The 66029-nt window shown below is 40.8% G+C and overlaps 1 protein-coding gene across 2 annotated transcripts; it reads right to left on the reverse strand.

Moving 5' to 3' along the window:
• Positions 1-17370: 17370 nt before the first annotated feature.
• BTBD3 (BTB domain containing 3) lies at positions 17371-60335 on the reverse strand. 2 transcript variants are annotated; one of them, XM_004376465.3, is made up of 5 exons: positions 60098-60335; positions 27146-27416; positions 26557-26647; positions 25876-25994; positions 17371-22764 (listed from the first exon to the last, which is right to left on the reverse strand). In XM_004376465.3, the coding sequence occupies exons 2-5, from the start codon at positions 27286-27288 to the stop codon at positions 21732-21734; spliced, it is 1386 nt and encodes a 461-aa protein (XP_004376522.1). In that variant the 5' UTR covers positions 27289-27416; positions 60098-60335; the 3' UTR covers positions 17371-21731. The 2 variants fall into 2 exon arrangements, with proteins under 2 accessions (XP_004376522.1, XP_004376523.1); XM_004376466.2 differs by lacking the exon at positions 60098-60335 and having other exon boundaries at positions 27146-30264.
• Between the last annotated feature and the right edge of the window lie 5694 nt (positions 60336-66029).

Consider the following 66029-nt stretch of genomic DNA (forward strand, 5'->3'; position numbering starts at 1 on the left):
AAAGCTGCAACACAATCACGTGCAGAATCTTATGGACACAGCAAGTTACAGGAGCTCATGTTGGCTGTGGGGCTTGGTTTCATCAATTTGCAGCTGGGACATTAACTACTGTGACCCAAGCAAGTAACATTAAGCCTATGGTGTCAGCCTAATTAGGTGGCACAGTTTGCACTTGACTACTAACCTGAAGGTTGGTGGTTCAAAACCACCCAGTAGTACCACTGATGAAAGTCCTGGCGATCTGCTTCCATAAAGATTACAGCCAAGAAAACCCTATGGAGTTCTACTCTGTAACATATGGTGTCACCAAGAGTCAGGGGTCAACTCAATGGCAACAGGTTTTAGTTTTGTTTTGTTTGCTGGCCTGATGCAGTTTTTTCTACTTGGTGGAGGCTTTCTCTATGGTATGTAGAAGTATTCATGAGGGGAGGCTGTGAGCAAAAGTGAATGCCTCAGCAAAGATACTGCCTTTGGGTCTCACCAAGGCACAACCTTAATCATATGCCAGGTGGCCAGAAATCACCAACCAATGGCCAGGGGCCTGCCACGAAAATGCCATCTTGGCCTTGGCAAGGAGTAGCCTCAGTAAAGGCATTGCTTCCCTCGGCGGATACTGGGGATTATATGATGCTAGCTGCTCTAGCCTGTTCTCAAAACACATCTGTTCTGGCCTCAGCATGCATCCAAGAGCCACCTGGGGAAAAGTAGTTTGATGGCTGTGGTCCAGTAATAACTCACGGTCATTGTATCAGTATCTGTTGTTATATCAAACCTGAAAACCCTGTGACTTAAGACAATTATTCATTATCATTCAGAAGTTTATGGGTTGAATGCACACTTCTGCTGATCTCAGCTGGGCTTGCTTGTGCATTTGCTATCTGCTGACTGGTCAACTGGCTGGCTGGCTGGGATGACTTGCTTTTGCTCCACGTGTCTCTCAGATGTCTCCAGCAGCCTGGCTTGTGGCAGTAGTGGAGACTGAAGAGAGGAAATAGAAATGTAGAAGTGCTTTTCTCTGTACGTGTACCATTTGCTACTCTCCAATTGGCCAAAGCAGATCACATGGCCAAGCACAGAATTAGTGGGGCCATTCATACAATAGAGCTACCATTGCCACTAACCTGCTTTCTCAGGAGGTTTGGCCAGTTAACCGCAGGGCTTTGGTTTTGTTGACCGGGAAGTCATGGTGCAGCTAGAGGTGACTATCTTTAGACAACCAAGGCAAGACAAGCACCTGCACCAGTGGCTTCCCACTGCACCCTTTCTCCTCACAACAGAGTCTCCTCTAAATCAATGTTGACCCAATATTTAAAGAATATCATGTTGAAAGAGGCAGATTATGAGCTTGCCTGGGTGCCCACACGTCTTGGTCTAGCACTGGTTCTCCTCTGAAATCCCCAATGACACAGCTGAGAGCAAAGGCTATGGAGACAGATATGCCTGGATCCTGTGCCAGTTCTGACCAAATAGATGTAATGTCTTCAAGCTTCAATTTCTTCAACTTCAAAGGGGAGGAGAGAAGGGAAGTACACCTCTCCCGTGAGATAGAAATTGGATAATGGGTCAGGCATTTAGCACAATGCCGGACATTGAGTAAGTGCTCAATAAATTATAACATTTACCATTATTATCGTATTTTTACACAAATAGTGTGCAACTGGGTTTAGAAGCTGTATGTCTGGGATTCTTCACAGGGTTCTTTCCAATGGAACTTGAAATTATTAATACTTTGTTTAGGTTAACAGTAACTACATTATGCTTTACATATCCATTTACTGTTTAATAGAATGAATAGAGAATAGAGTAGATTCTTGACATTTGGGAAGGATGTGCCCAAAATCCTTTATGAATCTACAAATTTTCAAATACTAGTTAGGCTATAATTCTCAAACTGAATGGAAAGGGTGTGGGCTCAATGCCCCCCTAAGAAGATTTATTTTCCAATGAATAAATCTGAAAGGGTTGTGTAGAATTTGAGAAAAGCCTACTCAACATACCAATACTACTTTTAATATAAGCCATTGAACGTAAAGGTCAACAAAACCTTGACAGGTGATTAAAGAGAGAAAATAATCCAAGAGAGTATTTCAGGAGATGTAAGTTAAAAAAAAAAAAAAAAAAAATCTTGAGCAACTGTCTATTGAAACATGTAATTTTTCCCGTAAGAGACAGTAAATTACATCTGAAAAATCTTAATGACCCTCTTGGACTCTTCAAGATTCCATAAATATAGGATTAAAGTCACAGATGTGAACTTCTGTTGAGTAAGATATTTCACTCTTTAATTTATGTGAAACTTTGACTTTCTTACTAAGAACTATCTTCTAGACTTTGTATATTCTCTTCACTTCCATAGAAGCACCAGCAATTGAATTTCTTGGGAGCAGCAATTTTAAGGGAGAAACAAAGCTATAGTTTTGTTAAATTGCAGTATCATTTAGATCTCTTTATGTTCCAAGTAACAGAAAATTCCAATCACACTGGCTTGAATGATATGAGAATTTACTGGTTAAGTATCTGTAAAGATCCAGATATCCACTCTCATGAGGGCTGTGGCATGTTTCTGCTGCAATTGCTTTGGCTCTGCTTCCCCTGTGTGTTGGCCTTGTTCTCAGGCTGGCTTCCCTAGTGATAGCAAGAAGGATGCCAGCAGCTCAGAGCGCTACTGCTGTGGATTAGTTACTTTTGTGTGTGGCCTTTCTAGCCATGGTCTTGTAACTCCCACTCAGGTGATTGGGCAGGACGGTGTGACAGGGTAATTGTAGCCTACCAAGGGGATAGGTTAGTTTTGCCTTAAAAGAGCCAATTCCAGAGCAGAGAGGACGATCCTACCACCACCAAGGAAGAACAGGCAGGAGCGAAGAGTGCGTCCTTTGGGATGTTGAGAAGCTCCTAAAAGCAGGAGACCAAGAGAGAGAGAGAAAGAGCTGTAACCCTGAAGACAGTGAGAAGTAGTGGCAGGAGAGACTGGCAGCAGGAGATGGCATGGTGGGCTTCTGGGCCGACAGAAAGAGAAAGCTGAGTGCCTCTGGGGAGAGGGCTAGGGCCAGGGAGAGGCGTGCCTGCGAGCATGGTTGGGAAGAGGCTGTCCTGATGGAAGAACTGTATCCTGAGTGTTCCTGAGCATGAATTATAACTGTTACTTCCCTAATAAACCCCATAATTGTATGTTCTGTGAGTTCTGTGTGGCCATTGCAATGAATTATTGAATGCAGCAGAGAAGTAGAGACTGCTGTGCAAGGGACGGTTGGAGTCCAAATTAGTAAAGATGGCAGAAAGAGGAGGCTTGTCTGGCCTCCACCTTATGGGAGTCAGCCTTGCACTGTTGATGTTGGTTTTCCTTCCCCCTTGTGGGGTTGGAGGAAGTTAAACACTGCCCCCATGCCATTTTTACAGCAACCATCTACTCTCTCATTCATATCCAGAAGTGAGACAGAGAGAGTTAGTCTTGTTCTTGGGCATTTCACCCTCACTCTGGTAAACTTGCAAAAATGACCCCAATTCTCTATCCCTCAGTCTTAGTTTCCAAGTGCTGCTGTAACAGAAATACCACAAGTGGGCTTAAAGAAGAGAAATTCATTTTCTCACAGTTCAGAAGGCTAGAAGTCTGAATTCAGGTCACCAGCTCTAGGAAAAGGCTCTCTCTCTGTGTGGGCTCTAGGGAAAGATCCTTGCCTCTTGCAGCTTCTGTAGCCCTGGGGTTCCTTGGTTCCTTGGTGATCTTCATGTGGCATCCTGCCTCATTTTTGCTTGCATGTATCTGCATCTCATCTGCTCTTTTTATCACGCAGAAGTGATTAGGTTTAGGATACACCTTACACTTGATATGGCCTCATTAACATAACACAGAAAACTGTATTATGAAATGGCACTACATCCACAGGTACAGAGGTTAAGATTCCAACACATACTTTGGGGAGGCACAATTCAACTCATAACATCTTCTCGGAATCCATTTCCTTTGCAATGTGAGTTTGTACTTGCTCTCATCATGAAGTGGAGTCTATTTCCCCACCCCTTTAGTCTGGGCTTACCTCATGACTGACTTTGGCCAATGGAATGTAGTGGAAGTGACAAGGTGTTAATTCTGAGCCTAGGCCTCAAGAGAATTATGCATTTCCACTCTTTCTTGGAATCCTGCCTCTACCATAAAAACAAGCCTAGCCTACCCTGCTAGAGAATTAGAGACAATATGGAGCAGAAACAAGCCATTGCAGCTGAGCCCACCCTAGACTAGCCTTCAGCCAGCCAACCTGCAAACACATGAAAGCCCAGCCTAGAGCAGCAGAGCTATTTCCTGACCTGCCCATCCATCACAACTGAGATCAGAAGAACCACCTCCCTGACCTGTAGAGTCATGAATTATAACAAATGCTTACTGATTAAAGCCAACTGAGTTTTGGGATGGTCTGTTACATAACAATAGCTAACAGATCCACAAACCTTCTGAGATTGCTTTGACTACATTGCTTTAAGGTACATGCTCACCCCTAAACTAATCACTGTGGACAGGAGAATGGACAGAATCCAATCAAGGCCCACCTGATGCTGTAATGAGGACATAGAATTAGAAATCTTAATGAACATCAAGGATTATTAGGACAGAGAAACAAGAAAAGTAGGGAGCAGGGATGCATGCGGTCACTGTGGACAAGCAACCTGTCTGCTACCATCACTTCATATGAGTCCCTAGGTGTGTGATGATGGAATGAGACGAGGATGATGGGGTGGCCCAATTGGACTGACTGACTCTTACTCAAAAGCTAGCTTCACAGCACATTCAGATGAAATATACCATGCCCCAACAAAACTATACATTACTCACTACCCTAAAGTTTCAGGTTGCTTGGAAATTCTTGAAACCTTAATGTCAAACCCAGCAATGTCAATGTGTTAAGTACTAATACTTTCTTAGACTCCATATAACATATATTAATATATCAAATGTCATGCCTTTTAAGCTCAGAAAGCTTTCAAAGAAGAGAGCTGACTACATTAAACCCTTTGCCGTCGAGTTGATTCTGACTCATAGCGACCCTATAGGACAGAATAGAACTGCCCCATAGGGTTTTCAAGGAGTGGCTGGTGGATTCGAACCGCCAACCTTTTGGTTAGCTGCTTGAGATCTTAAACACTGTGCCACCAGGGCACATTTTCCCATGAGTATCCAATGTAAGCTTCTGAGGCCCATAATTCCCACTTTTCCTCACGTCTGGGTGTTTTCTGTAGCCAGATTCCTCACATAATACATAGCAACGTAATGAAACCACTTTGCAACTGTTTGGAAACACTGTCAAGTTTTGCTTCAATGTGTTTTTTAAAAGTTTATGTTCTTTTTTTGAAATGTAACTGGAAAGGGATTATAATCATCCTAAAGGGGAAAAAATAAAAACAAACAAAACAAAACATATGCATTAGAAGCATGCTAACCCAACAGGTGCAAATGTTGCTAAAGAAGCATCCAATATAAAATCAGTCATGGAAGATGTGCTTCAAAAGGCAAAGAGAAAGGAACAGCATTTCCTTCCAATCAGGGCAAGACAGAACCATGAGGTTTCTCTTAGCAAACATCCCATGCACTGCATTTTCTTTTTTGAATCTCCCTTCTGCCCTTGGAGGAAAACAAGCTATGGAATGTGTGTACTGGGAGAAGGGATATGCAGTCCTAAGGAAACTATTTAATGGCATTTTTAAAGTAGTATTTGTAAGACGTCAGGTTTTTATTACCAGACAGCATATCAAAGCTTAGGAGAAGCTTTTGGCAACACATATAAGAAGGCAACTCCAAGGGATTTTGTTGTGAAAACTGGCCAGATAGATTGGAGAGGATTTAACATTAAAAATTCGATGTAAATTTTTTAGGAATCACTCATTAAAAATTAAGAGAAATGCAATTAGATTAAACAGATGTGGAAAACAGGGACATGTCATAAGGGATTTGTCATTTTGTGCCTTTTCCTATAATCTGACACTTTAAAGGAGACCTCAGTAGATTGTTGTGGTGCTTTAATTGTATTAACGGCTCTAATTTATCACAACTCCCAGTATCCATGCCCTTGATTATTATCCACCTGGGTGACTCATGACTTGGCCATGTGATTTCCTTTAGCCAATGGGGCACCCAATGTCACAAAACAATTTATGTATAAATTGTTGAATGAGAATAATTGTCTCTGTAAACTTTCACCTAAAGCACAAAAAAATAAAAACAAAAAAAAACGCTCGTGTGTTTTCTCCTTCTCTCCTGGAGTCCTGTCACCACCAAGTTTACAAGCCCCAACCAGCCTGCTGGAACGACATAAGGCAGAACCAAATCATCCCTGGCCTAGTGAGATTTGAACCCGTGAGGATTATGAATCCATCAAATCTGTGAGAAGACATATCCTTAAAATCCTTAGAGGGCCTTTTATCTAACCTCATTTCTCGTACCAAAACCTGTATTAGTTATCTATTGCTGCCTAACAAATTACCCTAAAATCTAGGGGCTTAAAAATAATAAACATTAATTATCTCACACAGTTTCTGTGGGTGGGAAATCTGGGTGTGGCTTAGCTGGATGGTTCTGGTTGGAGTCTCTCATGAGGTTGAAGTTCAGATGTCAGCTGAGGCTGCAGTCAGCTGAAGGCTTGCCTGGGGCTGGAGGACCAAGATGGTGTACTCATGAGGCTAATGTCAGGAGACTCCAGGCCCCTCCTGACTGTTGGCAAAGGCCTCAATCCCAAACCACTTTAACCTCTCCACAAGATGGCTGAGTGTCCTAACAACACTGCAGCTCTTTTCTCTTCATTACTGTCTGTTTAGAGAACTGGGGGAAAGGGAGGGTTTGGGAAGCACTGAAGTGTTCATTTACCGCACCATCCTGACCTGGAAATCCTGATTTATGCTTCTGAAAGATCTCTCTGGCTGCTGTGTAAAAACCCGACTACTAAGTTTGGATGTTTAACATGTGTTAAGAGGCTGTTCAGGCAAGAGCTGATGGTGGTTTGGGCTAGCATGTGGGCAGTGGAGTTGTGGAGAAATGGATGGATTAGAGATATATTTTCACTGTCGAAACAGCAGGATTTGCTGTTGGATTTTTTTACAAAAATGTGTTGCCATCAAGTCGATTCCTACTCCTAGCCATCCTATAGGACAGAATAGAACTGCCCCATAGGGTTTCCAAGGAGCACTGGTGGATTAAAACCTCTGACTTTCTGGTTAGCAGCCAAGCTCTTAACCACTATGAAATGATTAAAAAAAGAATCCAGGATGACTCTGGTTTAAGTAACTAGATTGGGAGTAGTACTTTTTTTTTTTTTTTTTAACACAACAAAAATTTATTTCTTGCTTAATGTATATGTCCGTCATAGGCTGGCTAAAGCTCTGCTTTATCTTGTCTTCACTCCTTGACCCAGACTGATGGAAAAGCCTCTATGTGGAACATTGCCAGTCTTGTGGAAGAAGGAACAGAGACATGGCAGACCACATCCTAAGTCTTAAAGCTTTTCATGGACCAAAGTAAATCACATGGTCATGCCTGATATCAGAAGGTTAGCAACGTATAATTCTCCTTCAGGGAGAAGCATTACAGGCAGGGGCAGTGAACTATCTGGCCACCAGTAACAAAACCTATTGCACAACTCATCCCTGAAAGCAGTACAAAGAAAGTACATTGGTAGGCTCTTGGGACCAGCTATGAGGAAAGGGAGTAGTACTTTTTACTGAAATTGAGCAAATGGAAGATGAACAAATTGTTTTTTTTTTGTTTGTTTGTTTTATTTGTTTATTTAAGGGAGGAGCAGTGGTAAACAAGACTTCTATTTTGGAAATGAAAATTCTGAGATGTCCATTTAGCAATCCAAATGGAATTATGAGAAGGCAGCTGGACGTACAAACCTGGATCTCAGGTCTAGGCTGTGGTGGTTGTTAGGTGCCATTGAGTCGGTTCCAACTCATAGCCACTCTGTGTACAACAGAATGAAACACTGCCCTGTCCTGTGCCATCCTCACAATCGTTGTTATGCTTGAGCCCACTGTTGCAGCCACTGTGTCAATCCATCTCATTGAGGGTTTTCCTCTTTTTCACTGACCCTCTACCTTACCAAGCATGATGTCCTTCTCCAGGGAGTGATCCCTCCCGATAACATGTCCAAAGTATGTGAGACATAGTAGTCTTGCCATCCTTGCTTCTAAGGAGCATTCTGGTTGTACTTCTTCCAAGACAGATTTGTTCGTTCTTTTGGCAGTCCATGGTACATTCAATATTCTTCTCCAACACCACAGTTCAAAGGCGTCAATTCTTCTTCCATCTTCCTTATTCACTGCCCAGCTTTCACATGCATATGAGGTGATTGAAAACACCATGGCTTGAGTCAGGCGCACCTTGGTCTGCAAGGTGACCTTTGCTTTTCAACACTTTAAAGAGGTCATTTGCAGCCAATTTGCCCAATGGAATGCGTCTTTTGATTTCTTGACTGCTGCTTCCATGGGTGTTGATTGTGGGCTAGAGACATAAACTTAGGAGTCATTTACACCCTGCCCCAGAACTTAGTGGCATGAAATGAAAATTGTTTTATTATGCTCACAGATTCTGTGCATCAGTATTGGAAAAGGCACAGAGGGCAGACCCTCTCTGTTCCATAATGTCTGAGGCCTCACCTGGGAGTGACTCAAATGCCTGGGGCTGGAACAGCAGGGCCTGGAGGATCTACTTCCAAGATGGAATCCTCAGCCCCATGTCTGGTACCTGGGCTGAAGGATGGGCTCAGCTGGGAACCTCAACCAGAATCCCACATGTGACCTCTCCAGTATGGCAGTCTTGGGATAGTCAATTTCCTTACATGGCCACTCAGGGCACCAAGAGCAAGCATTTCCAGTGTCCAGGGTGGAAGTTGCATGGCCTTTGATGACCTAGCCTTGGAAGTCACACCACATCCCTTCCAGGGGGCTCTAAGCCCACCTAAGTTCAAAGAGAGTAGACACTGACCTCACCTCACAATGGGAGGAGTACTGGAGAACTTAGGGTCATGCTTAAAAATGCCACACCTTACTCATCATCCGAATCCCCCACTGATGATGAGTATCAGCTCTGTGATGCAGGGATTTTTGTCTGTTTTGTTCACTACTATTTCCCCAGTGTCAAAATATATGAATGATTATTGAATGAATGGATGAATTATTGAGGGATATAAAACCATGAAACCAGATGAGATCACTTGGGAAAAAAGTACTAGAGGAGAGATTAAGACAGTGTGGGAGCACTCCAACATCTGCGGTCTGGTAGAGGAGGAAGGGATAAGTTCTTTCACTGGAATCTCCTGAGCTGTTTGCAAATCTGTCAAGTAGAAACGGCCACCTAGAACTCGTGCTTCAACCTCTGTATCACTGGGGATCTGGAACCCTGGAGTTCTCTGCCCAAATAGCCTCAAGAGGACTTCTTGGGCCTGCATGGGCCTTTCCTCCAGATCTCTCCATACACAAGCAGGCCATGTCACCAGCGCGTACACCCTTGGAGTTGGGGTGGACAGAGTTGAATGTATGAGCTGGGGAAACCAAATGAGAACTCCTGTGCTATGAGATAGTCAGAGGTAGTAAGAGAAAGGGGTGCAGGACATGGACAGGGGTTCCGGATCCAGGGACCAGCTCTCCTCACCTACCACGTTCTCTGGTACAGAACTCTGAGGAAGCAAGAATTCAAAGTTTGAACCTGGCCTTCCAGGTCACTATAAAGGTATTTTTTGTCAAGGTAGGATGCTAGAACATATTTTATTTAGCAATTTGTTAGCTTGATTAATAACTTCTAATATTTAGACATATGATATGTATGGTACAATTTGTACAGCTGTCTTGAGCCCTATAACTGTTAGGGTTGGGCACGGTCAGATGGATGGTCTGAGGTGGAGGAGCAGGGGTGCTACTTCCAGAAACCAAAATATCTGATGCTCAACTCTTATCCAGCATAAACCCACACTACACTTGCAATTAAAATGTGCTAAAATTAGATTATTACCACCAGGGAGACTGTAAGAATGCCCTAATGAAATTATGATCTAAACTTCCAGGCTTCTCGCAGATAAGATTAACAAAGATTGAGAATTTAGAATGCTTTTCTATTCAATTATGAATTTTATGCAATAGCAGTCTTCCTTTAAGCAGCTAAGTATAAATTTCTATCCCTGCGTTTAAGGTGATCAATAATTTAAGTTTTAAAATTCAAGGGTCCAGTGTTTGTGAAAATCTTAAGTCTATGTTAGGATGCTAGAGGTGCGGTGATCACAAAACCCCTTAGTCCACGTGTCGAAAACAAGCCATTCTCCACTGTGACTTATTGACTGGGCGTGTTGGGACTGAAAATTAAATTTGGAGGAAAAAACTGTTCTCTTCCTAAGAAATACATGTCATGTATGAACGCTTTGATCCAATCTCCAACAGAATTTTAAATTTTTGAAACACACAGAAACATAGATCGTATAATGAGACTTCATATTCCCTGCCTCCAGTTCAACAATTATCAACATTTCCTTCAATTTTGTGTTTGGTGGTAATTTTACAGTAGTCCCAAGCTGAATCCCCTTCTTGACTGAAGACAACGGAATTTCTTTTTGTTTTGGGTTTACTTTTATTTTATTTTTTCATTTTATTTATCTTGCTACCTGAATGAGAATCATCCTTCTTCATTATATGCTCCAGAATGATGGGGCACTGCTCCCCCAAAGGACATCTGCAGATAAATAAATGCATTCATCTCAGTTAATTGGTTTTCACATTGGGCCACTCTTCTCCCCCAGTTATTGCTCAAATGTCTCCATTGTTAACCAGAAAGGAAGACGCTTCTGGGAAGAAATTGGAAAGATGACATCAATTTAACACAGCCTTTTGGGGTTAGTACAAAATGACAGGACAACAGGAATCAGTTAAAAAGCTTCCCGTGACAGGAGACGCTAAATGATTCTGAAAGCTGCTCCCAATCAGGCATGGTATTGACAAGAAACCCGCTCTGATAATGACCTACTAACGACTTTATTGTGACCTCCTGCAGTGATTGGTTTTTCTAACCAGGGCATCGTAGCAGGAGGTGGAAAGACTGCATGGCACCCGTATAATGGCAGTCACACGGCAGAGCCTGACATCTGGCTCACTTATTTATTTAGGCTGGAAGAAGCTACTTTTCTTGTCTTGTCTTATTGTGGATGGGTCAGGGATGGGGTGGCTGGCTGCATTTACCTCTGTCAGTGTGACAACATGGTGTGCGCTGGCTCTTGCATCCCTTTTGTCCTTCCTATTCTCCCATCTGTTGTGAAGTGGTCTTTTAGCTGTGAGAGCTGAATGGCTTTTGGAGAGAGAAAGGCTCCCTCACCTTCAGCCTCTTCACCGAGAAATGTGGTGATCGGGGTGGGGTGAGCTGCCCAAGTTCCAGGGCTATGGCTGGAGCCCAGAAAGCAGCAGTGGGAGAAGGCCATTGAAGAAAGAATGTATAAATGGCAGGAGGGGTGAGAGTAAGCCAAGAGGGCCTCTGGTTCCCCATTTGAGGCCAACATTGCCCATCTCAAGGGGTGGCCAGAGCTGAACAGTAAGGAAACTTGGACACCATCCTCTGGACTCCAGGTATGTCCATGGCCACTGTGAATGAGACTAGGTTCTTTCTAGCGAAGGACAAAGCCTGCACATCTTTTCAGCTGCTGCAAAGTCTAAGAACAGCACTCGGTGGAGATGAATCAGGGATGGCCTAGTTTCTCACCTCACCCCTCAACCCTGAATGGCCTGGACTGTGGGCTCTATTTGAAAGTCCAGAAACTGAAAAGCCCTCAAGGAACAGACCTAAGAATGCCATTCATGGTACTCTGGCAAAAGCTTGGCAAACCTGCAAAGGCTCCTTACAGAGGGTAGGCAGCAGATCAGGGAGGTCTAACAAAGCCACCTCCCCTAATGCCAGCCACTTGTCACCATTCGGTGTCACTCATCCTTCACTCAAATGCTTTGTGTCTCGGAGGAAATGGTGACGTGCCCTGTCTACCCCAATGCCCATTCCTTCCCTTGCCTGCACTACCCTAGTCCTGGAGATCTGCTTCCATAAAGATGACAGCCAAGAAAACCCTATGGAGCAGTTCTACTCGGAAACACATAGGGTTGCCATGAGTCAGAATCAACTCAATGGCAATGGGGTATCCCGTTTCTTGCTCATTTCTGGAGCTTTCTTGAGGTGACGGTCAAGGTTCCATATATGGAAGATTTGGTTTTATCAATTTAATAACTGTTTACCTGGAAAGGTGGGTGTTTCTTTGCAATTATAGGGAGGAATTCAGTTCATTTCCTACCTGACTTCTGAATTCTGTCTCAAATGAAACACTAAAAAATGACGAGAAAATCCAGGATGAACATCAAAAAAACACCCTGAATAGAGTTTTCTTGCACATATTGTAAGTTAGTATTTTAGAATCTTATTAAAAATCGATGTAGTTAACTGCTTGGTTATGCTTTCTTTGGGCATGGTCTTTGTTGGGAGCGTTCCTCCTGTATGCAGTAAGCAAAAGATGGAAAGAGATAAGAAGCTTTTAACAGTCTGTAGCTGGGAAGAGGTTTTGACTGGGAGGTCCTCAAATTTAGACCTAGTTCTCTGTTGGAGTGGATGACAGAGACAATCTCTGGGAAGTCATCATGACACAGGGGTCCCATTGACATTGATTGTTATCTCCAATCAAAATTATACCAATAGCTAATAAAATATGTAAGAATAAATGTAACCAGGAAGGTGAAAGACTTGCACACTGAAAATTATAAAACACTGCTGAAAGATATTAAAGAAGACATAAATAAATGGAAAGGCATCCCATGTTCATGGATCAGAAGACAATATTGTTGTCAATACAAACCAAAATGATCCGCAGATTCAACGCAATCCCTATCAAAGTGTGTGGTACCAGGGTTTCCATCAGGGAACATGCGGATGGGAGTCAAGTTTCCGGGAAGTTTGTCTATATCAGAGGTTCTCAACCTTTCACGTGCATCAGAATCCCCATCCTCACTGAGCTTCATATAAATAAAGGTGACTGACCCTGCCCCCAGTACTAGTACCAGTACCAGTTGCCGTACGTAACTCTAACTCATGGAGACTCCATGTGTGTCAAAGCAGAACTGTGCTCCACAGGGTTTTCAATGGCTGTTTTTTTGGAAATAGATTGCCAGGCCTTTCTTCCGAGGTGCCTCTGAGTGAACTTGAATCTCTAACCTTTTGGCTAGCAGCAGAGTGCTTAACCATTTGCACCACCCAGGGACTCCAGCCCAGCTCCCAGACTCCTGAATGAAAATCTCTAGGGGCATGGCTCCTTTAAGGCTTATTTTGCAAAAGAGAGGTGAATCCAGTCCTGAAAAAGAAACTAGAAATCAACATCCAGGCTGCCTGGGCCCTCATCAAGTGAGGCCACAGCACTGGCTCAAGCATTTGGTGAGAAGGCAGCGGGGTGGAGCTGAACGGTCAACAGTAGCAGGGGTACATGGACCGGAAGTTGCCCCTGCTTCCGGCCCACCCGTATTTACTTGAATGAAAACAATTAGCCATTCAAATATTCTATAAGGTCCACATCACTCATAATAAAGATCAAATCTGCTTTCAACACACAACAAATAATTTCAACACTAAAACTGATTTTAATCCCAAAATACTTGGAGAAGAAGTTATGTCCAAAGTGTCTTAGACAGCAGGCAAAGAAAAAAGCTTATTCTAACTCTAGCAAAACTGGCAAAGGGGATATTTTTTCACCTGCAAAACAGACACCTCTTGGAAAATGTCTTCAAAGCGTCCCTCAAAAACTTGTTATGCACACAATTCAGCTTTCACAGAGTAGTTTTCTGAGGAATTCCCTAGTATAGAAGGTATCTGGGGTGCTAGAACCCATCTAAATCAGGGTACATCATTTCTATCTCTCATTAACATGACAAAATTAAAATACATATTAGAAATTGGATTAAAATGAGAATTCCTCAATAATACAGCCTTTTGTAGCTTTACATACTCCCAGCAGTGACTGAAAATAGTAACAAAATCAATCTATTTTGCTTTTTAATTGTCTGCATTGACAACTTGTTGAAAGTATGTGTAAACTAAAAGTAAACGGCTTCTCATAAACACATACATGAAGAAACTGCATGAGTTTAATTAGTGGTCTTTTACCTTTTGTTTCACTTAATTCAACACTTAGGGAACTTTCTGCTTGACAGGTACTGTTTGAAATGCTTTATAAATATTATTTAATCATCATAATAACCTTTAAGAAAGCACTATTATTAGTGCCATCTTTCTTGAGGGACTTAAGGTTCAGAGAGGTTAAGTAACTTGCCTGAGGTCACACAGCTAGAGCCAAGCTTCAGATCCAGACAGGCTTGCTCCAGAGTCTGAGCTGTTATACTACACTACATCAGCTCTCATTTTACCTTCTTTCTAAAAGAATCAAAAGATGGAATCAAGGGTGGGTATCTATAAAAGCCAAGTCTCTACCGAGGGAGGTAAAACTATTTCTTCCCTCTTCATAAGGATAAACGTAAGGCAAGAGGTTTCATTCCAACTTTAGCCAGCCCTCTTTTAACTGGATGTTACAGTCCCTGCATCCTGGCGCCCTCCCTCCATGTCTAGAATCTTCAACTTTCTCCCAGGCCCCCTTTAGTCCTCGCTGGCATTACTCTCACAGCCCTAACTGCTTATGGAAGCCCAGTCTGAACCAGCTTTTCCTTCCAAGAGTTCAAAAAGATGTTTCCAAAACACAAAACTTTGGTCTCGTCTATACTCAATCTCTTCAGTGTCACTGCTTTATTCTGAGGATAAAAGCCATATAACCTAACACGTGACATCCTTCATGCTCCTGCCCATTTCATTACCTGCTCCATGCCTGGCACACAGTAGGTGGTCTCATTCTTGCACGTGTACCCTTTACTAGAGCCACACTGAGCTGTGTGCCACTCTATCCCCCTGCCATTCCTCTTCTGAAATGTCCTCCCCCATAGCTACACAACTTAACATCACCCATCTTCATCTAGACAATTCTAATGTATCCTTCTAAACTCAGCTCAGGCATCATTCCTCCTGGGAAACATAATGTGCTATTCCAAGGCCAATCTTGATGCCTCTCTTCAACGGTCCTTTAGTAGCCAAGGGCATTTCTCCATGTTATGGATTGAATTGTGTTCCCTCAAATACGTGTTGGAACCCTGACCCCTATACTTGTGGATGTGATCCCACTTGGATCACACATTAACACTTGTGTTCATGAGGCCAAGGCAGTGTAGGGTGCGTCTTACCTAACTCACTTTTGAGACATAAAAAGCGCAGATCAGGCACAGAGACAAGCAAGCACAAACAGGAGGAAAAGATAGATGTTACATGAAGACCACCGAGGAATGCTCGGGATAGAGAAGCTGAGACAAGGATTTTCCCATAGAGCAGAGGGCCTTCCCCTACAGCCAGTGCCATGAATTCTGACTTCTAGCCTCTTAAACTTGAGGAGGACCCTGGGTGGCACAAACGGTTAAGTGTTCAACTACTAGCTGAAGACTGGCATTCAAACCCACCCAGAGGAGCTTTTACACAGGCCTGGTGCTCTGCTTCCGAAAGGTCACAGCCTTGAAAACCCTATGGAGCACAGTTCTACTCTGCACACATGGGTGGCCATGAGTCACAGTCAACTCGATGGCAACTAACAACAAAAAACTGTGAGAAAATAAATTCCTGTTCATTAAAGCCACCCACCTGTATTTGTTATAGCGGCACTAACCAACTCAGACACTCCACTACCCCTTCAAACCAGAACCAAACCTGCTGCCATCAAGTCGCTTCTGACTCAGAGCGACCCTAGAACAGAGTACAAGTGTCTCGTAGGGTTTCCAAGGCTGTAATCTACAGAAACAGACACATCTTTCTCTCGCAGAGCAGATGGTGGGTTTGAAACACCAACCTTTCAGTTAGCAGCCAAGCGCTCTATCCACTTTATCACCAGAGCTCCTTTGCCACTACCGCTTAGCACTACTGATTTATACCACCATTCACCAGAGGTCAATGTCATCAGCAGACAACAGGATCAGCATCATGTCGGATATGCAACGTCTCACACCCCACCTATGTATGACCTACCAAATCAGAATCTCTGGATTGGGGTCCAGCAATCTAAATTCTGCATGTCAGGGATCAAGAAACACTGCACAGTCCATAGCTCCCAAGAGCACACATCATATCTTACCGGCCTCTGACTCCTCACCACCTTTCTCACTGCCTGGATGGAGCAAAGGGCAGTGATCAATGAATGAATGCTGGATTAATCCTTTGATTCATTTCTGGGGAACTAAATTATCCAGGCAACACTGTATTCTTCAGTCCATGAATGCCTCCAAATATTCTGAGAATTTTTCTTTAGAATGAATTTTTCTTTATAACAGCTTTTACTTTTGAATTGGTTAAGGTTCAAGTGCACTGAGCATTCTGTAAGGGGAACTGAACTAACTTAAAGTTTAGAGCTGGTTAAGACAACCACAAGACATTTTATTACATCAGGTATATAGAATGCCTTTCAAAAGTCCGTTTTTACGTATCCTACTGCACAGCAGAAGGTGGTACCCTCTGCTTCAAGCTTTGAAAAATTATGTGTAGCCTCTTTAAATAGTCATTATCTGAGTATTTTTTGGTTTCTCTTTTGGTAACTTAGGAAGGAAAATGCGAGTTTGACAGCCACAGTAAAGACTGCTACATATCAAAACATTATCTCATAGACTTTTCTGCTTTCTCACAAGTCTTCATGCTGTATGTTGCTCATAAAGATTAAAGTACTTCTCATTAAAATTAACAAGGCTGCTAGTAGTTTTTTCAGGTGTAATTTCAGTCCTCTAAAAGAAACTGATATAAAAGATTGTCTATTAAATATAAAACTGTTCATCAACGAAAAAGTATGTCTTCGTTTTGAAATAATTTTCTGTACTGTTGCTACATGAAGTGAACAAAGGAAGTAATCCTTGAAGTTGCTTTTAACGTAAACACACATGCCTTCTCCTGTTGTCCCACTTAACCTGGTTACCACCACCAATAGCTTAAAGGGAAATCAGGAACTAAATCAAAGTTTAAGTGCTAGTAGTCTAATAGGTAACTTCATGTTAATTATGCCCTATACACCTATTTCTTTAAAGCATATATTTGACAAAAAGTGGGTTGTTTTATTTAACTGCTTGGAGGTTAGGGACTTTTCAGAGGCCAAGTATAAAACAGCAACATCTGCTAGTAAAATTGCTGTCCACTGGACACTTAAATAATCAAGTACATGGAAAACAATTATAAAGATAGCCAGGGTTTGAATAAATAAATAAATGTTCAGAAGACGTAGCAGAGAGATGTCTAAGTTGGGAAAATGTACTCATTCTTCAGAGGCTCATCTACGTAAGCAGGTTATCTCACACTGCTTGGTGTGTGACATCATCAGCTGCCACCTTCACCTCTTCCTCACAAATACAGTCAGTCGACTGCCTGGCAACGTCCTGGCTGAGAAACTCTTCACGGGTATGCATGTTGGTTAAAGAAATACATGGGGAAATGCTATTTTTGAAAACTTTTCTCGGTATTAGTTTTGCTAGAACATATACTCTGAAAAGCAGAAGACGAAGTGTTGAGCAAAGGGAGTCGTTGGTCAGTAAATGTAAAAGGCTTTGAAAAAAGGTTAAAATTCAAAATTCAAAAATTGAATCTGAGGCATGTCAAAGGCACTCAAACCCTACCCTGATAAACACTTAAAATAATCTCAGGTTTCCAGGGCCACTTGCTAATTTCAGCCTCTAAGTTTTATACCATTTAATTCCTCAGGACTGCCATCCCACTTCCTGTTTTCTCCCAAGTCTAGGCCTCCGGCTTTCACAGGCAAGCCATGTAGTCAGTCACCTGGGGAAAAAGTGTCATTTCAGTGACATGTTGATCCCTAAACCCCAACAATGCAGGCGGATCACTCCCAATTGTCTTGGGATACTGAAAACAAACATATATGAATTAAGTTTTAATAGCAACAGAGATGAGACAACGGTTAAGAGTTCCCTGGATTAAAGAGCTTTGCAATTCCAGGTGTCTGTGATTAAGCTGATGAGAATGGGTGGTTCCATTTCCCTTATTCTTCAGCAAAATTCCAAAAATCCTTTGAGCAGGTATGCTGTAGAAACTAAACCCTGAGTAGATGGAGTGGGTAAGCAAATATACAGAGATTTCACAATCAACTCTGAAAAGCAACAGAAAGCTGCAGAGAAAAAAAAAAATATGTACATGTATAATTATGTACAAGTGAGAAATACATACTTGATATGGGGAAATATAATAGAAAACTAGTTGAGCACATAAAATTATATTCAAAGTTCTCACACGGCATTTTATGTATTTTTATTCCTAGATTTAAGCTATTATAGCACAGCAGGAACAAACAGCACTGGTCACATCTAAAACTACACGTCCTTCAATATCAACACCTGCTTAGCATGGCAAGATGCACAGACTTTGAGCTTCTATAGCATCACAATGTCAGCCAACCAGGAATTCCATAACGGGAATATAAATGCATCCATTCACTCCCTCCCTCTCATTAACTTAACAGCCAGGCTTTCAACAATGCAACTGATTAACACACTCATTGTTCTCTTATGCTTTTGCCTCAAGTTTTCGCTTCTTTAGGGATCAAAGATATCTGAATACTCAGCAAACAAACACTCCTGTGAAATCATCTATTTAAAACGTAGTGGCACCAAAAGAGCCAGAATTCATTTTTTAAACTATTGGAAGGGAGCTAGAAAAATGCTAAGAAAAACAAATCTATGAACCAGTTTTATTTTTATTTGCATTAACATGATTATACACATTCATGTGTCTAACAGGATCTGCACTGTTACATTAAAAATACAGTACAATAACATTCAACATGAGGTACTTCATATTTATATTTTTTTCCTTCATAAATAACGTTGTAAGCTACTAAATTCAAGCACCCTGATGCACAAGTGGCTCCAGTGTCCTGAAATTAGCGGAGCTTATTTAAACACCTTAAAAGACAAAGACAGTTCAGTGCAATAATTATGTAGAAATTTGACCATTTACTTAAATACTATTTTGAGATATGCTAAAAGAATGTTACATTAGAACTGCTAGCCTAGTTCCCCTTTATCCCCAGTATTAATGACAAAGACTGCCAGGTACACTGAGAAAAGCAACTACTGCCTACTCTGTTTAATAAAGTTGTGTTTATATACTAGAGTTGCTGCCTTTTCAGAACTATAGTTTCTAGTTTTAAAAGCTACAAAATCAGAGATTACCAAAGAAAATAAAGCAAGCACATCAGCCTTCATTCCATTTTGTCAAAAATACAGAAGAGAGAATAGGGTTTAAAATATAAAATTTCATATTTAAAAACAATTTTCAAATTTAACCCACAGCTTTTGGCATCAGCCAGTCAGATGCTGGCAGCGTCCCCTTCTTTTGTTTCTAAGCAATGATAATTAGCATAACATTAAGTCCTTCTTGGCCCAGCCCAGAGTACAGGATCTCATCTGGCTTTTACCAAGCAGTCCCCTCACCACACGGAGGGCAGCTAGCTAATAAGAGCACTGACGGGAGTGGTACAGGAGGAACAGTCTTCAAGCTGAGGTTATCACACCCACCTCAAGAATCTGACGTGATGAAATTAGTGCTAAACAAAGTCTCTTCTCCTCTGGCTTAAAAATGAGTGCCTTCCAATCAGATATCTAGTCTACCAACCTACATGGTAGCTATAAGTCACTGAAATGTTTAACCATAATTAAAAACAAAATCTTTTGTAGTATTTTTTGAAATTGAAAATGTACCTTTATTTCATCGATGCTTTGCCAAAATTACTACATGTAATCTTCCTAACAAGAATTAATTAGTTGGTAATTTTGTAAAGTTGTTCTGGGAGTACTCATCTATAATCACCAGTGACAGCTTTCGATCATCTACGCTAAGACGTAGCTAATGGCAAAGGTGATTAGAGAATTTCCCATAATCCAGTGTACTCCTCCATCAGGGAAGCTGGCCGAAGGCCCACATCTATGGGGGTAGAAGTGGCCCAGAAGCACAGTGAGCAAGGGAAGGGCAGTCACCTGTTGGGGCCTTGCTGGGGGCCAGTGGGGGATCATTTCTGTCCCACCTCCCACTAGCCAGGCAGGGAGGAGACAATTCCTGAGTCCCCAAACGCACTTGTGTGCACATGGGCGCGCACACACACACACACCCCGGGACTAACCCCTGGCTCCAGACAAGCCAGCTTCAGGCTTGTAGGGCAGGAGAAGGAGGCGGCCAGAGACCACACTCTGGGTGGCGGGGGAAGTGCTCTCAGGATCACGCTGAGCAGAAAAGCTGCCCAGGAACACATGGATACTTCAACTGGAGGTGAACGCATCGGACACTGCCAGGAACACAGGCACAGAACCATCACAAGCCGTCAGTGAAGGAGAATTTTTTTGATGAGCCCTTCCCTCTTATTTACATTACTCATGGACAGATAAGAGAGCGGGATGTGATGCTGATGCAATATTAGGTATAAACTACTGTCACTCCAGACCCTTTTTTTAAAACCCTGCAGGCATATATTGGCACTTCAAGATGGCCAGAGGCCAGATTCTAGCAGTCCAGGAACAGGACAGAATTATAATAAGAAAATAGTATGTAGTCAAAGTAGATAACGCATATTTCAGAAAGAAAAAAAAATCAATGAATAAAGTGTCTTCTTACACGAACATGTAGTGCTACAAAATGAACTGTTATTCTATTCATCTAAAGAATTGTTTGGTCCACTTTCAATGGGGGAGAAAAAAAGAACAGGAATTCTATATTCAAACCAAAACAAGCAAATAGTGGGGACCAGAAGCCAAGTGAGGAGAAAAGAGTTTGGCTTTTTCAAACTGTGTATTTTAATGTGCCATTAATCAAAAGATTTGTAGTATGGGACTTTTTTAAGGCTTCCTTTCTAAACTGTTTTAGTTTAAATTAACGGGCCTGCAACTTTTTTTCTATTGACAGGAAGATTTTATATTTTAATTCCTTTGAAAAGAAGCGTCTGTACGTCAATATTCTGTCTTCTAAACCAAGAGAATATAAATCTGATTGTAGCAGAAGTCGTGGCCTAAAGAAATTTCCTTTTTCTATTTTACATTGATGCTCTGTAGTGTTTAGTATGTAACACTATAAATTTAGGATTAAAAAAAACACAAAGCTCAGAAGCAAAGAATTTAAAGGGAAAGAAATAAAAGTCAAACATGACTACTGTCTACTTTCTATATTATTATGAAGCAAGACTTCTTTCAATATTGTACACTGAAATTGAACTTTTCTGGGGTGAGGGGGGACTTCGTTTAAATTAACTCTTGCCATTATTTCAGGCTATTTATTTCTACCCATCAAAATAAAGCCCCCCAAAAAATTGGAGGTGATTCCAAACATTTCTTAAAAGGGACAAAACTGGGAGATCAGGAAGGCAGTTGGAAGAAAACAAAATCTCTCGAGGTGTACAGACGCGCTCTAAAAAGAGCTTGGGTCTTTTAAGCACATAGTTAAAAGCTGAATGCTGCATTTTTGCCAGACACAATAAAAAGGTTAAAAGAAATCAGAAACTGCCTACAGCTTCATTCATTAACAATCACCTGCGCTGATCATATATTTGCAGATGAGCTAAGCATTGATCAAGCAGGAACCAAATGTGCACCTCACAACAGCTCACACTGCTTAGGGAAATGAGTTTTCAAGCATAGAATATAAGTTCAGGGATCTGCCCTCCCTGGACCCCAGTGCCATTGGTGCTATCCGAGGAGCACTGGAACTGCACAGTTACTTTGCCACACTGAACCTCTGTCATGCCTTCTTGTCCGAAGTAGCTGAGTTCGTTGCCATCAAGGATCACGCTGGCTGTGTAGAAGGTATCCGGCTCAATCTGCACCGGGTATTCAAACCACACGGGGAAGGTACTGCTGGAGCCATCTGAGAAGTACTTGCTCAAGTTCTGCCCCAGGACAACGCCCTGTCGCTTGAGTTCAATCTTGGCACTGTACTCTGCAGAGCCACAGCTGGAGCCGTACAGCCCAAAGCCAGCAATGAACACTCTCTTATCAACCGCGAACTGGATGCTGTCACAGCGTCCCCGATAGCGCCACTGGTTGCTCCGATAGGCACAGGACTGAAAGCGGTGACAACGCTGGGGGACAAGGCCCTTGCGGGCTTTACTCACAAACTGCAACTCTGGTTTTTTGGCCGCAGTGTACCAGAGGAAGATGTCATTGGTCTCATTTAGAGTTAAAATGCCGGACTGTGCAGCACCATTTGCAAAATCATCGAGGGCCATTGTGGGTATTCGGATCAAGTAAAGTGCCTTTCCGAGGACCTTGCGCTTATTTTCGATGCTCAAGGCTAGATCTTGTCGCTGGCATTCTACTTCAGCCCAATTGAGAGCTGCATCAAAAACCACAATTTCTTTGGCATTCAGAGTTTCCCTGCGGAGAATACTTTCTAGTGTCTGGAAGTCAATATCGCAGAATCCCTCAGACTTGAGAGCTAACTCGGCCTGGGCGTCAATCACCTCCCAGCAACGCTGGGTCAGGTCCGGCTCCTCAAACAGGCAGCTCTGGGAGAGGAGCACGCAGGCGTTCTTGGCGCTCAGGCTGGTTTCCAGGAAATTAACGCAGGCTCTGGCAAGGTGAGGGACAATGTACTTCTTGGCAGCATACAGTGTGGCCAGCACTGTGTCCGCAGCCAAGTCAATTTCATCACAATAGATATACCTGAAAGGAAGCACACAGCATGTTAAGGGCACACTCACAAAATGAACGCATCCAGCACGAAAGACGAAACTGTTTTCAGGTTAGCGCCAAGAAAATTATCTTATGTGACAGTTATTACAAAAAATGCTTAGAAATTAAAGAAACCTCTGAAACATATTCATAAATTATTAATATTTGAACTCAGCAGTAAGTTTGTATGACTAAAGACATTAGCTTTGGGTTGCCATTCTTGCCTTTATTTCATAAGCTGCACTGAGTATGTTCTTAACAAGAATAGAAGACACTGAGATTGAGAAAGAACTGCGTATCAAAGACAGTATTAGGGAAAAAGTAGCAAAATTCTGTTACCTATATTATATTTAATCAAAGGACCATCTCCCTATGTCTTAGGAGCAACATGCATAGTTTACTTTAAAATCTTTCTGCTCATTCAGATAGAAACTAATGCCTTGATGTTTTTAACTGTGTGTGAGTTAGATTTTTCCTAAACATGAAACAGGACCTGAGATTAAATAAGGCATGTTTCAAGTAGTTCCAAATTTAATGGATTATCAAATATAGATCTAGATGCTATCTTCCAGCTAACTTTAGAGATAATTCAACACAGGCTTTGTATCTGGGTTTTTTTTTTTTAATTTGAAACTCTTCCTTCTCCCTCACACATTCCTTCTACTTTCAAAATTAGAGAATACATTATTTCCAGATACATTTAATTAATAGACGAAACCTTAAATATGCACTTATTTCTGTGAACTATCCCTACTTCTGGAGAAGAAACACTTCTCTGTGTTTGGGGGACTGTGGCTGACTCCCAAAATGTTACATAAGGTAGAAATCATCCGCTTCCTTCAGACTGCTATGGCTGATGTAAGAACTAGGCAGGGAGAACTACATATGAGTGAAAAATAAATACTGATAACACTTCATTTAAAAATTTTTTTCTAGCTAAGGTGTAGAGCTACTTGTTCCGAAGTTTTTCTCCACTTCTTGTATTTCACTTTAGTGAAACACATACAACTGAAGAAATCAGAATGTCTTCTGTAAGAAAGGATAAAACCACAAGGATAGCAATGAGAAAATTTTCCACAATCACAACTGGAACCTGCCTCTGCTGCCAAGAAGCCCCCTCTTCTCCTATAGGCTGAGCCAGCTACCACTGGCGGGGCCACCAGACAACACTCCCGCAGCTTAGTGATGCTCCAAGAGGAGCGCCAGGGTGCGTGGGGAGGACCAGGGAGCACTGTCAGCACTTCGTAGCTCTTACCCTGTAATTATCAACTAGGCAGCCCTCTCTTTTTCTCAAGAGCCCCCTTTATAGGAATACTGGCTACCCCCCCACAATGCTGGAGTGAGGAAAATCTGGCCATCACTATCCCAGATGACAGCGTAGTACTGACCAACTACAGCATAAGAGGAAATGGCACATTACCACATTTCTGATTTTTACTGCTTTACATGGAATGATGCATAATTTTTAAAAAGCTATAACAACATATATTCTAGACAATACATCTCTGATACAAGATACTTATAAGGTGATGAATTCAATGACTTAGGTGAAATACAATTCTTTGCGACTCTTGCTCCCATTTCCTAATTATGTATATATCTAGAACGACGAGATATTCTACTCGACTGCAGTGAAGCCAAAATGCTACACAAGGGCTAGTATTCTCCTCAGCAACAGATAACACTTCAAACAGACAAAGCTGTGACTTCACTGGAAAGAACAAAACAAACAAATCTTTGCAGGTAAAATTCTTTTCTGCACACGTATTTCTAAAAGATTACCAAGGTCACAAAGTGTTGGTTGGCTTAAAAAGGTGGTTTAGTTTATATTTCGATATGTTATGTGCTCACTTGTCTTTAATTACCCTATATCCCACTGGTGGGTTTGAACCGCTGACCTTATAGTTAGCAGCTGAGCACGCATAACCACTGCACCACCAGGGCTCCATTGTGAAACTTCTGGTCAGCAGCAATTAGATTTCAAAACTATAACATAATCAATTCAATACATTTACATTCTAGAATTATACTTTTTTTTCATAATTAGTTCTAGAACGTAAATGTAATTCAGTAGGCAGCAGACAACACGTCAACATTTTAACTCTTTGTGGAATTATTGCCCAGTTTGTTGATCCCTAAATAAGTTGTTTTCAACAAGCACTGCATTTATCCAATGAACTGCAATCCCTAAGGCAGCATATAACCTTGAACTCTGATATACTCTGGTGTGGTAGAATAAGGATAAAGAAAAATCATACAAATATTATTTAAAATAATCACTGGATTTTAATCACATTGCAGGTTGTCACATTGCACAGCACAAGTACTTGGTAAAACGGCCAATTCTATTTCCCTGGTTAACATTTATTAGATTCTGAAAAAGTCTGATTAGATATAAAATTATTTTTTATAAATGCGTAACGTATCTTATCACTTTGCATCTCATAAAGTTTTTCTATATAAATCTATATAAAACTAGAGAAAAACATTAGTATCGTTCAAAAATTTCTCCTCTGCTATCAAATGCAAATGCTTCTTATCCTTGAGAAAAGATGCTTGATTTTAGAGTATGCATACTGAAAAAAAAAAAAAAAAAAAGAGTATATGCATATGGGCACAAAGATCAGATTATTTCAACAGATAAGTTTTGCATTTGTTGACAGCAACCCTTGGAAAACTGAGAAATATCCTAACTGGTACTATTTAAACAAAGCATATAATTTATAGCACTGTGAAGTAGAATACAATTTATTTAAAGACTTTTTCACAATACTTTCAGAGAGAACATCGTCAAGTAAACAATGTTTACACCAGAAAATTATTTTTCCTTCATTATAAGTCATTAAAAATTGAATCACTATTCATGCCACTTGTCCCCAAATCCCACATCAAGGTGTGATTATGAAAGCCTGCATCATTCCATATGCTCCCGCTGAAGGATGCACAGTAGTTTTCTGTATAACATTTACAAGGTAGGCAGCACCCTCTTTCTTCATCAATGTTTCCCACTGCTGTTATACAGAACTCCTATTTAACTGTGAGCCCCGCAGAGTACAAATGCAGCATAAACAAACTCTTTCCCAACATATGAATGATGCTTACTTCAGCATAGCGAGAAAAGCAGCAGGTTCGACATCTGGTATACGGATTTCATCTTTGTCCTCAGCAAGTTCTCCGTAAAACATTGCATGGAACACAGAGCTCCCAACAGCTAAAACATACTGTGGAGAAAAGGAAATCTTATTTCATGAACTAAATTGAACGTATTTTCGGCAAATCAATCCAGAAAAACAACTCTCAGAACACAGTACCTAAACCTGCTCCTGTGTAAAGGTGCAACGTATCTTGCTGTGGAAGCCTAGGATCTTCACACACAACAGTTTCCATGTTGCTAATTATCAAGGCTTTAAGGGATTCATGCACAATTTTCCTCATTACAAAAATACATTAAAAAAAACAGAAAAATTATCTGACTGATGTCTAGAAAAAGGGTAAACAGATAGATGACTGTCCTAACCTGTCACAAGAACTTCCAGAGATCTTATCCCATGACTGCAGAGCGCAGAGGGCATGTTTTTGTGTGGGATATAAAACAGGGTAGAAAGAGAGAAAGAAAAAATTTAGCATGGACAAAACTCTCTGAAGAGGCCGGGCTTTCTCTGTGACTGGGTAAGACACGCACTGCCTGCCACGAGCAGGCTGCCCACCCCAAGTTCCAGGCTCACAAAGAGGGTCCCTCTTTGTGAGTCTCAGGTCAAAACCAGTAATGCAGCTGTTGCTTACTTTGTGTCCTGGCAACCGCTGAGTCCCACCTGGTGGCCCAACCACAAAATGTACGTCTGCCATCAAATCATTATTGAACATCACCGCATTTCTATAAACAGAGGCAATTCATTAATTCACAGCAGTCAGCATTTTTAATGCCCCCTCTCCCACATACACAACCCACAGAAGATTTGAAAGCTAAGCAACAGTTTAATGACCTCAAGGCAAAATAAAGAAAGGTTCTAACTAAACAACTCTGTTTATAATCATTGCAAACACATGGGAAGTAACTCAAGTTTAAAAACAGAAAAAAAGAAAAGTTGGCCAAACTTTCACAAGGTTAAAGACAAATAAAAGATTTCCATTCTCTATGGCCCATAGACACAACCCTGTCAGTTAAATGTTACAGCTTGCAAAAACATTTTTATCTAAGAGGAAAACAGCTGAACTATTCTGGAAAAGACGCAAGGCAATTTTCCATTACCAATAAAGCTTCTGGGAAAAGCGCAAACACAGATTTGTGGTAAAATACATTACAGGTTGTGTAAAAGCAGAAACATCAACATAGGAAAACTTTTTAAAGTAAATATGCTGGCCCAGCACTCACCTTTCTCTAATGGTGGGATACAGACCCTGCCAGTTCGGGGCTGGAATAAGGTTGTTGTTGCTGAGATTCTGCTGGTGGTACTGCTGGACAGTGGTAGTGCTGGAGTTGGCTGGTTTTTTACGGGGAAATATATCAGCAGCCATCTTCTTCTTCTTTTTAGTCTTTAAGGTAATAATTTCATAGCAAACTGGGGGCAACTTGCTGTTGCTGCTGCTGCTGGTCGTGGTATTTGCTTTCTTCGAGCTTTTCTTGGACCTGTTCTTTACCGTCTCTGGAAGCATCAAGAAGAAGGTGAGACATTTCATGTTCTTTTCCTTGTCATCTACCATGAGTACAGTATGTCTCTCTCTATAGCTAGATATTCCAAATTGGTGAGAATATCAAGGAAAAGAGGCCAGCACAAGCTAAGATGTTGACAGAAACCAACAAGCTGATATTTTGCTTCTTTTCTCAGCCAGGCAAGGTGACCTTTTCACTATGTTGAATAGAAACTGGCTTTAAGTTTTATCCAGTACTTGGTCTGTTAAATACATCCCCATCATGATTCCTGTTTCTCTTATTTGTTCATAAAAATCACCCAGTTTCCTAGATCACCTGGAAATGGTACACTGAGTGAAGATGACAGGCACAGAGCCGCAGCACTTGTTTTCTGAATTAGGTTAGCAAGATGCTGCTGGAGCCGCACGAGCCTGCTCAGCCGGCTGAAGTTGTGTGGTGAATGGATCGGAGGAGAGTAGGTGTTACAGCCCTGCAGATGGAGTCAGCCAGCCGGTGGGTGCTCTGAGCCAATCGCTGAAGTCACCGATCATGTGACACCTATTGTAGCGTGCATAGTTCTGATATTAAAGGAACAGCAGTTGCACTCTTTCCTACTGTATATTTAAATAAGATAAACAACATATGAAGCATATTTGAGAACAGGAAGAGAAGAGTTTATGCCCACAGATTTCTCCTCAGTAAACGTACATTTTTGTTTCCCCAGTGAAACAAGCAGGATCAATTAACTAAGGGTAGGGAATGACAGTTACTCTACATTTCTAGTAAAATCTTTTTCCCAGCAGCATTTTCGAATGTTTGAGAACACTCCATTCTAAAAGCTGAAAGGGATTATTAATGGCAACACCATACTAAACACATTTATTACAGATTTAAAAGAGGAATTTTTTTTTTTCAGTCTCTGCACGTTATATTCTAGTGCAAAATAAGAGAGATGAGGTCATGCATTCAGTTTACCTCCCAATGTTTCCTAGCTCCTATAATAATCTTTGACAGGAGTCCCAGATCACAAAATACTATTAAACCGGCATTTATAACAGTACACTGAGCTGCACTGAAACGTAGGACAAATTCTAGATGTGAAAATAAGATTCAAATGAGAGAAAACTGGTGATCATCAGTGTTAAAAGGTTTAATTCACTAAAAATATGTCAGATGGGGCCTGTTCAGGATCTCAGAATCCACCTTAAATGTTACAGCTGCATTCAGCTTTGTCGTAAGTTTAAAGACTATAATCCACAATTTATAACACAAAACCAATAATGAGGCTATTCAAAGTGATACATGTTCTGGTGCTGCCTGGTTAAAACGCAAACAGGTTCTCTCTGCTTCGAGTTGGAAGAATATAAAGTACTAAGTGGTTCTCATAGATGTGAATCCTCTGACAATTTATTTCTAGCCTTGGTGAGTAAGAAAAAACAAAAACACCCGCAGCAGTTTCCACACATGCTTATTTATTTGGAAAGAGAGGCTAAGGAGGAGATTTAAACTCCCCCTCCTCTATCTGGATTACTCTCATTTGTTCAGCACCCAGCTGCCATTTGCTCCCCTCCAATCTAATTCACCCTCCAGGACCACAACGCTGTTTGTTATACAACACTCGTCTAAATAATGAGGGCCTGCCAGAGTGAGGGCACAACAAACAGGAGCTACTATTGTGATTATTATAACTAATAATCCACCAAAGGTAACATGCCAGAAATCAGTCTTTCGTTCCTAGGATCTTAAGTCACTAAGTTGAACCAAGGCCTACCCTTTTATTGTTATCGTTACTTCTTAAAACTGCTGGCAATGCCACTGCAAGACGTACTGTAAGAGAACCATCTTTGGCACAAGTCATCCGCCCCCATTTTAGATGGGCCCTGAAGTGCTGCTTATTTATTAGTTACTCTATTCCTACTCGCAGGGCTACCACATACGTGCATATCTACACTTCCGAATCGCCCTCAAATGCACTAAAACACAGTATGAGAGAAAGACATCTAAAACCAGTTTTAAAAAACACAGAGAAAGGCATGAAAAAGAAATAAATGAGCACCTCAACTATTCAGAATATGGTTTAAACCAAAGGACTCCTCTCCTGCTCAAATGCTACTGACCTTCCTGACTGCTTCCCTCCTAAGGAAAGCCACCACAGAAGGCAGACCCTTCTGGCTGGGAGTAATCTATCCGTATTTCTAACAAACCTAGTCATCTGGCTTTTCAGGTTAGAAGTATGAGAATGGAAAGGGAAGCGAGCCACTAAGGGGCAGGTATACTAATAATCGGCAGCTGGATGCGGACAAAATAGAAAAAGCATACAAGATGACACAAGAACTTAGAAGACTAGTTTTTATTCACTTTGTATACAATTCAACGCCCATCACCGAGACAGCTTCCAAAAAACACGGCTCTTACACCACTAAGTCAAAGAAAAAAAGTGCATGTTAACAGTTTTAGTTTAAGGAAAACATTATATAGTATTTTAGAAAATGCTCTTTCTGAAATTAAAGATTTCAGCTATTCGGAAAATTAAGTTTTGTAGATAAACTTGAAACTACTAGGTCAATGAAGTAGTGCTAAATCTGAACAACTCAGAATGGTGCTGCAAGAGGGGCATTATCACTCTGTGGGGGGGAGGACTGACGAGTGTGGCTGTCTTAAAAATATATTCTTAACTACAAGAAGAAATCGTATTTTTTAAAAAAATAAGAATGACTTTAATTTTTGTAGCCAACTTGAAAAAGTATACAAATTTTAACAAAATCAAGACCATGGAAAACTTATGTGAGAGCTACCTCTTCTTACCATAGTAGTAAGGCAGGTAATACAAGTCCCTGCTACTCAAAGTATGGGTCGGGTCAAGGTCAAGAGTCAGCAGCAGCATCACCTCAGAGTCTGTGAGAAATGCAGAATGTCAGCCAGCCCCAGATGCTGCATCAGAATCTGCATTTTAACAAGGGCCTTCAGGTAACTTAAGTTTGTGAAAACCTAGTACAGATAAAACTAGAGAATTCTATAGTGTCTTCCCAGTGATCCACTACCAACATCTGGTGTCATATTTTTCAATCAATTATTAAAATGTATCAAGTCAATGGACAAATTATCCAAAATAATTTAGTTTTAGATATAAAACCTAACTAACAATCCTCCTCTCTTGTTCTGAAATTCTTCTGATTGCTGTGGTTGTTGTTAGTTGCAGTCGATTCTGACTCATGGCGACCCCGTGTGTTACAGAGTTTAACTACCCCATAGGGTTTTCTTGGCTGTAATCTTAACAAAAGTAGATCACCAGGCCTTTTCTCCTGCTGTGCCACTGGGTGGGTTCAAACTGCCAACCTTTAGCAGTTGAGCGCAAACTGTTTGTGCCACCTAAGTATCAAAATTCTAGGGCTTAGGTGGGTAGGTAGCCAACTGAGGGCCCCCAGAATATCTGTCCATTCTCTGGGAAAGAAGCTCAAGTCCAGACTATCTTAAAGGTTGATGACTGGTAATTTTAGTGGGAAAAACAAAAGGTGAAAAAATGCCAAGTGTAAAAACAATGGACCACTTAATATTTTTAAAAAATCTACTTCAAAATTCTACTTCAAAAAATTAGCAATGTGGCATAGTAAAATTTACATGCAAAATCTGGAGTGTGTACTTATTTTTCTGGAAAGAGAAGGCACAGCTTTCATCTGCCTTTCAGATTAATCCATGACCCAGAACACAATAAATGTGATGAAAATTTATACACAAAACATTAGTAACATTTTATTCTCTGCCTTCATTTCCATACTCTACTACATTAAGTGCAAATATGGCTCCCTTTTCCCTCTTGAAAGTAAAATATAAAGTTAAAATCTCATTTAACAAGTCTTTAACCCAGAAACGTCATCCATGGAGTTGAAAGATAATAAGGAATACCAACTTGTTATGTAACTTGTTATCTATTGCCACATTTTTACCTCTAGAATTTTCTTCCAACTAGGATTCTATCACTTGTTCCCATACCTCCTGAATTTCAAAGCTGTTTCGAGACATAGTTAACTTACTCTAATGAGGTAAATGGGTCAAGAAGTCCATCAATCCTTTATAAAGTATTCCCAAAATATATCATTCTGATCATGTGCTATATTAGGTGCTGCGGATCCAATGGTGAACAAGATAAAGAACCAAGTTGAAAAGGTCAGCTATTAACAGTGAGTCTCAGATGATTTTATCATTGCCAGAAAGTTGTATCACCTTTATTGCTTTTCACTCATTATCAACAGAATTTAAGCTCACTTAGATCATCCTTTTCACTGCTGGAAGGTTTGCCAGCCATCCTACTTTTATTTAGTACAATCGTGTATTCTGTTTGGGGACTTGAATAAGATTTGGATCTGCAAGGACTCTAGAAATCATTCAGTGCAACTGTCTCACAGATACGGCAAATGGGTGTCCTGAAGATAAAGGGATTTGTGCAAAGTCCACAGTTACTTGGTGGAATAACGCCTAGACTAGAATGCAGATTTCCTGTTTGCCCAGTTCTGTTTCACTTATTCCAACTTTTACCCACAGTAATTACCCCCACATAATACTTTATCTTGATGTTTCTAACCTACTTTAAAAGACAAATATATGTGCAAAAATTACAGAGTTGAAAACCATTAAGATCTATAGTCTGCATCCCTGCAGGAGGCACACTGCAGGAAAGCAGGCTGGCGGACATTTTCTGGAAAGAAATGGAGAGGAATTCTAACAGAAAGAAACATAAAAGCATAGCAGAAGAGGCTCTCCAGGTAAAATGAAAGTTAGAAAACCATTCAAGGCTAAAACCAACAAATTCTATGTCAACAACTCAGGCCCACTGGTTGTTACAACACTGGCAACTCTTGTTTAACTTGCTGTAACTCTGGACTCCTTGTCTGGACTTGTACATACATGGTTTACTACAAGACACCTAAGCAGCTACAGCACAGTGAGGTTAACTGAGGTTAAAATAGGGTGGAAAGAAATACGCATCACTTCCAAAAACTGTTGATAGAAAATAACAGAGAAGAATAGTTTAAGCCGGTAAGTCGTGATGGAATAGTGTTTTGTTTTTTGCTTTTGCTTACTTTTCCCTTCGGTACTAAGCCAAAATTATGTTTGTGATTTGGGAGGTAAAAAGAAAAGCAACAAAATGTTGGCAGTCCCTAAAGACGGCAGCGGCTGCTGGGAAACAAATTGGGAAATAAACATGGAGTCTAGCATTGGCAGCAAGGAATAGTGATAATACCAAGAGCTAACAGCAAGTGACCTTAAGGTTAGTTACTTAGCATCTTTCACCTTCATTTTCCTCATCTGCCAAATGGGATAATTACATCCATGCCACCCCTCTCAAGTTTATTGTGAAGGCCAGATCATATGTTTGTAAAAGCACTCTGCGAAAAGTTGGAAACACTCTACAAAGGTAAGCCATCACTATTAGCAGCAATTGTACCTAAAGCAGGAAACATCAAACATCATTTGTGATGCCATCTTTCAAAACACAAAAACCCAAAGATTAGCCTGGCTCCCAGTTCCTGTTACCAACATTTCATCTCTTCTGAATGCTCTAGACCCACACACAGGCCAAGCAGGTCCCAGGCTGCTGTGGATCGTGCTCTGACTTTGCAGGCAAGGTTCAATCATCCAGATTCGTGTTTTGCACTGTGTTCAGGTCCCGATCCAATGCCTAAATCCTACAGTGTTGTTTCCAAAATTCTGTTCCTGGAACCTACACTCCAGGCTGGGTCTGCACTATGGATTGTAAACCTCCAAGAGGCCCCCTGCTGGCTGATGTCCTGCTGTACCCACAGCCTGAGACAGCTCACAGCTGCAAGTAGTCTGTCTAGCCACCCAGCAATGTCTGTGTGTACAAGCAACTCAATTTGGCCTCTCTCAACAATGACCCAGTTTGAATTCCAGCACTAAGGCTCATAACGAAGACAAGCAGTCGGGCAAGGTATACCTCAGTACTGTCTGTAAGGATGAGGTTCATCAACAGTCTTCCCAAGTCATCTCCTTTTCATCACTTAGAGCTCCAGTTACTTTGAATTGTATTTTAAATCTGGAACCCCAAGTCAGTATGTGACAATTCTTAGAAGGCAGGAACAAAGACTCTTTAAAATTCTATATGGCATTTAACACAATATTTGACAGTTATGGCTCTAAAAATACTGTGCCTAATTGTGTACCTTGTTTGGAAAGTTGAGCAACTAACTCATCTGAATCCCAAATCATTCTCTACCATACATTAAATGTGGTGTTTTTGAAAAGGAGTACATAAAATGTATCATATGAGATACAGGTAGTCCTCAACTCAGGACAGGGTCCCCGTTTCCAATGATTCCGTCCTAAGTCGATTCTAACGTTAAGTCAAATACCTTGTTTTGTTTTGTTTTTTTATTATTATTACATTTTCTAATTTTTTTTTAAATTATGCATTAGGTGAAAGCTTACATAGCAAATTAGTTCCCCATTCAATAGTTTGTACACAAAGTGTTCCATGACATTGGTTCCATTGCCCACAATGCGCCTACCCTCCCCCTATTCCTGTCCCAGGTTCCCCGTTTGCTTTCATCCTGATTTGCTAACCCTTCCTGCCTTCTCATCTTTGCTTTTGGGCAAATGGTGCCCTTTTGATCTCATATAATAGATTGTTCTAAGGAATACATTCCTCTTGGGTGTTGTTTATTTTATGGGCCTGTCTATGGTTTGGCTGACGGATGGTCTCCGGTAATGGCTTCAGTTCCAGCTTAGGAGGGCCATAGTCTCGGGGGTTCCTCCAATCTCTATCAGACCAGTAAGTCAAATCTTTTTCTGTGAACGTTGTTTTTGCTCCGCAACTTTTCTTCTGCTTTATCTGGGACCCTCTGTTGTGATCCCAGTCACAGAGGTCAGTAGTGGTAGCCGGGCACCATCTAGTTCTTCATGGTCTAGTTCATCTAGGTCGTGTAGGCTGTGGTTCATGTGGTCTATTAGTCCTCTGGACTAATTGCTTCTTCGGGTCTTTGATCTTAATTCTCTTTTGTTCGGGATGGTAAGAGACAGATAGTTCTACCTTAGACGGCCGCTCGCAAGCTTTTAAGACCCCATATACTACTCACCAAAGTAAGACGCAAAACTTTGTCTTTATGAACTATGTTGTGCCAACTGACGCAGAAGCCCCTCGAGTCTGTGGTCCTTTGCCTTCAAGCCTAGGAACTTCATCCCACAAGGTGTTTGATTATGTCTAAGAAGTTTACCTGACTGTGGCCCTTGTGTGTTCTGTTGTCTATACCAACACATAAGCATCACCTATAGTTACGTATGTAGAAATACACACCACCAGACCTATGTCTTCAGATGGACACTATTATTGCATTTTATTATCAGTATCTTTATAAATTTTATCTTTGTCTTTGGGGGTTGGAAACATTACATATAAGTATCTGTGAGTAAACATTTGAGAATGATAACATTAGCAAATTGTAGAGTACTAATGATAAGATGTACCAAGAAAGCAGGACAGTCCTAAATGCAGTTCATCATAATTCGAGTATGTCGTAAGTCAGGGACTACCTGTACTCTCAAGATAGCTATTTAAAGGAAGACTATTACAAAATCTTTTGTAAAGCTGGTAAACCAGGTAATTAATTGCTAAATTTTATATACCCTGGATGACTTCACAGGTAATTTCCTCATGTGTAAAAGTGTTGATTACATGATCTCTTACCTTTTCTAATTCTAAAATTAAAGAATCTGTATAATGTTAGGCAGAAATAATAATTTCTTTAATATAGTCTTCTTTACATTTTAATAGTATAATTATGACCAATACCCAACTAAAACTCTTATGTGTATACATATGTGCTATATTTTGTCAATTATATGATTACTTATTTTCCGCCACATTTTAACATCTCTAAAATTGGACTGTGTCTGCTAATTGATGGCATCTCACAATTATAACTACCAGAGATTTTTTTTGAGTACTGCATAAAATAATGGCATGTCTTAGAACTGATGGCAGCTTACAGTCAGTAAAATTAGGAACAGAACACATATAATTCAACAGAATCTCTTCTTTAGGCTGGTTAATTATTCTCCTAACTAGGCAAGATGACGGCTCAGAATTCTGGCTGAACTATATTAGAATAATCGAGCTTTCATCAAATAGTCATTTAATACGGTATATAATCACAATTCTCAATTGAGACTGCTACTATGACAACTGCTGATATGGCTGAGAGTCTAGATGGAAATCCCAAAATGGGAATTTCCATTGCCTGAACTGGTAATACCTCCAGTATTAACAGGCTGCATTTCTAATATTTTGTCATGGCACATAATCATATATATACACAAAACTGATTAGTAGTGTTGTTGCTGGGTGCTGTTGAGTCGACTCCGACTCATAGCGGCCCCATGTGACAGAGTAGAAACGCCCCGTAGGGTTTTCTTGGCTTTAATCTTTATGGTGCAGTTGGCCAGGTCTTTCTCCCATGGAGCTGCTGGGTGGGTTTGAACCGCCAACCTTTCGGTTAGCAGCCAAGGCCTTAATTGTTGTGCCACTGAACTGATTAGTAGAAGCCTTGAGTAATATAACTCCCTGAGTAATATTTTCTAAAGATTATTTTATTTGCTAAAAATATTTTATCAAGCAATCTATGATTTATTAACCTACATGTTTAACATAGATTGAACATGGAACTAAATGACTCCTTGCAGTTATTGCTTATTTTCAGACAAATAAAATTGATATTAAAATGTTAGTTTATGAGGGAGACATATTACAATGATCTGATTATATGTATGACTCTCTCCTAGGTACTTGCAAACAATTTATCCAAAGAGAAGTAAAATCAGGCCTTCCCAAGGTCTCTCCTGAGAAGACCCACAGGGTGGCTATTCTGATTAACAGGGAACATGAATCCTACTGAAAATAATAGAAAGGAACAGCCTCGCCCAACCATTTCTGTGGCTTTCTCCAGGTCATTTGTTGACACAGGAGGAAAACACGTTTCGGTCAGTTAAAGAAAAAACATTTTTTTCATAGGTATTTTTTACTGTGGCTGGTTGTATTTTTTCTGATATTAGGAAGTATCTCCACAATCAGTTCCTCAAAATCCAAAGCACTTCTCACTTACATTGTTGTCGTTCTTATGTGCTCTCCAGTTGGTTCCAACTCATAGCAACCCTTTGTACAACACAACAAAACAATGCTCAGTGCTGCACTGTCTCCACAATCATTGCTATGTATGAGCACACTGTTGCAGCCACTGTGTCAAATCATTTTTTGAGGGTCTTCCTCTTTTTCATTGACCCTCTACTTTACCAAGTGCGATGGCCTTCTCCAGGGACTGGTCCCTCCTGATAACATGTCGAAAGTACATGAGACGAAGTCTCGCCATCCTTACCTCTAATGAGCATTCTGGCTGTACTTCTTCCAAAACAGATCTGTTCATTCTTCTGGCAGTCCATGGTATATTCAATACTCTTTACCAACACCACAATTCAAAGGCATCAATTCTTCTTTGGTCTTCCTTATTCACCCTCCAGTTTTCCCATGTATATGAGGCGACTTAAATGCCATGGCTTGATCAGGCACACCTTAGTCCTCAAAGGGACATCTTTGCTTTTTAACATTTTAAAGAGGTCTTTTGCAGCAGATTTGCCCAATGTAATACATCATTTGATTTCTTGACTGCTGCCTCCATAGGTGTTGACTGCGGATCCAAGTAAAATGAAATCTTTGACAACTTCAATATTTTATCCATTTAATGGATTTGGTTTTGGATCAGGATGTTGCTTATATTCTTAACCAAAAATATCTTGCTTTACTTGGGAAGGTCACCCTTTTCCACTGAGCACACGGAATGAGAAGAAAGAATCCAGACAATCCCCAAATGACCAGATATTCTAGTGGTCTGGATTATTAACGAGGTTCCAAGTGTCATGGCTGAATTTTCCCAATACTCACAACTCTCAGTGAGAAAACTCTTCAAGAAATACAAAAAAGATTCCCAAATACAAGTCTCCTAAATGGGTGCTGTGCCCTTAATCACTCAAAGGGTACTTAGAAATAAATACTTCTATCCTTCAACTTGCAACCCCCCCCCAGAAAAAAAACTGAAATAATTATTAAAATTATCTTAGATTTAAAAATTTTATCATTGTAAAATGAACAGAAAATGTTTGGGAAAAGCAAGGCCAGAAAAAAAACTTAATAAGTCAGTTCTTATTTTAGCAAAACCACATAGAAAAGGCCACTTACCAACTTTATGTCTGATCATTACTAGTCAAGACCATCCACAAGGACCTCAATTAACTACTATTTAACAAAATGCCTTACTTTATTTTTATAATGTGATTAGAATGAAATATAGTTATTTTAGTCACATCATGCAATATCTGAAAATAAAGAGGTCTGCTATGCTGAATAAAGTCTGAGAAATTCTGCTATGCGAAAACACAAATACCTGTGAAGTTACAAGATACCTTCACACCCTATTTCTAACATATCTTCTTCTGGAGTAGATATCACTAACGAAAATTAAACAAGCACATTCTAAAGTGAGTCACAACAATCCCCTAACAAAAAGTTCACCTAGAATTAGAAGCCTGTGACAGAAGGCTATTATAAAACAGCTTCTGGCAAAAATTCAAAGTAAAATCTATTCTAAGTCCAAATTAAATATATATATATATATATGTTTTATGCTACTTGTAATTAGCATTCAAATATACAATTCCCATGACTGCTGAGAAGGATACAATATAAAGGCACACTGTCCAGGTAGTCCCCCACTTACAATGTATTTGAGTTACATACATCTGGGTTTCTTTGTACATCCTATCGTTAGTAATATGTAGTTACATACTATGTTACAGCGAGTCATTTGCTGATGTTATCAGTCTCAGCTTTTCACTCACAGATGTTCAAAGAGTATATTTATAAAGACACTGACAATAAAGTGCAATAATAATGAAACTAAAAAGAAAAGAGGTATTCAACTTACGTCAGAACCAACTTTTATGACTGAGTCCTCGGTACAGGGTCCTGTCATAAATCGGGGACTACCTGTACTGTAAATGTTGGCATAACCTTAACTATATCACCACCAAGAAATATTCAGAGACTTCCTCCATTTGCTTCAGTAAATAATTTGGCACGGATAAAGGATAAACTAGTCCCTGTTGCTTCCATCACTCATGCTGTTGTAGTCGGCATAAAAGTTGAGGAAGTTCTATATTTAGCTTGGTCCCATGTGCCAGAACTAAGAAAATAAGGTATTCCCAACAAAAATTCAATTCTAATAATATACTCAGCAAGTCTTTTTTCTAAATTAAGAGCTATTTTACAAGTAGGTCAGTACTTGTACCACCCAGCAGTATAGAATAATTTAATTGCTGTTAAAAATAATGCTCAAATAAGTCTCATGAGAAAGAAAAGACTAATCATAGAAATATGTTCTCGAATTTGGATTTCCCCAATCTCTGCATCATCTAGCAACAGGCAGACAGTATTTACATGTGTACCTTAACTATAATGAGTAAATTAAAAGCATCGAAATCAAAATGTAATGTATCTGTCCAAGAGTGGCAACACAACTGTCAATACCGTGGATTTATTATTTTTAATAATACACAGGGAAGCAACTATTTCACAATAGTTAGCAGCTACACGGTCTCATACAAGATCCTTGGTAATGAGGACGAGGAACTAGACTAAGAAAGAGCAGTCTCTGAAAATGGTGGTCAAACTCTGCATCTGAGTCAGGTCTCTGCTGTAGGGATGCCATGACCTACTGAGAGTTCTAGTTTAGAACACCAGGTTGACGTCAATATCTGCTTATGGTAAGACTCTCTTCTAAAATTTAACATCAAAAAGGAGACAAGAAGGGGTTATTTATTAAATGGCACGTGGCCAAGTTTTAACTAGCTATTCTCTGTGCTGCTCCTCTGGGAGCAGCTACACTTTGAGTTGAGGATGGTCTCTCCTATCGTATTACTATACCAGAGGAACACAGATCAAGTTACCTATTCAGAAGAGAAGAAATTCTGTCTTGCCTTTCTCACTGACAGGAAGCTTTGCAATGCATTCTGGATCTCCATGACCTGGCTCCAACTCCTCATTAGCTCTGTGACTTGGCCTCTTCATTCACCCACCCTGCGAACAGGACTATCCCCACACTGCAAATGCGGCCCCCTGCCTTCCTGCCTCAAGGCCTCCCACCTTGTGCCATCCTTCTGGCCCTTTCTACCCTACGATCCTACCGACCAAAACCTAGCCGTCCTTCCTGATGCAGTCCAAAGACCACCACCTTGGCAACCAAAGTTTCCCAGTACTTCCAGCCAGATGACTGCTCCCATTCCGTGCCCAAATGCAGCATTTTGTTTTTGATATTTTGTTTTGCCTTATGTTGTCTAATTAGACTGTGAGTTCTGAGGGCTATAAGTATATATCTCTAACAGGAATTAAAAGTTCCAAACCCACACACTCAACTTCTAATCGTTAAGTATTAGGAAGGTTCAAGTCCAACACATTACCAAATCCATCTAAAACCCTATATTGCATTTGTGGATCTCAACTGGTCCTGGGATAAAATGCTCCCAGACTCTGAGCTTTATGATATTTCTAACCATCTGAGATGCAGGATTAGATGGAGTACAGTGGTAAAGACCTAGACATCTATTAAGCGTGTCCTGGGGCTCTGCTGAACATGTCTAAGCACAAATGTGGTATTTTAATATTGCAGTTATCTTGTAGCTAGGCCAACTGAAAATACTAAAGCTTGACTTAAAGCAAGCCCCTACGTGTGCTCAAGGCAAAGCTTTGCTTCATCTGAAGTCTACAATTTAATATAATATAGATATTCATATATCCAGAAAAGCACGGGTTAACCAGGAACAAGCTTCAGTTACTAGGACAAAGCCGCCTTTATCAACCTCTCAATTCATGGTCTGGCATATTGATTTTTAGCAGCAGTAGAGAACTTTAGTGATTTAATGAACTGGAAAGTATGATAAATTCTCAATAATTCACATGAAAGGAGAAAAGCAGTCATATGAATAACCCAAAAAAATGGATAATTAAAAAGACTTTTACATGTGGCTCTGAAATGTGTTTCATCTGTACTTAAAACTGAATGGATGAATTTCCACTACATTAGACACACCCAGTCTTCAAACAAAGTAATAAAACAGGCTTGTGTGTACAGGGCTGAGTGTATGAGCAGTCAAAAACTCACACCTACCCGGCAAACAAACCACAGTGCCAGAGGCAGGGGGCCGAGGGCACATTTCCGGTTACCGCAGAGTGTGCACACAGGTAGAACGAACACTCCTTACAGGAGTGCCTCTACTTTATGCTCTACTAAGAACCAGAGTGTTACCTAACCGGGGTCTGGTTTATGTCAAAGATAAAGAAATCTCAACTTCCCTCTCTGTATATTCCATTGCAATACTGAAATAAGCATAAATGAAAAGGGAAATATCAATAGTGGAATAGCTGGATATACTGGCCACGGATGGAAAATCTCTGGCTGAGCTGGTGTGTTTATGATAGGAAACTTTTACCACCAGCAATCATTTTAAAACCATTAGTGGGGTTGGTAATGTAAACGAACTGTTTTAAAGTGACAGGTTGGCCAAAAAAAAAGAAACCCTGAATTTTCAAATAAATTTAACTGGTTATGAACGTGTAGTTTTTGGAAGGCGGGATGAGGTAAATACATTTGGTGTTGTACTTACTGTTTGAAGTGTACATGATTTTAAAATATGAAGCATTTTAAGCAGTTCTGAATTGCACTGGTTAAGAAAGCATCTACATGAAGTTGGCACACGTGACTGAATCCCTCTGAAACCTCGTGCCCAGCCAGGAACATCTGGTGGTGGTGATTAATGACCAAAAGCTCCACGGAAGGGCCGTTTGCTCCAAAGAGGAAAGGTATGTTTTTCTCCAGCAGGTCCCAACCATAAGGACTGGGCCACAGCCCGGCTCTGTGATTTTTTTTCTTTTCACTACTGATGCTGCTGGTTCTCAGCTGTCTGAAGGTCACTCCACTGGATGCTAAGCAGTGAAGGGAGCATGACATTGAAGGACCAGGCAAGTCACCCTACTTCCCCATTCCTCCCCCACCCACACCAGGATGGATTTGGGAATAGTGGTGAACCAGCTTGGGTGAATGCAGAGTAGCTACTGTGCATTCCTTTGCCATAATCAATCTATTGATTCATGGGGAATTTCCAGGAGATGCAGCAGTGAAAACTGTTAACTTTATTAAACCCTGACCCTTGAGTACACATATTAATATACAGTGAGATGAAATGGTAAGTATGCATAAAGTATTGCTGGTGAAACTAAAACAGAATGGTTGTCTCAGGAAAACCACTTGTGCACTAACTGTGTAAGGAGCCAAACCAGCCACTTTTTTCATGGAGCTCCATTATTACTTCAAAGAATGACCAGCAGAGTATGCTTATTCAGACTTTGTGTCTGGCAGACATTTTCTCAAAAATGACTGAAGTGAGCTCGTTACTTCAAGGAAAACTGGCAATATTTACTGCTGATGATAAAATTCTAGCCTTCAAGCAAAAATTCAAGTTTCGGAAACCTTGATTGTGTCACATGAGCGTGAGAGCTCTGCAATACTTAAAGACTGTTCTGACGAGATAGGTGATGATATTAAATGAGTTTGGTTTTTTAAATACTGTATAATGAAACAGCGTTATTTGGAAGATCTGCATAACTCAGTGAACCAATATATTCTAATGACAATGCATTATGTTACAAAATCATGCATGGGGAAAAGATCTATTCAAAATACAAGACAGACCAATGGATTTTAATATAACAGGAGTAGGAAAAGTTCACTGATATGGTTTTAGATTCCACATGGCAATTAACCTTTAAGAAAATACCACTTATTGAGTTTTTGTGAGGTATCAAGGACAAATATCCACAATTATATAAAAAAGCTATTAAAATACTTCAGTTTCCAGCTACAGATCTGTGAGGCCAGATTTTCTTCATATACTTCAACAAAAACATGTATTTATTTTTAAGTAAATATTTAAGTCTTTTCTTTGTTTTCTACTCCAGTAAATACTGATAAATAAAACCCCTATAAACAAAAGTTCTCTAGGATTCTCAGTAATTTTTAAGAGTCTAAAAGGGTCCCAAGACCAAAAATTGTGAGAAATCCTGATGCATGGCACATAAGAAGTTTGGATTTTATTGCAAATGAGAAGGTCAGCCACTAGAGGAGTTTAACAAAAAAGGTTCTTAAACAAGAAACTATAAATGATTGGGACCAGGTTTCCACACATCTGCTTTTTGGTTCACTCTCTTAGAAAAAACAGTAATTCACAGAGCATGATTGTCAACCCTTAATTTCAAAAATATGTTTTTGAACACAAGAGAAACATGACAAGTTCTACTACAAAAATTAAACGCAGTCAAGGAGCTAATTCTCTATTTGTTCTATGTCATTGTTTGGCATCTTGGAATTGACCCAACCTAAGAATATTCACAGAATGTAAGGAAGAAGATTATCAACTGACATCCTCTTTGAAGAACTTGAGAAAAATTTTTACATACTTTGAGTAGGTGACTGTCCCTAGAAACTTCACATAAACCAGCAAGACAAAAGCAAATCGCTCGGAAAACGCCTTTCTCCTGTATCACATCTCCTGGGAGAAGGAGAAGCAGCAATCTTTGCTATTCCCTCATACAAAGCATGGCTGCCAGTGTTTAAGAGATCTGTTGTTCACCTTTTTCTTTCATTTAAAGAGACACACACCAGGCAGATTCTACCTTCCTCCCCTCCAACATACATTTTTAAAAACCTTCCTATATACATACATAGTACAACAGTAAAACCTTCCTATACACTATAATGGAGTCCCTGGGTGTCACAAATAGTTCAGTGCTCAGCTACCGAAAGGTTGGTTGTTCGAATCCATCCAGAGGCACTTCGGAAGAAAAGTCTTGTGATCTACTTCTGAAAGATCACAGGTTGACTTCATAGGGATAAGAAGTGACTTCCACGTGTGCACTCTCCCTCCCTTGCCCAGCCCTCTCTCTGCTGACCACAGTCAGGTGAAAGCCCTGCTCTCCAACAGCTGGGCCCCAGTTTCAAGCATTTCTGCACCCTATCTCCCAAGGTCATGGGAGAGGGTGGGATACACCCTGTCAATATTGGTGCCTCTATGGTGGGAGGTGAGGGTCTACAGAGAAAGCAAGAGCAAGTGGCACGGCTGTTTGGTGGCTGTTTGAACCTGCACTTTGAGCAGAAGGAGTTGCTTCTGGGTAGCTTCTCACCATTTTAAAAATTAACAAGATTATTTGGGGAAGAGATGCTTGCTGTAACCCTAATTAAGAATTTTATCATTTTTCGGGCTTTCTAGGAATGTAGATGCTACTCCACCAATAACGTATCTCCAAGCGGTTTAACTTTACTATACTTGACTTTTCACTATATTTTCCATGAACAAAAATAGGTGGTAGTCTGTACATGAGCCCTTGACCATACATGGCGACCTAAAGCACATGAACAGCTGAGAGCCAAAATCAATCCCTCACTATAGATGACTAGGTATGTTTGCTAGTACCAGGTAAGCAAGACCACCACCTACGTAAAAACTGGATAAACAGAAGAAATGAGGCAGGGAAGGAAAAAAAACAAGTGTAGTAACTACAAAAACAAGATTTTTTTTTTCAACTGGGCTATTCTTAATTGCCGAAACTGAGGGAAATTTTTGTGGTTCAGCAGCAGAAAGGTAGGTCAATGCTTTCCATTCAGTCTTGGCCAACAGTACTGACTGCTTAGGGTTCAATATAAAATAAATTTGTAGACGTGGTATTTTCAGAAGAATGAGTCTTCAAAAGAACAAATTACAGATCAACATTAATCAGTTTCAAAGGCAAGGCAAATTCATCAGGCGGATGCATTTAAAACAGCTGTGCTTGTGAAATTTTATTTCTAATATGTATGGTGGTAGTGTTGTTAGCCGACATCAAGTTGGCCCCCCAAGTCAGGACAATCCCATATACAACAGAACAAAACACTACCCAGTCCTAGCCATCCCTATGATCAGCTGTAGATTGAATCTTTGTGATTCACAGGGTTTCACTGGCTGATTTTCAAAGGTAGATTAGCAGGCCTTTCTTCCTAGTCCATCTTATTCTTGAAGCTCCACTGAAACCTTTCAGCATCGTAGCAACACACAAGCCTCCACTGACAGACGGTTGGTAGCTACACATGAGATGCATTCATAGTTAAAACGTTTATACTCTCTAGCTAAATACAGGAACTGCTCTTGCTCACATACTGTTACAGAAAAATTAAGTAGAGATAAAACATCAACTAGCAAATAGATACGCCTTGAGAAAAAAGATGGTAAAATGTTTACATTTTTGTATTTCAGGACCAGATACTGGGTGTAAAATGGGGCCGGTAGTAGTAGTTATCACCTGTACCTGTCTAACTTTAGCGGGGAGATAATGCGAAACAAGATCAGCCCAAGACTGATCCCTAGGAGGTGGATGTCAGCCATACCTCCGCTCCCCAACCATTTTACCAATTCTAACACCAGCTGTCCCTGCCACAGCACTCTCTACTTCTTTGCTGGGTTCAATAATCCATTGTAATGGCCACACAGAACTCACAGACCATACTTACAGTTAAGTGGTTTATTAAGAAAGTGACAGGATACAACTCAGGATCAGGAAGCAGGCAGGCAGAGCTCCCCCAGAAGAGGAGAGCACATCTCTCCCTTCTTCAATGCAGGACAGCTCTCTCAGCTCCTCTTGGCCGTGCAAGCAAGTAGGCCCCTCTCTCAGCCAAGCAGGTCTCCTCTCGGTCCCCTGAAGACAGGCTCCTCTTTGCTATCTATCACTACTGACTCTGCTACAGGACCCCTTCCAGGCCTGTCACCGCCAGCTCTACAACTGGAACTGGACCCTTTCCAGGCCTGTCGCTGCATTCAGTGTTACAGCCCTTAACCCGTGTTCCAGCTCTTTGAGGAGGTTCCGTGCCTTCTCTCTCTCTGCTGCTTCTTTCTTCTGTCTCAAAAGCCTGTCAGGTTGGCTGCTTATTATATACACAACTCCTTGTCAATTTCAAGGCATGGCCCATCCCAGCCAGGGCCACAAATTGATGTGTCCTCTTCCTCGGTAGGCCACAGATACGTCATTGGCATAATATACTGACCAGTTCCTGCAAGGTGCATACCAATCACAGAGCAGGCTGTAACCCAGGGCCAGACAAAAAGTATCAAACCACAAGTTGTTTACAGCTTACCTAGGAAATGTCAATCAACCTGGAGAACAGTAACAAACCCTCTGGAGCATAAAACTAGGGCAAAGCTAACTCCTCAGTGTTTAGGGGAAAAATCTCTCAAGATGTTTTTGCCAAAGAACCAAGGCAAAAGGCCACAAAAAGGAACTCATTTCACCACATGGTTTATGCATTTCTAGAGACAGACATCAGGTTTATTTTCTATTATTTGATTGCCTATACAATCTTCAAAATAATCATCTTTTACTTGCAAATGACATCATTTACTTGCACTGCAATTTTAACAGTACAAACTCTACAAATATATCTTGCTCTACTAAAAAAGAAAGAGAAGGAAAAGGACTCTGATGCCTTTGAAATATTCTTGGATTTGAACGATACAAAAGAAGACTCTAGAAACACTGTAAACAGAACTTTAAAATGACTGCTATAATCACTGCTGTGGGGATGACTGCAATGTACTCTCTGTCCGGGAACTGAAGGTAAAAGCTGAGATCCTTTGATTTTGTGGGTCTATTATCCTGTACAGTTATATGCCTCTCTGTGGCTCTGAATCGTTTCACAATCACTTTATAGGAGGAATGTTTTAGTTAGAATCTCAGATGAAAAAAGGTTCAAGGGGGACCTGAGAGATGTCCTTAACACACAAGGTGGGATGATACAGACTAATGAGACAAGTGCTAAATGGTAATCACACCAGAAATAGAATCAATAGGTGGACAGTGTCTTAGTCATCTAGTGCTGCTCCAACAGAAGTACCACAAGTGGATGGCTTTACAAAGAGAAATTTATTCTCTCACAGTCCAGTAGTCTACAAGTCCAAATTCAGGGCATCAGCTCCAGGGGAACGCTTTCTCCATCGGCTCTGGAGGAAAGTCCATGTCATCAGTCTTCCTTTGGTCTGGGAGCTTCTCTGCGCAGGAACCTCAGGTCCAAAGGACGCGCTCTGCTCCCAGCACTGCTTTCTTGGTGGTATGAGGTTCCCATGTGTCCCTGCTCACTTCTCTCTTTTATATCTCAAAAGAGATTGCATTAAGACACACACTAATCTTGTCAAACTCATCAGTATAACCTCATCACAGTGACAGAATTTACAACACATGAGGAGAACACATATAATCTCATCATAGTGGTAGAATTTACAACACATAAGGAAATCACATCAGATAACACAATCATACAATACTGGGAATCATGACCTAGCCAAGCTGCTACACACATTTTTTGGGGGACACAATTCCATCCACGACATTCCACCCTTTGGCCCACAAAAAATCACATCCTTGCAACATGCAAAACATATTCATCTCATCATATCACAGCAAAAATTTTAACTCCAAGTCCAAAACCCAAAAATTCCTCTTCATCTGTGAAATCTAGAATACAAGTTATCTGCTTCCAAAGGTACAATGGCAGAACAGGCACAAGCTAGACATTTCCATTACAAATGGGAGAAACTGCAGGGAAAGAAGGAATAACAAGCACCAAGCAAGTTAGCAGAACACATTACATTAGCTCTCAAGGCTTGAAAATAATCCTTTGTTCTCTGAGACAATTTACACAATAGCCCTGCCCTCCAGACTCCAGGTGTTGGCCACAGTCTCCGGATTCTGAGTGGAGGCGCCTAGGCCCTGGGCTTCAGCTCCGCCTTCAGGCCCACTGGGACGGCAACTCTGCTCCCTCGGCTTTAGGCGTACAATTTTCCCAGTCCTTCAGAGTTAGAACTCCACCCTTAGAAACAGCAGAGGCCATGGCTCCACCCTTTGAAACTCTTGAGGTCATGACCATACCTTTTGAGACTGAGGCAGCTTGGCTTCTTGTGTTGTCTCTTCAGCTTCTGCTTTCTGCGGCCTCTTGGCCCTCAGGCCTCACACCCTCATCTGCCCTGCTGGGGCAAATGTTCCAAAGCTCGGTAGCTCCACTGATTAAGTGCCTGGAGGCACCCCAATCCGCCAGGAAGCCTCCTGCACACAGGCACTCAGCTTCCTCGCTCTGTGGGTCAGCAAGCCTAACTCCACCGATAAATGCCCGAAGGCACCCCACTCCACCAGGAAGCTTCTGGCGCACAGGCACTCAGCTATCTCACTCCGTGGGTCGGCTCCAGCACCGTCTCAGGCTGGTCTCCTGGTTCTGCTGCTGCTGGTTCTCTGTCGCTGCCCCTTCTGTGCTGCTGCAGGTTCTCTGCCGCTGCTGGTCCTCTGCCGCTGCCACACCTCTATCCATTCACAGTTTCAAAACCACTTCCACATTTTAGGTATCTGTTAGAGCAGCACCCCACTCCTGGTACCAAATTCTGTCTCAGTCATCTAGTGCTGCTCCAACAGAAGTACCACAAGTGGATGGCTTTACAAAGAGAAATTTATTCTCTCACAGTCCAGTAGTCTACAAGTCCAAATTCAGGGCATCAGCTCCAGGGGAACGCTTTTTCCATCGGCTCTGGAGGAAAGTCCATGTCATCAATCTTCCTTTGGTCTGGGGGCTTCTCTGCGCAGGAACCTCAGGTCCAAAGGACGCGCTCTGCTCCCAGCACTGCTTTCTTGGTGGTATGAGGTTCCCAAGTGTCTCTGCTCACTTCTCTCTTTTATATCTCAAAAGAGATTGCATTAAGACACTAATCTTGTCGACCTCATCAGTATAACCTCATCACAGTGACAGAATTTACAACACATGAAGAGAGCACATATAATCTCATCATAGTGGTAGAATTTACAACACATAAGGAAATCACATCAGATAACACAATCATACAATACTGGGAATCATGACCTAGCCAAGTTTGCTACACCCATTTTTTGGGGGGCACAATTCAATCCATGACAGACGGTAAGGAAAGAATGACTATTTGCAGTTCAACATAAAGAACATTTCCAATAATCACAACTGTCCAAGGATGTTAGACTAAGCTAAACCAAGCAGCAGTGAGTTCTGCATTGTTGGAGATGTTTAAGCCGATGTCCGACACCTACTTAGTGAAGACGCTACTGGCACAATCTGATCAATAATTTAAGATTTTACCACTACACAGGCAATGAATGGGGTAGGAGAAAGGAAAAAAAAAAAAAAAAGACAGCCTTAGACGTCTCCTCTAAAATACCAAATGCCAGAAAACAAAGAAATTGCTACAAAAATTTTAAAAAAATAGTAATTAGAAACCTTTCCATTTACTCAAACACCCTTACACATATAAAGAGACAGAGAGGACGCGCTGTATCTAGTTGTTCTAGAACATTCCATCTAAACCATCCCAGACACACTTGAATTACTTGATGACATCACACACGACAGGAATCTGCAATAAAATTAAAGTCATAAGCAAGGGCAATCTAGCAACATCTTAACCTCAAACTGCTATAAATTGAAGTAAATAGCATTAATCATTCTAGAAGGCTATTATTAAATGTGAAAAATTAAATTTAATAATAATAGTCTCTAAACCAAATTTCAGATGAGAAAAACAAAAGTAGGGTAAGAAAAGCTTGAGAGACAAAATCAGAGTGTACTCAACTTCTTGTCTACTAACACAGAAGGGGGGCAAAGGACTCCATTTTTCTTGTGCTCCACTGATTAGAGAAATAGAGAGTAAAGAAAATCTTTGAGCATCTTACCGATAACAACTAGTAGAGTTTAAAAACAGAGTCCCTGGATGGCTCAAATGGTTAAGCACTCAACTACTAGCCAAGAGGTTGATGGTTCAAATCCACCCAGAGGGGACTTGGAAGACAGGACTAGCGATGTGCCTCTAGGTCACAGCTTTGAAAACCCTATGGAGTGGTTCTACTCTGCACACATGGGGGTGCCATGAGTCCAAACTGACTTGATGGCCACTAACAACAACAACAGTTAAAAAATAGCCTACCTTCAAATCACTAAAGAAGGTAAAAACAAAAACAAAGGAAATAGCAAGAGAGCACAAAGCATAGAAAACGAATGTTTATATTTCACTCCAAGAGAAAAACACTTGCAGATTGGTTAAAGAACAAACAGTAACAGTACATCACTGGTATTTACCAGGGAGCCTAGACACATTAACTATTTTGAAAAGCTCCCAGGAGATTCCACTGCCCATCACTGGTTAACCACTGAAATCGAAAGACAAGATAGTCTGGAATACAATTCATATCATTCACATATGAACGCAAGCAGTTGGCTAGGTTTTGTTCAGAGTTAAGTGACTTGGTTGTATATATTGGTCCGATTTAACACTTGACAGTCTCCTATTTAATCCTCATAACAACTGCCTTAGTTATCTAGTGCTGCTGTAACAGAAATACCCCAAGTGGATGGCTTTAACAAACAGAAGTTTATTCTCTCACAGTCTAGTAGGCTAGAAGTCCGAATTCAGGGTGCAGCTCCAGGGGAAGGCTTTCTCTCTCTGTCAGCTCTGGAGGAAGGTCCTTGTCATCAATCTTCCCCTGGATGGGTCTAGGAGCTTCTCAGCACAGAGATTCTGGGCCCAAAAGGCTTGCTCCCCTCCTGTTTCTTCATTCTTGGTGGTAGGAGGTCCCTCTGTCTCTCTGCTCTCTTTTATATCACAGAGGAGACTGACTTAACATACAACCTAATCTTGTAGATTGAGTCCTGCCTCATTAACATAACTGCCAGTAATCCCACCTCATTAACATCATAAAGACAGGATTTACAAAACATAGGAAAATGGAAAATCAGATGACAAAATGGTAGATAATTATACAACACTGGGAATAATAGTGTAGTCAAGCTGACAGATATTTTACGGGGACACAATTCAATCCATGACAACCACTCTATGTATTATTATCTCCATCATGTTATTACATGTACTAGAATTTCTCCATTGCTTATGGCTAACTAAATCATCAACGCTGGATCCATAAATCCACAAATGCCAAAGGACTACGCATATGCTGCTTTATGAGAAATTCACCAAAAAAAAAAAAAAAAGAGAGAGAGAAGGCAGATTTCATTCATTCATTCAAACAATATTTGTTCATCACTTCTATGTACCAGGCACTGTTCTAGGTGCTTGGGGACACATTTATGAGCACACAAATAAAATACCTCATGGAACTCACATTCCAGCAGGGACAGGGTGAGAGAGGCAATTCACAATCAGTCAGTCAGTCAGTAAGTTATACAGTAATTTAGAAGGTAATAGACGCTATGGAAAAAAGAAAAGTCAAGCACTGTAAGAGGGTACAGGGTGCAGCTTGCAATCAGCAATAGCACAGACTTCACTGACAAGGATACTTTAGTTAAGTTTTGAAGGAGGTTAGGAAGTCGATCATGAATATATTTGGGAGGATATTACAAGCAGAGGAAAAAAAACACCAGCTCAAGGGCCTAAAAGCAGGAATGAGCCTGATGTGTTCAAGAAACAGCAAGCAGGTAAGGATGGCTGAAATGCAAAGCTCAAGAGGAAGAAAAGTGGGAGACGGGGTGAGCTAGTGGACACCAGAGTATGCAGTGCTTTGTGAATCAGAAGCAATCTGGCTTTTATTCTGAATGAGATGGGAAGCCATGGGAGAGTTTTTTAAATGATCTGACCTGTTTTAAAAAGACCACTCTGGTTGTTATGTTGATAACAAATTAAAGAGAAGCCAGGAAAGGAAAAAGGAGACCAATTAGTCATTAGGAGTTCACTGCACTAATCCAGGCCAGAGACTGGGAAAACGGCACTAGTAATAAAGGTGGCAAACGTGGTTGAATCTGGATTTATTTTGAAGGCAGGATTCTTCACTCTGAAGACAGAGCAATCTAAGTTGCTGACAGCCTGGATGTAGAGTGGGAGAGGAAAAGAGAAGGGAAGAGTAAAGTTTTTGGCTTGAATAACCTGAAAAATGGAGCTGGCACTAACCAAAGTGGGCAGGCTGTGGGTAGAGCAGGTTTGCAAAAGGAGGTCAGAAATTCAGTTTTGCTCCTTTTAAAACTGAGATTTTTTTACATATTCAAGGGAAGATGTCAAAAAAATAGAGGAGTCAAAAATTTAAGAGATATGTTCGAGCTGGAAATATACATTTAGGAGTCCTCAGTAGCTACGTGGCATTTTATTAAAACCTGCGACTGTTTCTGACAAGAGTCCAGCAACGACCAAGCCCTGGGACACTCCAAAGTAATAGCCTAGTGAGATGAGGAAAGATTTAAAAAAAATAAAATGAAAACCAGGGGGCCGGTGGTGTAGGAGGAAAAGCAAGCAGAGCGTGGTGTCCTCAAATCCAAATGAAGACAGTGTATCCAAGAAGAGGAAATGCCCATTTCCAGCAAGTGCTGCCAACAGGTGAAAATGAGTTCAATTTACCAACCTGAACATTTTCTTCTGAAAAAGCTCTCATGACTGTTCCCCCCACCTCACCCAAGGAGGCATGACTATGCACTGAATATGATGTTATATTTCAGTCTTCTAATGATGCGAATTCATTTTTCTGAAGAATTATCCACAAAAAAGAGTTTACTCCAATTTAATATTTTGGAATCATATCAGCATATTGAGTAAGAAATAATCATGATAAACTGCAGATGTTAAAGGTCATTTGATAATATTCAATTCCTATCCTTCAAACAATAAAAAAAAAAAGACCTCTAGGTAGATCAGAAATAAAGGATAGATTTCCATTGTCCTATTAAAGAACTATAGTAAACCAACAGCCAATATCGTACTACTGTTTTTCCTATTAAAATAAACACAAGTTTGCACAATATCGCCATTACTATTTGATAATGTTCCAGGAGCATTTTATAACATTCCAGGATGCTAACTCTAGTGTAACTTGCCATAAAACCAAAATAAAAGGTATAATTATCAGAAAGAAGTAGATATAAGCATCATTATCTACAGTTTATTATATAAGTAGGAAACCCAAAAGAATAAACTCCAAAGCTCTTAGGATAAAAGCCAGCTATAAAAATATACCAAAAAAATCAACAACCATCTTATACCAGCAATAGCCAACTTGAACAACCCATCACAGCAGCAACAAAAACATAAATGCCTAAGAAAAACTCTAACGAGAAATGTTAGGACTTACATGAAGTTAACAAAACTATGCCGTGAGAGATAAAAGGTATGAATAACCTTTTATGTCCCTTAACAGGAATGATGACTACTCTACAGACAGCAGTCCTTGACAAAGGACCAAGACGCAACTCAATTAGGTATTTTTTAGTTCTAAGGATTCATCTGCAAAGTATGCCAGGTTAGATGGCAGATTTTACACATCTGATTTTACCTTTCCTCTAAACCTCACTAAAGTGACAGTGAAGAGATATTTCTAGAAGACAGACCCAAAGATCTGAAGAACTGGAAAGGAGACTATAACAAAATCAACAAGTGGAAAGCAGATGGAAAAGTGGCAACTGTGTTATTGCCAGACCAAAAAAAAAGCAGAATGTTAAACCAGCAATGGGGAAAGACAAGAAGCACTCCAGCTGATTCAGCAGAATTCACAAAAGGCTCAGAAACTAGGGGTGAAGGGACGGCAGGCTAAAACAAGGTAAGTAATGGTTGTTTGATGCCTTCCCCACCTCCTCACCTTAGCCCACTGGCCAACCATCCCAAAGCTCAGCAAGACTGGAGACGTGTTCTTAGAAGAGGATAAAACAGATAAATTCCAGGACTGTGAGAGCATGGAAACCTTCTCAAAAGCAACTCTGTCAAAGAGGATGTTGAGATGTTAGTCATCTGGTGCTGCTACAACAGAAATACCACAAGTGGATGGCTTTAACAAAGAGAAATTTATTTCTTCACAGTAAAGAGAAATTTATTTCTTCACAGTAAATCAGGCTAAAAGTCCAAATTCAGGGCGTCAGCTCCAGGGAAAGGCTTTCTCTGTCAGCCTTCTCATCGATGTTCCCCTGGACTAGGAACTTCTCCATGCAGGGACCCCAGATCCAAAGGATGCACTCTGCTCCTGGCACTGCTTTCTTGGTGATAGGAGGTCCCCGTCTCTCTTCTCGCTTCTCTCTTTTATATCTCAAGAGACTGCCTCAAGACACAATCCAATCTTGTAGACTGAGTCCTGCCTTACTAACACAACTGCCACCCATCCTCCCTCATTAACATCATAGAGGCAGGATTTACCACATATAGGAAAATCACACAATACCAGGGATCATGGCCCAGCCAAATTGATATACACATTTTTGGGGGGACATAATTCAATCCATGATAAGATCCCAACCAGATTCCTCTGTGAGCTTTGACAGACTCCTTTACGCAGGGCAGGACACTGGAAGACCACCCTCAGAACAATCTGACCAGCCCAAGAAGAAGACCCTACAAATATGGCCCCAGTGAAAAACAGAAGAAATAGTAAACAGTCCAAAATGGCTACAACAGGGGAAGGAGATGAGGGGATAGGAAGGAAGGGGATGAGGAACCACTTATTATACAATAAGACTCTCATTACTTCTAAATTTTTAAAACTGTGTGCATGCATTAACTTAGACATAATATTTATCTAGAGGACCTAACCTAACCCATTGCCGTCGAGTTGATTCTGACTCATAGCAACTCTACAGGACAGAGTAAATATAATCACAATTTTTCTAAGAATATTGGGATTAGCTCTACGCATTCTGTATCAACAATTTACATGGTACAGCCGCTGTGGAAAACAGTTTGGCGGTTCCTCAAAAAGTTCAACATAGAACTCCCATAAAAATCAAACCAAAACAGTTGCCAGTGAGTCAAATCTAAGTTATGGCGACCCCATGTGTTTCAGGAGCCCTGGTGACAGTGGTTCAGAGTTTGGCTCCTAACCAAAAGGTCAGCAGTTCCAATCTACCAGCCACTCCTTGGAAACTCTATGGGGCAGTTCTACTCTGTCCTATAGGGTCGCTATGAGTCAGAATCAACTCGACAGCAACGGGGTTCACATGTTTCAGAGCAGAACTGTGCTCCACAGTTTTACGGCTGTGACCTTTCGGAAGCAGACTGTCAGGCTTTTCTTCTGAGACGTCTTTGGGTGGGTTCGAACCACCAACCCTTCGAATAGTAGTAGAGCATTTAATTGTTTGCGCCACTCAGGGACGAGATCTACTATTAAAAAACAAACAAACGTGTTGCCTTTGAGTCACTTCTGACTGACAGCAACTCAACAATTCCACTCCTAGGTATCTACCCGAGAAACTTGAAAGCAGTAACACTAACAGATGCACAAACACCAATCATCACTGCAGCACTATTCACAATAACCAAAAGATACAAGCAATCTAAATGTCCATCAGCAGATGGCTGAAAAAACAAAATGTGGTACCTACAGACAATGCAACACTACTCAGCCACCAAGAGAAATGAAATCCTAATATATGCTACAGCATGGATGAACCCTGAAAACATGCTAAGTGAAGTAAGTTCATCACAAAAGGAAAAATAATGATCTCACTTATATGAAACATCTAGAACAAGTAAATGTGCAGACACCGAAGTTTATCAGAGGTTACCAGGGTTGGGAGGGAGGGAGAAAGGGGAAAGCACTGTTTAGGAATCACTGAGTTTCTGTTTATGGTGATAAATGTACAGTACGATTAATGTAATCAGTATCACTAAATTGTACACAAGCAAAATCTTGAACAGGTAAATGTTGTGTTACATATATATATATATACACACACACACACATATATATCATTACAAAAATAAAAAAAAGTTTTTCAAATAAACAGAAAAATGAAGAAAAAAAGAAAGATATGGCATTAAGGACAGAGATCAATGCATAGGTAAGACCCAAAACAAAATAGACTCAAAGATACTCAAGATCTTAAAATATAATAAAGAAAAGACCAAAAACCAATGAGGAAAGGATGGACTACTTGACAAACGGTGCTGGTAGAACTGGCTAATTGGGGAAGAGGAAGGGGTTGTAGAAGATCAAGTCATATCCATCCATGATAAAGAATTAAACATAAAAGTCAAATATATTCATCAATTTTTTGCTTCCTTCACTTCGTCTCTAGGCTCCTGAAACACAAATGTTTACAAGGAAACAGCAGAAAGGACAAAAGATGAAAACACATCTACCTGAACACATAAAAACATTTTATTACTTAGAAAACACCAGAAAGTGAATTAAAGCACAAATAATGGGTTGGGGGGGGTATCACTACAAATACTGTAAAGGCACAATGCTTTTAATATGTTAACATAAATCAGGTATTTCAAATCTGTTTTTTAAAACCAAAAAAAGAATAAATGTGTAAAGTATCTGAACAGACAATTTCCAAAAGGAAAAACAAAAAATGACTAATCTCGTTAGTTACCAGAAACTATCTATTAAATTACGTTTTCATAAAAAATCAGGAAAGATTAAAGACAAGAGTGCGAGCATGGTATGAGACCATCTAGCATGTAGGGGACTACGACACGTCATAAGTAATTCAACAACACACCTCAAGAGTCATAAAAACAGCTTACCTCTGCCCCCGGAATTCTACTGCAATAAATCTACCTTAAGCAAGTAAGAGACCCTGAGGCTTTCAGTTATCAACGAGAAAAATTAGTAACAGACATCTGACTTTGATTTTAGGTTTTTCTTATCCACAAAACCAAATATTAACTGTAAAAATTCCTGACCAAATCCTCCTATGGTTCTTTCACCCAAAATTGCTAATCTTTTCTTTGTTGTTGGAAGCCAGGCTTACTTAAATTTCAAAACTTATCATGGCTGCTGGTGGGTGGGGAGCCAGAGACCACCTTGTGACCAGATTATGGATTGATCTCAGTAAAAGGGGGTGGATAGGATACAATCAATCATGTGAGATTAGCCAATGGGTGATCTTCTATTCTTCTGCCTCTTCTTTATAAACTTCACTGTAACTAGCTCACTTCCAGCCATTGTTTTTGGAATCAGAACGGTCTCCCTATATGCACACAGATTAACGGCTCAGAATAAACCTTGTGTTTCAATTTCTTTGAGTTTTGATTATTTTTAACACAATGAAGGGCATTTATCCCAGCTCTGCCTGTCTGTCTGCTGTTCTGAGCCCACCTTCTTTGGTACACCCTCTTGGAGCCTTTTGGTTCATTCCATTTGGTTCATTCCATCTCCCCAAAACTCAACAGTTCAGGCACCATTGTTACTTCTATTCTAAAAATAAAGAAAATGTGATTAAAGAATAGGTAATTAAAGCTACTTAGCTAGAAAGTGGCCAAACTAAGATTTGTACCCAATTTAATACCTATATTCCCAACTACTTAAAATAGAAATAATATGTCAAGCAATAGAAAAACAGGTCAATAAACTTTGGCATGGCCATCATTGAAATCCTACTTTCAACCAAGATTTAAGGGCATGGGAAATGTTCATGATATAATGTTAAGGGAAAGTGCAATATCTAAAAATGAAGATAAAATTAAAACGACAATTTTGTTTAAAAATACGTCTATGCACACAAATAAAAAGGGCCAAATGAAAGCACATCTTTGCATTAACAATTGTGCATTTCTAGATGTGATTATATGTGATTTTTATTTTCTTAAATTTTTTTCAGCAATTCCCAAAATGTCAAACAGAAGAATAACTAACTTTTACTTTAAAATGTTTAAAAACCATAAAACAACAAAAATTCTCAACTGTAGTTTATTTGGGAAAAAAAGGAGGTTTCAATAACTACATATTAATGCACTTTCAAGGAGTTTGTTACTGGGTAACTGGTTTAAAAAAAAAAACCCTTGCCTTCGAGTCAATTCCGACTCAATGACCCTACAGGACAGAGTAGAATTTCTTCATAGGGTTTCCAAGGAACGCCTGGTGGATTCGAACTGCCGACCTTTTGGTTAGCAGCCGTAGCTCTTAACCACTACCTCACCAGGGTTTCCAACTAGGTTAAAGACACACTAAATTGAGAAGGCTTAAAATTAACATTTTTTACAATGTGATGGAAAAAGGAAAGATTAGGTGAGCAGTTACCATGTTAGCAGCAAAGTGTTACTGTTTAAGCTAAGGCCCATCAAATGACTGGGTTTTCCACCATCACTATCCCTGTCTCACAGAGTGAAATGGGAAAGAAAAAGAATTAGTCTTACAGAATTTGCTTGCTAGCACAGTTTACTGAAATTTAACTTGCATGTAACACAGGATATATTAGAAAGAGAAAACCTCTTCAACTCTCAGAATCACTGGAATCGTAAAGGCACGCCGGAAGTGACTGAATTCTGATTACTGATTATACAGTAAAGTTTGAAAGGTTTAATTTAAAAAAAAAAAAAAAGCCCGAGACACTTAAATGGCGCATTTCTGTACTATTTTATTCAGAAAAGCTCCTTGCAAGGCAAACTGAAATTCAATGGCTACAGAGTTACTGTTTCGAGCATAAACGAGTGAACAATGTTTAAAATTGAGTTTGGATGTGTGTTGGGACAGGGAGGCAGTGAGCAAATATGTAGACTATGTTTTTCCTTTGTTAAAGTATAGCGTTACAAGTGTTTTAGCTTTTTGTAGTCAATTCTGGCAGGGCACTTCCTAGGAATACAACAACTTAAAACCTGACAATGACATTTCTGGCACAAATTATGAAAGCTTTTTAGCATAGCTGTATTATACTTTACTTTTTAAATTTCTTAATTATAAAATATCTTAGAATTAGAGAAACAATGCATACAATTCTTAGGTTTCTGTGTCCCAAAGGAAAATCGTTTAAAAGCTACTTTTCCACCTCACTCTGAAACTTAGTTAAGTAAGTTCTGAGTGCAAGGACCAGGAAATGATGAATATTCAGCGGAGAACAATACAGCTGTTAGCAGTTATCACCCTATACAACTGCATTAATAAGTAATTCTGTAATTACCTTAGAAATCAAGCCTGGGACTGAATGAGCTCACCCTTACCTGCTCTGAGGCCAAGAGCTGAAATGTGTACGTGATTCAAAACCTTCAGAAAAGGAAATCCTATTTAGAAACCCAAAGGTAGGAGGACCCGCCCACTTCCCCTCGAGGACTCGTTGCTATGGAAACCCACAGTAACCCTTTAGAGCCAGTACAGTTTGGGGGAGGGGTAATCCCCCTTGAAGTTGGAAGAGGGTTAAAAGGGGGCTGGGTTGAGAGTTGTAAAAAAGGGAAAACCCTAGGCTTTGGCAGGGAGGTCAGAAAAGGCGAGATTGGTAATCACAACAGAAGTTCAAAACACCATTTAAAACAATGTTCCGGGAGCTAGAGTCAATTAGTTCAGCTTAAGTTTGAACCATTAGAGATGCTTCCCTCCCTCTCCGGTGGGAAACAAACCACGCTTTGTGAGTTCCTGTCTATGAAAAAATGAAGCTGGAGCTTCATCGCAAACTGAATGCCACTTCATTAAACTAAAGTCTTGTTTTTTGTTTTTTTTTTAATTAGACCAGTGATTACCCAACTCCGTTGCACATTAGAATCTGTTGCACTGGAGATCTTTAAAAAAAATAAATTGTGATTTAACTGATGTGGGACGCGGCTTGGCCATGGGACGTTTTAAAAGCTCCCCAGTGATTTCTTGTGTGCAGCCCAGTTTGGGAACTAGTGTCTTAAATGACACGGCGAGGTGGCGGGGAGTTTGAAAAAAAGAAAACGGAAGAAAGCACAATGATCTTTTTAAGACTAATAATAGAATTAGCTGGCTTTCTCCAAGCACATGCAGGACAATAGGTTGCTTGATACATTCTGGAGCCCCCAGAATGTCCTAACAACACTTTCTTTGAGATAAAAAGATCAAGCAGTATAAGCCTTTTCTTCCCGAGAGAGCAAACACCTTCTTACCAAAAGTCTAAACTTCTACATCTATTTTAAGAGCGACTGAGCCACGAATGCCACTCAGAAGTTGGGAGGACAAGCTCCAGAACCCGAGGAAACCGACCCGCAAGATCGCCCACTACCACTAGCCGGGGTCCTGCGGGGACCAGGGCTGGGCAAGCCCGCGGCGTCGGGCCCAGGAGCCCCCAGCCCGCGCCCTGTCCCTCGGGTCCCGCCTGCAGCGCCTCAATAAAGTTACTTGGGGAAAGTTCACTCCAGTTTCCCACCGGGCGCCTGCCCGGGCGAGGGGCGCGGGTCCGGCCACCTGCTCAGCGCCAAGGCTGCCCCGCTGCGCCCCCTCTCCGGATTTCCGCCACCTCCGGGGCTCGCGCACCCTGCGGGCGCCCGCACAACCGGCTAGAGCCCCACCGGGCTCGCCTCACCCCTCTCCGGAGCTCTTCGACTGCAGCCCGCCCTGCCTCTCGCCCGGGGCGTCGGGACCCCCTTGCAAGCCCAGAACGCCTCACTTGGAACCCTCTGGGGAGGCCCGCCCGCGCGGCTAGCGCCTCTGGAGCCCGGGCGAGGGATCCGCGGTTCCCTGCATCCCCCGGGCCGAGGTCAGCCCACCCGCCCAGGGCCTGCCCGGCTGCGCTCGGCCCCCCCAGACCGCGGCTGGGCGCGCGCCTCTGCCCGAGCGGCTGGGCGCTGCGCACGCGCGGAGACACCCACCCGCTCCTCCGCGGCGCCTCCACTCACCGCCCGCGCTCCTCGTCGCCTTGGGCGCCGCCGTCCGCTCTTCTCGCTGCTCTCCGCCCGGGCTCGGCGCCCGCTCCTCAAGCCCCGGCCCGGGCACTCGGGAATCCAGCGCCCGGCGGGCTTGGCGGGCACCCGCACGCAGGTCACGCTCCGCGGGGCTGCTCTCTCGCGCTCGAGCACCGGTAGGGGGTGGGGCCGAGTGGGCGGCGCGCCCGAAGGCGGTCTTGGACACCGGGCATGCGCAGTGTCCCACTCTCGCTGGGGTCAGGCTGCCAAGTGGGCGGGGTACCCAGGAGCTTTGGCAGAGAGGAAGATGGAGGGTTAGGAGTCCCTTTCCTTTAGTCACCTTCGTCCTTGTCCCACAAAGTGCAGTTTTCTTCTTTGGTTCACTCATCGATCAATGTATTAAGCATTTATTGAACACCTACTTTAGCAGAGCCGCTGTGCGGGATACTGGGTATATTTGGGTAATGCGGGACTGGATAGCATTTGGCATTGGGGCTCCTTTTCCAGCACTGATTCCAGCCTTCTCCTTGAGCAGATAGAGTATAAATAGGGTTCACCCACTCTTACGGAAATACTGCTGGCTGATGAGTTCCAGGAGGATTCTTTGAGAAGCTTGGAAGGAGTTGGAGTGAGAAGATAAGTTCAACTGGAGAGGAAGATGAACACAAAGGCACTATGGTAGAAAGCTGAATGTGTGAGCCCACGGACCCTCTCGGGAACCGATCTACCTTGAGTTTATTTTTCATAATGAAGGGTGGAAAAAGGTAGTTGAAGCTTCTCTGGAATCATTCCTTAATGCTTAGCCCGAATTTTCAGCTTTATTCGTGGGTAATTTGGAGGTGGGGAAGTGTTAGTCTGATTAAATGCAGAATTTAGAAATAAAGTGAAGACTGGAGAGGCTTAAAATGCTATAGTATATATTTTAGATAAGAACTAGGAGGGAGTTGAAGCGTGGGCATGAGGAATGGAAAAGTGGAAACGTTTCCAGAGATTGTGGGAGCAGAATGATTCCCTCCTTTGAGAGTAGAGAGCTGTTTACCATGACAGACTTCATTAAATTAGATCATCATCCTTGGTAAGTATTTATTAGTGGGCAAACTAGACATATAAAATGTGTAGCTACAGTCATTAAATGCTCCTTTTACCATGAGTTTAACCCTGGAAGAACATATTTCTGTTCAACTGAAAAATCATTAATTTGAGAGAAAGTTTATAGTAAAAAATACATGAGTTTTGGAAAACAAAAACCTGTTTAAAAGTCCAGATGCCCCATAATAAGCTGTGTGATCTTGGGCAAATTACCTAATATCTTTGAGCCTTAGTGTGCTCATCTGTAACATGGGATCATAATACTCACCTTGCAAGGTTATGAAGACAAATTGAAAATAAATCAGTGCTCATCTGAAAAATAGGGATTATAATCTATAATTTGTGAGGTTATGAAAAATTAAAGTGTCAAAAGCACCTAGCACATAGTAAGGTCTGAATAAATGACAGCTACCAAGCTCTAGTACTAACCAAAAGATTGGAGGTATGAACCCACCCAGAGGCATCTTGAAAGAAAGGCCTGGTGATCTGCTTCCAAAAAGTCACAGCCGTTGAAAATCCTAGAGAGTACAGTTCTACTCTGGGGTCACCATGAGTTGGAATCAACTGCACATCAGCTTGTATTGGTACCATGTGAGCAAATACCAGAAGGAAAAACCAAGAGGGGAGAGGGTGGATATTGGCACTTTGAAAGCATTTTCTTAGTTAAAAAACAGATTTAATTGCGAGATTTGTTTTCTAGGTTCGAGTACTTAGTACCTTAGTCTCATGGGACAACTCAGTCAGTTGGCATAATATGGTTCACAAAGTTTATTTCTGCAGCCTAGTGAAGTGAGTAGCATCTAGGGTCTTAAAAACCTGCAAGTGGCCATCTAAGATACAACTATTGGTCACTACTTGTCAGGAGCAAAAGAGTAATAAGACGGTAACGAAAATCACAGAGAAGAAACAAGTTTTCAAGGCTGATAACCTACAGGAGCCACAGCCTCAACTACCCAGAGACCAGAAGAACTGGAAGGTGCCCAGCTACCACCACTGACTGATCTGACCAGTGCCACGATAGATGATCCTAGTTACAAAGGGAGAAAAATGTAGAACAAAACTCAAATTCATAAAAATGGTGAGATTAACTGGACCACTGAGACCAGAAGACTCCCTAAGACTATTGTCCTGAGACGCTCTTCAAACTTTAAACGAAAACTACCCCCTGAGATCACCTTTTAAAAGAAAAGCAGAGCGACAGAACTGCCCCATAGTGTACTCAAACTGCCAGCCTTTTGGTTAGCAGCCATAGCTTGCTGTAGCTGTTAGCCACTGTGCCACCAGGGCTCCAAAGTGAAGTAGGAGAGATTTCACAATGCATTCAGTTGTAAAAGCTCCTTTTCCTTTTGTCTTTGTTTTTCTTTGCTACTATGGCTGTTGTTTTGTTTAAAGGAGAATTTTTAGAATTAAAAAAGAAAATTCAGACAAATTTCCCTGACGTAATGGAGATTTGTGGGGAAAATACATAAAATCTCAACATGAAAATAACAAAAGGTGGGGGTTTGTGTTTATTAGAAAACAACGAATGACTGAGTTGGAAAATATTAGCGAGGTTGAACAGAGATGACTGTCATGTTTGTGATGTGTCCAGTGTTAATTGTCACCTTGTGATGTCCTTTTTCCTTTTGGCCGAGAATGAAATATTCCATTGTGGATGAGAGTAGACGAACTACAGGTCTGGCGAAACGAGTGATTTGGGGGAAGATACACAGCATTTTAGCAACCTTTAAATAATCAAGATGATACTTTGTTATGAGAATTTGCAAATATATTCATTTCGTGAGCTTTGTCACAGGGACTGGGAAATAAATTAATCTAGGATTAAAGGAAACCCTATACTGGAAAAGGAAGCATTTTAATAAAATTTAAAGGACTGGCCTCAAGCCATAGGTGGTAAGTACCATCTGATGAATAATAATGGTGATAATAGGAGATGTGAAGTAAGTTAAAGTACATCGTGGGCCATATTTTTAAAAAATTACAAACCCTGGAATGGTGCCTTGCAAATTTACCCAATGTGCTGGCACTAAATGGCTTAAAATTAGACATAAAATACAATTAGCACTACACTCTCTATTTATATGCAGCCCTCTCCTTCTTCTGGTCTTTCTTTTTATGAATGCTAGTCAGAAGAATTCAGTCCAATCAGTATCACAAGCACAATGTTGCTCATTCAGTAAAGAGAATGGCAATATAGGTATTTCCTACTGCAAGAAGATTTGATCATGAGAAATCAAATTTTAACAAAATGGCTAGTGGGCACAGTCTTCTTTTCAGGTTCGACACCCTGCCCCACTATATACATACACCCCTGCCCAGTTCTTCCACCTTTTTCCTGGTGTTTTAATATTTTATTTCATGGACAAAATGTGACTGATAGACATGAAACTTTTTAATAACATGATTTTTGTACATTTTAAATATACCTGCATCAGGAATCCTAAATGAACTTTACATCCAGTATGACATTTACAATATTAAATTGAGTGTAATCATAAAAATTAATGCATATAAATTATTTTGTATAAGCAATAACAAAAACAGAGCAACAAACCCAGTATTGGGTTACAGAAGCTTTCTTTAAAAATGAACCTCCCACAGAGCATTATACCCAGTTTTCTAGAATGTAATCACAAACTTCATTAGGCAAATTTATTAGAATCACATGAATATTAAAATAATTATTTTCATACCTCGTCTGGTTTAAAGACACAGTCTAGATCTGTGCTGGCAAAGAGAAAGAAATGTGAGTCATTCATGTGAGCTACACGGCCCTTTAAATTTTCTAGTAGTCACATTTGAAAAAGTAACACACCATACACAAAAACCAATTCAAAATGGATCAAGGACCTAACGTGAAAACTAAAACCATAAAATCCTTAGAAGAAAACGTAGGCGTGAGGCTGTGGGACCTCATGTTTAATGATAAGTTATCAGATATGAGGACAAAAGCTGAAACAGCAAAAGACAGAATAGATAGAAGGGATAACAATTAAATACTTGTGTACATCAAAGGGCATTATCAACAAAGTGAAAAGACAACCTACAGATTGGAAGAAAAATTTCAAGAACCATATAACCACTTAACAACACAAAGGCAAACAGTCAAAAAAATAGGCAAAGGACTTAAACAGTTCACCAAAGAAGATATTCAAACGGCCAACAAGCACATGAAAAGATGCTCAATATCATTAAGGATTGTTGCTGTTAGTGGCAGTCGAGTTGATTTGATCTATGGCGACCCCATGTATGCAGTGTAGAACTGCTCCATAGGGTTTTCAAGGCTGTGACCTTTAGAAGGCAGATCACATTAGGCATTAAAAACAAAACAAAACAAAAAACCATTGCCGTTGAGTTGATTCTGACTCATAGTGACCCTGTAGGACAGAGTAGAACTGCCCCATAGGGTTTCCAAGACTGTAATCTTTATGGAAGCAGACTGCTACATCTTTCTCCCGTGGAGCCACTTGTGGGTTCGAACAGCTGACCTTTTGGTTAACAGCTTAGTGCTTAACCACTGCTCCACCAGGGCTCCTTGCATTGGTCATTAACAACAACAACAAAAACCAAACAGGTTGCTGTCAAGTCAATTCTGACTCAGAGAGATCCTATAGGATAGAGTAGAACTGCCTCATTTGGCTTCCAAGGAGTGGCTGGTGGATTTGAACTGCCAACCTTTTAGCCAACCATACTGCAGACCATAGCTCTTAACAGCTGCACCACCAGGGCTCCACATAAGCCATTAGGGAGATGCAAATCAAAACCCCAGTGAGATATCACCTCACATCCATTAGAAAGACAATGATCAAAAAAAAAAAAAGAAAAGAAAATGGAAAACAAGAGGTGTTGGTCAGATTGTGGAGAAACTCTCATCTGTTGCTGGTGGGAATGTAAAATAGTACAGCTATTGCAGAAAAGAGTTTGACCATTCCTCAAAAAATTGAACACAGAATTACCGTTTGATCCAGCAATCCCAATCCTAGGTCTATATCCAGAAGAAGTGAAAGCAAGAATGCAAACAGAAACCTATACACCAATGTTCACTGCAGCACTTTTCACAACAGCCAAAAGATGGAAACAACTGAAATGTCCATCAATAGATGAATGGATAAACAAAATGTGGTATATATGATGGACTATTACTCAACCATAAAGGGAAATGAGGTTCTGATGCATACCAATACACACACGAATCTTGAAAAACATTATGCTGAGCAAAATAAGTCAGTGGAAAAGGGACAATTACTGTACGACCTCACTTACATGAAATAAGCAAATAATAGAAATCATTAGTGATTAGCAGGTGTGGGAAGGAAGGGTAAAGGGGAGTTTTTGTTTGAGAGGCATTGAGTTGATGTTAATGGTGGTAGAATATTTTGGAAAAGGTTAGAGATAATGGTGGTACAACATGAAAAATGTAATCAGTGTCGTTGAGTTGTAAATGTGAAAGTTGTGCTGGAGAAAGTTTCGGTGTGTATCTTTTTACCACCAAAACAAAAAAAGGCAAACCCTTTGCCAGTGAGTTGATTCAGACTCACAGCAACCCTGTAGGACAGAGTAGAACTGCCCCACAGGGTTTCCAAGGCTGTAATCTTTAGGGGAACAGATTGCCACATCTTTCTCCCATGGAGTAACTGGTGGCTTTGAACCTCTGATCTTTTGGTTACAGCTGAGTGCTAACCCACTGCAGGGTTCTACCAGGGTGTCTTTGAGATTTACTAGTATCACTTATTTACATTTTTTTTTTAATATTTTATTGTACTTCAGGTGAAGGTTTACAGAACAGATAGTTTCTCATGTAACAGTAACACACATATTGTTTTATGACATTGGTTAA

This window comes from Trichechus manatus, unplaced genomic scaffold (assembly GCF_000243295.1).
Source record: "Trichechus manatus latirostris isolate Lorelei unplaced genomic scaffold, TriManLat1.0 scaffold00042, whole genome shotgun sequence".
Classification (NCBI taxonomy): domain Eukaryota; kingdom Metazoa; phylum Chordata; class Mammalia; order Sirenia; family Trichechidae; genus Trichechus; species Trichechus manatus.

What these genes read in the sequence shown, in the direction of transcription:
- BTBD3 (XM_004376466.2), bottom strand. Translation starts at nt 27,474, where the DNA reads ATGGTAGATGACAAGGAAAAGAACATGAAATGTCTCACCTTCTTCTTG. An exon ending in AGCGGTTGCCAGGACACAAA is followed by an intron (nt 25,995 to 26,556) that starts GTAAGCAACAGC and finishes TTTTCTCCACAG; the next exon opens with TATGTTTTAGCTGTTGGGAG. An exon ending in GCTTTTCTCGCTATGCTGAA is followed by an intron (nt 22,765 to 25,875) that starts GTAAGCATCATT and finishes GCTTCCTTTCAG; the next exon opens with GTATATCTATTGTGATGAAA.